Source organism: Bidens hawaiensis, unplaced genomic scaffold, assembly GCF_021521415.1.
Source record: "Bidens hawaiensis isolate Kalapana, Puna unplaced genomic scaffold, B.hawaiensis_p1.1 tig00064802_1, whole genome shotgun sequence".
NCBI lineage: Eukaryota > Viridiplantae > Streptophyta > Magnoliopsida > Asterales > Asteraceae > Bidens > Bidens hawaiensis.
The window spans coordinates 3,765-75,853 of NW_027501561.1; the positions used below are offsets into that span (position 1 = coordinate 3,765).

Genomic DNA, 72,089 nt, shown 5'->3' on the forward strand with positions numbered 1-72,089 from the left:
AAAGACAAGTTGTTGTTTAAGACAAGTTTTGGATTGTTATGAAATCTTTTATGAAAGTTTTTATATTCCGCGAATGTTTTTATTAACTCTGATGACTAGAACTATGTTGATGAGTAAATCCAACGTCCAAATGTGAGGCACCGGTAACGGGGCCTTACACAATCTAATCGAATGGATGAATCTAATCGAATTAGATTATAATCTAATCGAATGGTCTAATCTAATCGAATGGCAATTCGATTCGATTAGGTTGTGATTCGATTAGACTGTAATACGGATTCGATTCGATTACAAATGGGATTCGATTAGAATACTTAGAGACTCGATTTGATTAAACTTGAACTCGATTAGATTGCAATTGAGACTCAAATCGAATAGAGGGAGGATTTGATTCGAATACACGCTGTTCGATTTGGTTGAACACTATACTTGTAGAAAGTACAAAAGGTACTTTCTATCACCTTTTTCCAAGATTGCCTTTTTGAGGATATCACCTCAATCACTTTGAGCCTTTATGGATCTAAGTATTATCCATAATATAACACTTTTCAACACCAAACATGAAGATTTTAAGCACTTTAACACTTGAATCTTGTACTTTTAACACAAAACTTGAACCCAAAGCTTGAACACTTGAAGATTATGAACATATGAACACTTTTCTTCACTTTTATGAACCCGTAACCCACAAATCTTCTTGAAAATCCATCTTCAACATAACACAAGACCAAAATCCAAGGTTGTGACCCAAGATCTACAACTAGTAGAGCCCGCAAGCTCTAATACCAATTGTAGGTCCCGTGACCGGATCAAACACTATTACTAGTTATCTTGGATCAACCTCTACACTAGCTAGCGGTTATCACTAGTGAGGACCGAGTTCTCGGATCGATCTTGTTTGGTGTTAGTTATTGCCGTGAGAGAGAGAGAAAGAGAAGAGAGAGTGAAGGTTGTAAAGATAAGGTTTTGCAAAAGGTTAGTTTATGTATGAGTTACACACTCTATATATAGTGTGTAATTTCATACACTACTCTTTCATTATTAACGGCCCATTGGGCTCAAATACAAATGGTCTTGGGCCCAAACATACATAAATACAAGTCCAACAAGCTAACACATACACAAACGTAATACAAAATATAAATACGAAAGACTAACCATAAATGGGTCCTACACTTACAAGCATAACCAAAGTCAAAAACTGCTTTAAATAAGTGCATATATAGTACTTTGTTTGAATCAATCTTTTCATGATATCCTTGGAAATGCAAGAAGATTAAGACCTCCATCGATCTGAAGAGTAAACATGGTTCGATAAGTCACTTTTCTTGATTCATTAGCTAATTTAAACACGAAGAAATGTAGAAGAGCAATTGACACTATCTTCATCTTACGGTAAGCAAAGTCCTTTCCCAAACAAATCCTCGGACCTGCCTGCAAAGTTAGTTAAAGCATCAACTATATATCCTAACCTTGTTAAAGGTTATTAAAGTGGCATGTCATTAACACATAACCTTTATGTAGATTTGCTATAACTATAAAAACTTGTGTGTTGTATATATGACTTAGAAGTCAAAAGTTAAGCAAAAGAAAAATAAAAAGAGAGATTTACTTACATGAAATGCTATGAACTTGAAAGGAGATTTAGGTTGAAAAACTCCATTATCGTTAAGCCATCTTTCAGGTTTGAAATCATCGGCATCATCACCCCATATGGATGGCGTTCTTCCCATCGCGTATGAAATATAGTACACACCATCTCCTTTCTTCAACTTGAATCCATCAGGAAGAATGTCATCCATGTCAGCAACTCTCCCATCCTACATCATACAATATAAAAACACAAGATTGGACATAAATTGTTCGAGAAGTATAAATAGATCATCATTCAAGAACGGAATAGAATAATTACATTTTTGCATAATAAGCTAGGGTTGCTAACAAGCAAAGGGGAGCCAATTTGGGCTCGAACTTGGCTTTTTTAAAAACCGAGCTAAGCAAGCTCGGTTTGTTAATTTTAGCGAGCTAAAATGTTGAGCTCGATCGCTTATTTTTATAAAATTGAATTTTATATGTTTACACACACACACACACATATATATATATAAAGAAAAATATATTTTTAGCATACACATAATGCATAATTAAGAAACTACAAAATTTATAACGTGTATTAAAATTTAAGGCTTTAACTTATACATGCCAATGAACCAGCTTTATGAGCCGAGCTTATCTTGGCTCACGCTCGGCTTGTTTAGAAACTGAGCTGCCTCGGCTCGGCTCATTTACAACAAGCCGATTTCAAGTGAGCCACATGCCGCGAGCATTTTGAACACCCTAAAATAAGCAATTTTGGAATAAAGGGATGCCAATTATTCAACTAAAAAGGTATTTTTTGAATCCATATAGCATTTTTTTGCCATTTTCACAAGAAATAATATAAGTTTGAAGCACTAGACAAGCACAATGATTTAAAAGTCATCTGCTTAGGAATCTTTGTAGTTACCACAGGGACTGCAGGGTATAGTCTCAAGGTTTCAGTCAAAGTTGCATGAAGATAATGCATTTTCTCAAGTACTTGATCATCTATTTTGTCTACAAAATCATCGATACCAGACATGTTTTCTCGACTTCCCACAACCGTTTCAATCTCTGAAACAACCTTTTTATGCACAAGCGTATTCTTGCAAAGCATGTAAAAGAACCAAGAAAGTGTATTTGCACTAGAATCTTTTCCCGCTAAAAGGAAGTTTAGGATAATATCCATTAGATACTTATCATTCATCCGCGCATCCTTCTTGCTCTCAATCAGAAACCTTGAAAGTATGTCCTCTTTCTCATTCTTAAATTCAAAATTAGAATGTTAATACAAGAAAAGTCACCAGAGATGAAGTTAATGAAACTTACACAATGTTGGTTTGTTTCAAGTTGTTCTCTTCTCATGCTAATCAAATTGAGAACAAATTTTTGTATTAATCTTATGTTGGTCTTTAAAGCAGCTTCACAGCCAATGTTAAGAAACCTTTTGATCTTCCATAAGGGATCTACATAGCGCCAATATGTTATTGCATTTGAGTCATCAAAAGCCTTAATAAATGCATTCCCTTCTTTGCTAGATCCATCAAGGCAATTCAAATCCACTCCAAACCCAACTTTGAATATCGAATCCAAAGCGGATTGCATAAGCAATTCCTGCAAGTTTTAAGGAGAATCATCAGTGCATTAAATATGAATAGAGACACTACACTGTTACTATAATAATTATCTTTTTTAACACAACATACTTTCATTGAAAATATCAGTTTAATCACAGGATATTGTTGCCATGTTAATATTCATGTAGAAGTTTGACTCTAGAAGGGGATATGGGTGTTCATTATACCGCTTGAAACTGATTAAACCGAGAACCAAATTACAAATTTGGTTTTTGGTTTCACAAAATCTGAATTCAGTTTAAACCAGATAAACCTAATAACAAAAATAAATAAATAAATTGATAAATCGGTTTTATAATATTAGTTATATAATTATCATATCTAGAAGGTACTCAAGTGTAATATTATTTTGTACATATAGTGAGCTCATGTACAAATTTTCCCTCATTTATATGTTTTATTAAGTAGCGTACCAAAAACCAAACCAAACCGAATCGAATTCGGTTTGGTTTTTGGTTTCAACTCAAAATTCTCCAAACCGATCAAATAAACCAAAAAGCTGGACCGATGAACATCCTTGCAAGGGGATTCTTGTGACTAACCAATATCAAAGATGATAACACACTAATAAATGTTATAGTGAGAAAAATAAGGTCGGATCTTAATGGATCATGACTCATGAAAGATCAATGTGCCACTATGCACAAATAATATGCAGGATTAAGTTAACACTTACTTGTAAATCAAATACTTCATTCGCCTCAGACAACTTAGAAACAATTCCAACCAATTTCGCCGCATTTTTTCTAAAAACGAAACAACTGAAGTCTCTCAAAACTCGTGTTGAGAACTCAAAACTTGCAAGCTTCCTTTGTTGTTTCCACATAACGCCATCAACCGCAAAGATCCCGTTGCCAAATAAGTCAGTTATAATATCCTTGTTTCCCTCACCTTTTGAGTAGTTATCAAAGTTGGTTTTGAGTATGTACTCAATATTTCTAGTATCAGTAGTGTATAACTCAGATTGATCAGGGGCTAGAAGCCTGAAAGTAGGGTGTTTGAGGGAAATATTTGTTAAATAGTCATGAAGTTTGTTGAAGCAAAAGAGTTGATTAAAAACAGTTCCAACAATTGGTGCATATTGTGGATTTCTGATTGGTTTTCCAATGAAGGTTTTTAGCATGAGAGATAAAAAGTCTAGGATGACTAATAGGAGGGTTGTAGCTAAAGAGGTGAAGATGATACGAAGAAAATCCATTTTTAGACAAAAATATAAGAATGATCATATATGTTATAATATTAGCCCAAACTTTAACAAGCTTATAATATATGAACTTCAAGAAACAAGGAAATATGAGAATATGAGAATTTTACTGGATATAAACCTTCGTTCAAATCATTCTATTTATAATACAAAAACTACTGTTCAAAGGTACTATTTAAGGAGACAAACATGTATTATTGCTTTGAAAGAAATGGTCATCAAAAAGCGTCGGTGGATTCATCTTTGAAAAAGTGGTCATCCAAAAAAAGCGTCGGTGGATTCATAATACTCCCCCTTGGATGACACCTTTTCAAAACTTCGGGGTCTTGAAGTACTGCCTCATTAAAAACCTTGCTAAAGGAAAACCCAATGGGAAAAAACTTTAGCTAAGGGAAAAAGAGTGCAGTATATAGCTCCACCTCAAATTGCAGGTCGTTACATTGTTCGTACATGGCGCATGCCAATATCATGAACATGTTTCCTGAATGTTGCTGTGGGAAATGCTTTTGTGAAAAGATCAGCTGAGTTGTTGCTGGACTGGACATATCTCAATTCAACCTGATTGTCTTTAATAAGGTCTCGAGTATACTCAAAGTATCTTGGTGGTATATGCTTTGTTCTGTCACTTTTGATATACCCTTCCTTCATTTGCGAGACACAAGCTGCATTATCTTCATAGATAGGAGTTGGAATTCGATCTTTCTCTAGTCCACAAGAAATCAATATGTGTCGTGACATAGATCTTAACCATACACATTCTCTTGAAGCTTCATGCAATGCAATGACTTCAGTATGATTTGAAGATGTTGCAATGAGTATTTGTTTCTGAGAACGCCATGAAATCGCAGTTCCTCCATTCTTAAATATGTATCCAGTTTGAGATTTTGCTTTATGGGGATCAGATAAATAACCTGCATCTGCATAACCAACTAACCCTTCTTTTGAATTGTTAGGATAAAATAAACCTAAATCAGCAGTTCCTTTTAGATACCGAAAAATATGTTTAATGCCATTCCAATGTCTTTTAGTAGGGGATGAATTGAATCTTGCTAATAAGTTAACTGCAAAAGAAATGTCAGGTCTTGTACAGTTAGTAAGATACATAAGTGCTCCAATTGCACTGAGGTATGGTACTTCGGGACCAAGAATCTCTTCATTATCTTCGCAAGGACGAAATGGATCATTATCAACATTGAGTGATCTAACAACCATCGGTGTGCTTAAAGGATTTGCTTTGTCCATATTGAAACGTTTTAAGAGTTTCTCAGTATAAGTTGACTGATGCACAAGTATCCCATTATGCATATGCTCAATTTGTAAACCAAGACAATTTTGGTTTTTCCAAGATCTTTCATTTCGAATTCTTTCTTTAAAAGAGCAATTGCTTCATTAATTTCTTTTTGTGTCCCAATTAAATTTAGATCGTCAACATACACAGCTATGATCACATATCCTGATGTTGTCTTCTTGATGAAGACACATGGACAAATAAGATTATTTGTGTATCCTTTGCTTATCAAATAATCACTCAAACGATTGTACCACATCCTTCAGATTGTTTCAGTCCATACAAGGATCTTTGTAATTTGATGGAATACATTTCTTTAGGCTTTGAGCTTATTGCATCAGGGATTTTAAATCCTTCGGGAATTTTCATATAGATGTCACTGTCTAGTGATCCATACAAGTAAGCTGTGACAACATCCATAAGGCGCATCTCTAAATTTTTAGAGACTGCTAAGCTGATTAAATATCTAAACGTAATAGCATCCATGATAGGAGAATACGTTTCTTCATAGTCAATTCCTGGTCTCTGAGAAAAACCTTGAGCTACAAGTCTTGCTTTATATCTTGTAACTTCATTTTTCTCATTTCGTTTTCTCACAAAAACCCATTTATATCCTACAGGTTTCATTGACTTTGGTGTAATGACAATAGGTCCAAAAACCTTTCGATTGTTTAGTGAGTTTAATTCAGCTTGCATAGCATCTTTCCATTTGTTCCAATCTTGTCAATTTTTACAATCATCTACAGATTTTGGTTCAGGGTCATCATTTTCTTCCATGATATCGCTTGCCACAGAATAAAAATATATCATCAATATTTTCCATTTCATCTCGATCCCACATTATATGTGATTTACCATAGTTTATTGACAATTCTTTATTGGAATCATTTATTTCTTCCTGAGGAAATGTTATATCATTTATTCTTTCCTGAGGGAAGGTTTTGTCAATCATTCCTTCCTTAGGGTCAGTATCCTTCTCAGAACCCTTTCTTTTTCGAGGATTTTTATCCTTTGAACCGATTGGCCTTCCACGCTTTAAACGTTTTTGAGATTCATGAGGTGCATTATTATGGTTTTGCTTGCTTGGAATCTCAACTTGAGCTGGAGCATTAGCAGCTGGTATATGAGATTTAGTGACCCTGTTTATATCAGTAAATGCATCAGGTAACTGATTTGCAATTTCTTGTAGATGTATTATTTTTTGAACCTCTGTCTCACTTTGTTTTGATTTGGGTCTAGGTGTAACAATAATGGTACACACCATGATATATCTCTTTCTTGCTTTTTCATTTCTCCCCCTAATGCTGGGAACATTGTCTCGTTAAAATGACAATCAGCAAAACGTGTTGTAAATACATCACCTGTTAAAGGTTCAAGGTATCTTATGATGGAAGATGTTTCATATCCAACATATATTCCCAACCTTCTTTGGGGACCCATTTTTGTGCGTTGTGGTGGTGCAATAGGAACATACACAGCACAACCAAAAATTCTAAGATGAGAGATATTTGGCTCATTTCCAGAAACAAGTTGTGTGGGAGAGTATTTATGATTTGCACTTGGTCTTACGCGGATTAATGATCCAGCATGCATAATTGCATGACCCCAAATAGAAACAGGGAGTTTTGTCCTCATTATTAATGGTCTAGCTATTAGCTGTAGGCGTTTGATCAACGACTCGGCTAAGCCATTTTGTGTGTGTACATGAGCAACAGGGTGTTCTACAACAATCCCCACAGACATGCAATAATCATCAAAAGCATGTGATGTAAATTCTCCCGCATTATCAAGCCTTACTCTTTTAATGGTATAATCCGGAAAATGTGCACGTAATTTGATAATTTGAGCAAGAAATTTTGCCAAAGCAACGTTACGAGTCGATAATAAAGAGATATTAGACAGATGCGTCTATTAAGACCATGAAGTATCTAAATGGTCCACATGGTGGATGAATTGGTCCACATATGTCACCTTGAATTCTTTCAAGAAACATTAGTGTTTCTTTATCGACTTTTAATGGCGAAGGCCTTGTAATTAATTTTCCAAGAGAACAAGATGTACATTGAGGCATTTTATCTATTTTGTGGATCTTTTGACCTTTCAGTGGATGCCCATGTGTATTTTCAATGATCCTTTTCATCATTGTGGATCCTGGATGGCCTAATCTGTCATGCCATAAGTTTATGATACCAGAATCGCAACAATTTTCTTTGACTGCCATATGTGCTTGAGGCACATTTATATATGTATAATGCAAACCAGAATGGAGCATTGGCAATTTTTCCAATATTTGATCTTTGCTTATGATATGCAAATATTTTTCATTACTAACAGTCCTTGACTGAGTATCATATCCACTATGATATATGTTTCTGAAACTCAACAAATTTCTTGTTGATTTTGGGGAAAATAAAGCATTTTCTATTTTGAGCTTTGTACCATTTGGTAATGCTAAATTAGCTTTTCCCACTCCTTCTATCAAGTTTGTAGGACCTGATATTGTATTGATGATCCCTTTTGTTGGTTTCAGTTCATAAAAATATTTTTTAGATCTAAGTATAGTATGCGTGGATCCACTATCCGCTATACATATATCTTCTTCATTTGTTTGATCTTGTGCTCCGGTGATTTTCATTTTAAATCTTGAAAAATATTAAGAGAAAAAAAATAAGTGTATAACGAAGACATATGATATTTTAATAAGAACTTTAATCACAAGTAGTACATGGAAGAGAAACTACATAATTAAAGATAATGAGAACACACTTAATAATTGCATCTAATTATAGTAGTCAAGCAACTTTGTTTCAAAGTTCCATCCCAAAGTCTTCAACGTTCAGCTCAGCATTGATATTATTAAAGTTATCAACATGGTTCACTTATTTCTCTTTTCCTTTTAGAGAGGCTTGGTACAGTTCACACAGATGTGGAGCTGTGCGACAAGCCTTTGCCCAGTGGTTTGTACTTCCACATCTAAAACATGAAGTGCCATTGTTTTCGGACCTACCAGCTTCATTCCATTTATTTTGGTGGTTGGAATTGGTATTGTGTGGGACATGATAATTATTGGCTCTCTGGTTACGACCACGACCACGGCCACGACTACGAACGTAAGAGTTATTGTTCCATTTGAATGGATGCTTACGATCATTAAAATGCCTTTTGTCAAAATGACCACGTCCACGGCCTCGTCCTCGACTTTGTTCCCATTTATGATCAGAATTTTTATGAGAACTTTTGTGAGCAACATGTGCTTCTGGTATTGCTAATGAACCCGTGGGACGAGATTGATGATTTTTCATCAATAATTCATTATTTTTCTCGGCTACAAGGAGTAATGCATTTAGATCAGAGTATCTCTTAAAATTCTGCAAACGATAATGTGTTTGCAAGTTTATATTTGATGCATGAAACGTGGAGAAAGTTTTCTCTAACTTTTGTTCCTCTGTTACGGGATACCCACAAAATTCTGGCTTTGAACAAATTCGGTATAAAGCAGAGGTGTAATCATTTACCCTCTTAAAATCTTGGAACCTAAGACTGTTCCATTCATCTCTAGAAGTATGAAGTAAAACTTCCTTTAGATGACCGAATCTGCTTTTCAAATCTTCCCATATCATATATGGGTTATCATAATTAAAATACTCATGCTGTAGCAATTCATCAATATGTTTATGGATGAAAACATCAGCTCTTGCTTTATCCTGGTCAGAGCAATCATTGTATTCTTGGATTGCGTCTAACACATCCATAGATTTTAAATGTCTTTTGACATTTGCTGTCCAAGACATATAATTTTCTCCAGAAATGTTGAGTGCTGGGAATTCGAGTTTTGCTATATTTGACATTTTGTTGCTAAACATAATAGAGCAAATAATAAGATAAATATTAGAATCCATATATATCAATCAACAATGAGATACAATACATTGGTAGAGCTATAAACATATAAAAGAAAAAGAACATGCCGAACTCTTCAGATGGGAGATTAAAAATTAGAATGAGAAGTAGTATAAGCATTATAGTGACCAACATCAAAACCGGGTGAATCATTTTGAGAATTTTATCTTGGATAAATTTAATAAGAAGAATGTTTGTTGTAAATGAAATGGGGTTAATGATTGGTTATTTATAGTGGAGGTTTATAACCCATTTATAACGGTTATATTACCGTTTATAACGGTAATATTACCGTTTGTGTGTGTGTGTATATATATAATATATAATATTAATTATTTTAAAGTAAGATAATAAATAAGATATTAAATATAGTTTATTTTATAAAATATATATATATAATTAGTATGTACAATAATAAGAATAGAATTGTTAGTGTAAATAAATCTAACTTCTAAAATAGTTATCAAATTTTAATAACAATGTTTATACACATTATTGCTGTTACTCAGTATATTAGTTAGTATATGTATATGCATAGATATATATCTAATGTACATAATTAAAGAAGTGTTTATGATGTTTATGTAGATATCTTTGTGTCTATTACCTTTCTTGATTAGGATATAAGCGGCTCGTGCTGATAACGTGTTATAATAGTAGCCCAAACTTTAACAAGCTTATAATATATGAACTTCAAGAAACAAGGAAATATGAGAATATGAGAATTTTACTGGATATAAACCTTCGTTCAAATCATTCTATTTATAATACAAAAACTACTGTTCAAAGGTACTATTTAAGGAGACAAACATGTATTATTGCTTTGAAAGAAATGGTCATCAAAAAGCGTCGGTGGATTCATCTTTGAAAAAGTGGTCATCCAAAAAAAGCGTCGGTGGATTCATAATAATATACAACATATATGCAATATAAAGGCAGGTTGGAGAAGGTTTGCAAGTTGGGGTTTGCTCTTTTCTTTGACTTCTTTAATATTGATGTCACTCTTCCCTTAATATTTGTACCACCAAAACTCATTGATGAATAATAATATCCTAGCATGGTTGAAATTAGGGGTTCACGATTCGGTTCAGCCATATTTTATGGAATTTATGGCTAGACTGGTAAATTCGGTTTGGACAGTTTGCCGGTCTGGGCTGGTTTTTATTTTAGCGCGAAATGGTGTCATGAGATTTTTGAAAGTTTAGTAAAACAATTGGTCTAAAAAAAGATAAAACCCTACCTTTTGAGTATTAAAGAAAAAGTAAAAGAAATAATTTAATAGCATGAAATTGGTTAAATTAATAATATACATGTATTATAGTAAAGAAACTTTATAACTGTTTGATTCCTATACCTGGAAAATTGTAATATTTTTATAATTATAAAAACTAATTTAAAAGATTTTGGCCAGTTTCAAATCGTAAACCGAACTGGTTCAACACTAAGCCGGAAATGAACCAGCCGATATAGCTCTGGTTGTACAGTTCCAGCGATGTAAACGATTTTTGAACCGCCTAGATGAAAGTAAACTTTTACGTACCCAAAGAAAAAAACGAGCACTGACACGACATACATGTGTTGTTACAAAGGATGGATATTCTTCTGCAGTCTGCAAAACATTTACAAAGAAGACGAACATATGTGTGTTAAGTTTCTAAAAAATTTTGTAAGTGTTTCATCTACGTGTGATTACCTATAATGAAAAGGACTAGCAATAGTTTATTATTGATGATTATAGCTTGATAGATACAACGTTTAACCGAATCCTAAGTTTAATCGGAAACATTCAAGTGTTAGTCTGTCATTCGTCCAACTTCATCCTGAGTAATAACAAATACGAATAATATTTTAAATTAAGTGATAGCTCAACAAATAATAGTATAATTAACATTGAAAATGACAAGTTTATATAGCTTAGAGTGACTAGTTAATTATAACCTTAAAACATGGAGTTCCAATTTCTTAGATGATACAAATTTTTATATTTGTAATTCAGGCCGTCTCTGAAAATAAAAAATATATATATAATAAAAAAAGGCATGGGATATGGAAAATAAAAGGTCCTAAAATACAAACTTAAAAAACGCTAATATAATTTAGCCAGACTTGATAAGAATAAAACAAAACAAAAGTTTGTTTTTTTAGAAAAATTATCTAACTAAAATACATAAACGAAGCGTGTACATCTTTTTTTCTTTAATATTAGATCTTTGAGGTAGCTTTTGAAAAAACGTTTATATCTTCATATTTTTCTTGATTTGTGTCTTTCTTAACACTTCTATTTTTCTCTTTTTACATCTTTGACTACCTCGAATAAGTGTTTAGACTTAAGGGGCATACTATCTATAAGAAAAACAAATGTTATTTTACATATATATGTGCATTTTTTTTTTTTATGTTTTTCTCATTTTGCTTACTGTACTAGCAATTTGTTTTGTGGACAAAATAGTAGTTTTGTAGTGCTACTAATGCGATATGTGACATGGACGTTAATTACATATTGTACTAGTAATTTGTTTAATGAACATGACTTGGGCTAACTTACTTTTGTTTTTACCTTATTGTATATGGATTAATAGCATAACAAGACGCCACCTAGTAAGTTTTTCCAAAACTATTCTTAACACACAGATTACACATATGTATTTGTTACATGTCATTTTGTGTATCTATGAATCATTTGGATGCATGACTTCACTGGAGAAGATGAAATTAAAGAATAATAACAAGGTACTGTTTGGTATGGAGAAATGAATTGATTCATTGCGTGAGAATGAAAATGTGGTGTTTGGTTGCTCGATGGAATGGAATCATTCATTACACATGGAATGTTATTTCATCAAAACCACCACCCCCCCCCCCTTCTTTTTTTTTATTCAATTCCTCATTCACCCTACTTTCTCAACATCACCACCACATAACCACCACCACCACCTGATTGCCACTGTCTTTACCACCACCACATGTCCGCCACCGTCGCCTTCGTCGTCACCACCACCGCCGTCGCCACCACCACCTTACCACCAGTGCAAACCACCGCCTCCGCCTTACCATCACCAGCACCACTGTTGTCGCTGCCTGACCACCACCCTAGACCGCCACCCTACCGTCGCCATCACTACCAATGCTACCACCGCCACCACCACAACCACCACCCCTGCCGCCTGACCGCCACCACCGCCGTCGTCGTCACCGCCATTTTCATTGTAGGAACTACCACCACCGTCACCATTGCAGTTTTTTTCTTATTTTGGTAAAAACAACATTATTTTGAGATAGGAGTGTTTTTATTATTTCTTTTTCATGCATACAATTTTTTTGGATACCAAAAAACATAAATTAATAATTCATTTTGTTCCCATAGGTTAATCAAGCAAGACAAAGGAATGATAACGATCCATTTCATTCCCTTGTTCATTTCATTCCTTCTCCAATTTCATTATTCCTTCATTCCATTACCTCCAACCTAGTATGTTTGTATATTTGTTTGGGTATGTTGACTTTGTTGTTGATTAACAAGTACATAAATGTATGCATTTAGGGGAGAGATAATTTAAAAACTTGTTGAGTTTTAAGAACTTCATTTTTAGCCACACATTTAATTAAATAGGATAGATTATATAGTTAAGATTAAATCTGATTAAAAATTTAAGTAGGAGAAAGAATAAAGATGTATAGTGATTACACTAATTTAAACGTCCGTTACACCTATGCAAAAATTCGAGTCGGTGCGTAAAAAATTTTGTAATTTTTCTATGTACATGTAACCTACGTATATTACATATATGTAAAAAAAATTCAAAAAAGATAAATTGTTACGTTGAGTTCTTTCGAGTTCTTAAAACCCAAAGTGATTCTCAAAAGAAATCAACTATATATATATATTTCTTTATATGGTCCATGATCCATATATGTATCTGTTATTATTAGTATTTAAGTGTTAAAGTATATACGTACAGTGTGACACCCCAAAACCGGGCACGACAAAAAGTTTTATTTACATAAAAACAGAGTCACTTTATTAACAACCACAACGGAAGTTTTAAGTCCGTAAAACAAACTCGAAAAAGGCTCTGCCTATCAGAGTTCATTGTGTCAAATACTACTCGTGCCAAATAGCCACTTGATGCCTTCTACGACACTTACTGCTCTTATCCTGAAATATATGCTAAAACAAGTTAGCTTTCGCTGCTGAGTTCTAAGTTGATAATTAATAAACAATAAAGTATAAAATGCTTTCGTATATAAATAATTGTTTGGCACTGAAATTTATTTCAAAATCACAGTTATAGATTTTTAAGCCGCTCATCTGGTTTCGGTTACCTATTAGAGTCACCCATTAGACGGCAACCTCTGGTGTTGTTAATTTTGGTTATTTATTAGAGCCACTAGCTCTATGATAACCTCACCCTTTACTCGTCAATTCCAATGTAGCCCGGCTACTCACTCTCAGTGTCACTCTGTGCAGATACACAAATACCCCAAAGCCTTAAGGTCTTACATGCGGGTTTTCCAGCCCGAAAACTTGTAATATTAAACCACCCTCCATTGCCCCAATTATCATGGAGTTAATCAAAGGTCTGTGGCACAACACCACCCTCCAATGCCCATTAGGACTTACAAAGAGTTTTCAAACCCGCATGCCCCATGGTATATATAAAACCACTCATAAAAACATTTCAAAGTATCATTTTCCTTATGACTGTGCCAAGTTATTTCAAATTGTTTTTATGCATATGTTTCTAAAATGAATGTTTGTATGTAACCGTGCTAGTTCAATTAAAACCAATTCAAATAATCTTTTTATCAAGGTGTTTTTCTATAGCTTTAAACAAACTTTAGTGAATATGAGGCCATAGGGATTTGAAAGCATATGATCCACATAAATAAATGTTTTAAATATTTATAAATGTTTTAAACTAGTATTTTGACCCCCCGCGTCGCTTTGAATGTCATTTAGGTTTGTTGCGGTGGGGGGGGGGGGTTGCTTTGAATGTCGTTTAGTTTATACACCGTGATCTAGATTTTTTCAATTTCTAGCTTTCAAACATCATGAATGTGATACGTGGCTACACTTGCATCAGCAGCAAGTATCATTCTTTGACGGGTCAATCATCAACATCATTATTCGACGACAAATAATTGCAATAGCAGCAAGTTTGAGTTCACCTAAAACTCTTGCAATATAAAACTAAACCTATAAGTAAACAAATTCATTTTTGTCAAATGACATTTCAAACTTTATACGTTGTGATTATGTAATTTAAATGTGGTGATCAAATCTGAGCTGAAACTTTCACATAACTAAAACATTTAGTAATTGAACACATACAAAGCTACAACCATAAATGACATATTATATACTTTGTTAAGTCAAAACAAAGTCTACAAATTTAAGTAATGCTCATAAGTAGGCTTCAAGGTAACCACAAACAAACGTCTAGATAATGCTAATATACCCAAATGGTGAACTAACTCAGTTTGACTAACCAAAGTCAACTTTGCCTCTTTATCGATCCCTTTAAGTTTCCGTGTATGACAACATAATTTTTAATTGCATGTATGAGTAATGATGTTCTGGGCGTTACTGATTCATTAGAAGCAAAGCCGAGCTCAAAACTGTCGTAAATATTGGAGCTTGCAACCCCTTAAAAAAACATGGACATTCCTTCTTCTTTCCAAGTAGCACAGAGAACACTCGGTATTGCTTTGGTTGTTTGTTTATATTTTCCTTGGTATCATCGTCACTCGAGCTAGCAGCCTGATCATTACCTTGCACCTACAACATGAACATTACCTTGCATTTGTAGCATGATTGAACGCTAAATTGCACCTCCATAGAGCAATATAAGACAACAATACGCTAATGTGTGAATACACGCATAAAGTACAAAAATAGTGAGCATATGGTACATGAAAATCTACCATAACTTAAGTTCCTAAACAAAGCCTACAAAAACTGATGTATTCAGTAAGATTGTCTTTTTAGATTACTAATAGTTAATAACACAACATCAAAGAAATCAAACAGAAGAAAACTCAACTAACAATCAAAGCTCGTTGTTTAAATAGAATCACAAATAGGCTCAGATATGTAATCATCATAGCCTTTATCATCCAAACCGACTCAAAAGACGACGAACGCAGCCACCATAGACGGCCTAAAAGCCGTCGACAACATGTTTTTAAACCCAACAGTGGGTACAACCCACTAAACCTATCAGTACATACCCATCATGCACAACGCACTGCCGCCATGGACAGCTGGAAAGCCGCCAGCAACCACGGGGCACATAAAACATTTATAATTTTATATACATACATACTCTCATGCTCCATGTCTATTAAAAAAAGAATCAATGGTAAATAATAAAGATTCTCAACTTAACCAACAATTCAAGCCATTAGCTAGATTGAGAAAATGTATATACATGTCATTATGTGTGTACTGTTGGTGCATCTTAGTAGCAACATAGAATTGTCTCCGCAGTAGAAGAACTGGAAAGCTTAATTTCAAGCACAAAACATGTATAGAGAAAAAAAAATGCACCCAAATTAAGCTCACCACAGCCGAATTGTGTTTCTTTTAAGATTACACATGATTCGTCTGTAAATTCCGTAGCATACCACCGTTACCCGCCACCAAGGTTTCCAAAATCAAACCCGGCAACAACAGGCAATCGACCACAATATGTCACACCCTCACTTAGGGCCTAGGCGTGTGACCAATAGTTGGTACCTATATCAGAGTTTTAGCGGAAGTCTTTAATTTATAATAAAATATTAATTTATGTTTTGAAAGATTAGCTTATTTGTAATATATAACAAAATATTTGATTTAACATAAAGCTTCTCGAATAATAAATATTCAAGAGTTTGATTTTCAAACCTTTGTTTTATTTATAAAACTTTGTTAAAATATTGTTTGAAATATTTTAATAATTTAAAATATTGAGTCATCTCTACCTTGCGAGCATCTATCTCCATGAGTAGGCTATAATTCCATGCTACCTGTGTTAACTTTATTTCCTATAATATTTTTTTTTTGGGGGGGGGGGAATACGTCAGCGATATGCTGGTGAATCTTTGACTCTAAAAACATTTTATAAATCTTTCTTTGACTGACATGATAGTTTTCATGAAACATCCTCAGCAGAAATGTCTCTTATTTTTGGGATTTTTACCACTTGCCATACACACACAATTACGGTTCTCCGGGAACTGATGCCCATTGGGAACTGACGCCCATTAGGAACTGGAGCCTATTGGGAACTGATGCCCATTGAAGAACTTTTATTATGATCTCTAGTCTGCGGCCACGTAGCCTTGACTGATAGACTAGATTAATTATGTTTGGATCCAGACACATGTGAACTCGGTCTGAGTTGCTTTTATTTTCTATCTTGTATAAAATAGGGATCACGTAATCCCATAAATCTTTATTTGACTGTCTTTTTTTTAAGATAAACCACCCGTTTATCTTGACTGAAAAAGGTTTAACGTATTCACCTGTGACTGTCTGTTGTGAATGATGTGGTGATCTCGTTTGAAAACCTTTGTGAATGAATGAATGAATGATTGAATGATTGACCTATAATAAAATAGGTTTATATAAATACCCGGATCGTCTCTTAATCCGGCTACAGAACTTTAGTCTAGTTTTGATAGCTTAAACCTTGATTGATCATTTGTTTGTATAACATACTTTGGACATGAATCCTTTCTCTTTATTTGCTAATCACGTGCCAAGTTTCTTCTTCAAGAAAAAATGTCTATGATATGTTTCTTCTTCAAGAAGAAACGTCATTTGTCTATAACCTTTTGTATGTAAAATATCATGTTTCTTAATCATAAAGAAACACTAATTTTAACTATATCTCTTGTTGGTAAACTTATCTTTCTTACTTTTAAAGAAATATTATTTTAACTATTTTCTCGTGTATATGAATATTTATATTTCTTAACCATGAAGAAATTATATTTTAGTTATAACCTTTGTTTATATAAATTTGTATTTCTTACTTATAAAGAAATTTGATTGTTATAATTTGTTCAAGGTCTAGGCTATACCCCTGACTAGGGTCTAAGCCTTGAGATAATAATATTTTATTTGGACAGAAACCCTACCTTGCTTGGCATATTATTTTCTAGATTCTCGGGCAGCACTTCGACGCTTGCAGGTATATCGAGAATCTTGATCAACAACTCCTCGGTATGAAAATCGAGACAACGTTTGGGGGTCGCGGGGTCGTGCACGTACTTCGAGGCAAAATGTTGGGTCGGCACGGTTTACGAGGTCGTCACACGTTACAAGGTCGGCACGCAAAACGAGGTCGCCGGTCTTCGGGATTTTCGGTATGAACTTCGAGGTGTCGTCGGTATATGGTGCGGATTACGAAATTATAATTTGTCGGGTCGGTGGCACGGATATCGAGGTAGAGAGAGAAAGTTTTTAGAGAGAGAGAGATTTTGGTGTGCGAATGAAGGTGCCAAGCACCCCTATTTATAAGCTGAAAAACGAACCCATCGCGGTACGCGACGGTTGATGAAAACACCGTCGCGTATCGCGACGTGGGTTTGATGAATCACCGGTAGCGTCGCCACGTGGCGCCATGTGGCGGACGCGGTGCCACGTGGCAAGACATGGTGCCACCATGTGACACGTGGCGGGACACGTATCACCTCGTCATGCCTTTATGCCACGTGGTGACACGTGTCAACCTGTCAGACCTCGTCATCGCGATACGCGATGACGTTGGGTTTTGGTTCGTCGCGTATCGCCGTCTGCCCATTTCTTGGGTTTAGAAAACATACCCCATCGGGTTACGCGATGGGTCTCCTTCTGATCCGTCGCGTATCGCGATCGGACAGGTGAACTGAATTTTCTCTTTTGGTCCTTGGACTTTGAAATTTCGTATTTTTAGTCCGAAATTTTTGTGATGTTACATCCTCCCCACCTTGGAATGAATCTCGTACTCGATATTTGTTGTGAGTGATTCTTTGCTTATTGATTTGCTATCAGACTCTTTCTAATCTTTTTGTTTGAGCTTAACTTGAATTGTTTGAATAATTGCAATTCCTTATATTCGTCGTTAACTTACATCTTTGGGTGACATATTCAATCAATAGTCCAGAAAATTATAAGTAATTGTAAATTGTTAAGCACAGTGGCCAGTTGTGTTTAACTATTTACCTCACCTTTGTATTCTAAACATTTACTGATGTTAACAAAATTACTTTTTGAATTTAGTCTATCGAATTCTTTTAATTTACTCGTCTCGATTTCTTTCAAGGTTTCCATACTTGAGTAATAATATTCTTTTACTTCTTGATTTTAACGGGTTGTTTCCGTTTATTTCTATCAATTATACTCTGAACCTTTAAAGTTCGGATAATTGATTTTCCTTGAGTAGACATACTCTTATGTCTAAGTTTAATTCATTCATTTCATCTTTCTTTAGATGATAGTTTCTTGTATTTCAAAAATTTTACTATCTCTTTTCCTTTGCGTGTAAGCATTCTTGTGTAAGACACGATCTATATGCTAATATCTTTCTTTATATACATTAGGGATTCAGATACCCTTATACGATTACAAAATTTCTCATTTTATAACGAGATTACAAGCAGTTTACAAGAGTTAACTAAACTATTAATTATTTCTAATGCCTTTGGATCTTGAACATTCAGTTGTCATACTCTTGTCTACTTCTATTCTTGGTTGGATACATCTTGTATGTTTAACATATTAGCTTTTCCTTTCTTAGCACCACTTCCATTAGCGTTGTTTGTCTTATTCAGACATTCTGAGCTGAAGTGTTCATTTTCTCCACAGCTAAAACATACAACTGTTTTCCTTTTGCAATCGTCTTCCGAATGACCGAGTTTCTTGCAAAAGTTGCATGTGATCAATGGAGTACTTTTGGGAAAGTTAGTTGGTCTTAAACATTTCCCGTGATGTCTTTTGCCACAGTTTTGGCAGATTGGTCTTGTATATTTAAAAGACCCTTCCTCATTTTCTTTGTTTTTCTTTGTTTTCTTTTCCTCGGTTTCTTCCTCCTTTCCTTTATTATTTTTATCCTCTTCTTGATTTCTGATAAGTCCATTCATAAGATAACCGGCTAATTCCATGGCTAAATCAGCAGTTTGAGGCAAATGAGATCTTACCATCTTTCTAATTTCCCGAGGTAAACCCCAAATGTAGGGGGTTACTTTGTTGGATTCGGGTATTACCAAGTGTGGTACCAATCTACAATACTCATGGAATTTAGTATTGTATTCCTTGAGATTAGTGTCTTCCACCTTGAGGTTCAAAAACTTAGTTAGAATAAGATCAAGTTCATGCATGGGAGAGAACTTTCATAACACCAGTTCTTTGAATTCTTCCCACTTCAATTGGTACATAGTTTCTCGACCATTTGACATGATCAGGGTATTCCACCATTCCAAAGCTTCACCTCTAAAGTAGTGAGAGGAGTATTGAATCTTTTCGATCTCGGTACATTTGCTGATGATAACAATGGACTCGATTTCTTCAAGCCATCGTACAACTGATATGGCACCTTTATCGCCATAGAATTCCTTTGGTCCAAATTCCTTGAAGTTCTTGAAACTACTGCCTTGAATTACTAATTGTTTCTTGAATTTATGATTGAATATGCTCTCAGCGTTGGAGCTATGAACACTTTCTTCATGATGAGAAGGTTTCTTATACGGATGAGTTCTCGATGATTTATTTGAATGTTCTATTTTATTTTTGTGTGACCCTTCTTTCATTACATCGACGAAAGGAGTCATTGCGTTATGAATCATTTCTTGAATTTGAACAAGATATTGTGCAGGAATCTCCTGTTCAGGTTTTGACATGTCCTTGTTGCTTCTATGAGTTGAAGCTTCATCATTATTTTCTTGATTTTTTGGATTCGACATTCTGTGAACAGAATAGATTTTAGTATGAATGAAATTCTTACTTATATGTTAACGATAAAATGTTTGTTACAAGAGTGTGACATTCTAATTGATTTGTTTATAGAATGTTTAATTAAGTCTGTCGCATTTCGAGTATATTTCTTTCTAATCTTTCTTGAGATTGTTCATCTCGTAATGATACAATCTAATTAATTATTCTTTACTTTGAAATAATCGTTTGAAACGATAATTTTATTATTTCCAAGTATTTTAATGACGAAAGTCGCCAGGGTTCTTGAGAGGCATCGATATTTTCTCGTTGCATATTCTTGAAATAATTAGTACATACCTTGTGTACAAATAGACCCTAAGAATTTCTACAATTCTTATTTCTAGGTCATGTTTCATTTAATTCTTGCTAGTTATTTCACGTAGCGTCAACTTGAATTTAGTCATCTTTTAGACTTTGTCCATCTGGACCTTTCCTTTATTTTCTAGTTATTACTCTCTTACTTCTAGATGTACTTGGAAGAATTATCTTGAGAGTTTGTGCAATCTTTTCTTGACACAATTATTTAAAAGATACATTACAAATTTCGAGGAAATTTAAATATATCTCTTATTTATGTTTTTACAAGGTTTGCACGACTTTTATTACAATTGCATTATTTACAACTACTAAGATTCTTATTTCTTCCATCGAATAATCAGCTTCTTGATCTTGTCGTTTTTCTTAACATTTTCTCTTTTCTTCTTTTCTTTTTTCTTTCTTCAGCATCGATTTCTTTAGTGTGAGCAAAGTAAGGATCTTGCATTGTTGAATAATATTCCTGTCCTTGAGGATTTTCTTCTGGATAAGTCATTGCGTCTTTTCCATTTGACACCATTGGTTCCTTGGATCTACTTGATACGCCTCCATACATATTCCGATTTGGAATAATCCGAGCTAGCGGAATGTTAGAATCAAACGAGTCTGAATCTTCCTCAATTGCTGTTTGATATGGGCTCTCATCACTAGATATAGGAATTGGGAGAAAATATGTTCCCATATAGCCTTTCCCTTTACCGGGTCGAAGCTGAACGGATTCTTCGCTAGATTGACGATCGCACATCTATACGAGGTTATATTAGGGATATGAGCGCGTTTTCCTATCTTATTCGTATTTTTAATCATTCAATTATTTCTTTGATATCCTTACTTGGATACTAATGACTATTATAATCTTATTTCTGATCGAAGCCTAGCTATGATTAAATACCTAATTCTCTAAGATCGATATACCAACCTGCCACACCCTCACTTAGGGCCTAGGCGTATGACCAATAGTTGGTACCATTTTTGAAAATATATCAGAGTTTTAGCGGAAGTCTTTAATTTATAATAAAATATTAATTTATGTTTTGAAACATTAGTTTATTTGTAATATATAACAAAATATTTGATTTAATATAAAGCTTCTCGAATAATAAATATTCAAGAGTTTGATTTTCAAACCTTTGTTTTATTTATAAAACTTTGTTTAAATATTGTTTGCAATATTTTATTAATTTAAAATATTGAGTCATCTCTACCTTGCGAGCATCTATCTCCATGAGTTGGCTATAATTCCATGCTACATGTGCTAACTTTATTTCCTGTAATATTTGGGGGGGGGGGGGATACGTCAGCGATATGCTGGTGAATCTTTGACTCTAAAAACATTTTATAAATCTATCTTTGACTGACATGATAGTTTTCATGAAACATCCTCAGCAGAAATGTCTCTTATTTTTGGGATTTTTACCACTTGCCATACACACACAATTACGGTTCTCCGGGAACTGATGCCCATTGGGAACTGACGCCCATTAGGAACTGGAGCCCATTGGGAACTGATGCCCATTGAAGAACTTTTATTATGATCTCTAGTCTGCGGCCATGTAGCCTTGACTGATAGACTAGATTAATTATGTTTGGATCCAGACACATGTGTACTCGGTCTGAGTTGCTTTTATTTTCTATCTTGTATAAAATAGGGATCACGTAATCCCATAAATCTTTATTTGACTGTCTTTTTTTTAAGATAAACCACCCGTTTATCTTGACTGAAAAAGGTTTAACGTATTCACCTGTGACTGTCTGTTGTGAATGATGTGGTGATCTCGTTTGAAAACCTTTGTGAATGAATGAATGAATGATTGAATGATTGACCTATAATAAAATAGGTTTATATAAATACCCGGATCGTCTCTTAATCCGGCTACAGAACTTTAGTCTAGTTTTGATAGCTTAAACCTTGATTGATCATTTGTTTGTATAACATACTTTGGACATGAATCCTTTCTCTTTATTTGCTAATCACGTGCCAAGTTTCTTCTTCAAGAAAAAATGTCTATGATATGTTTCTTCTTCAAGAAGAAACGTCATTTGTCTATAACCTTTTGTATGTAAAATATCATGTTTCTTAATCATAAAGAAACACTAATTTTAACTATACCTCTTGTTGGTAAACTTATCTTTCTTACTTTTAAAGAAATATTATTTTAACTATTTTCTCGTGTATATGAATATTTATATTTCTTAACCATGAAGAAATTATATTTTAGTTATAACCTTTGTTTATATAATTTTGTATTTCTTACTTATAAAGAAATTTGATTGTTATAATTTGATCAAGGTCTAGGCTATACCCCTGACTAGGGTCTAAGCCTTGAGATAATAATATTTTATTTGGACAGAAACCTTACCTTGCTTGGCATATTATTTTCTAGATTCTCGGGCAGCACTTCGACGCTTGCAAGTATATCGAGAATCTTGATCAACAACTCCTCGGTATGAAAATCGAGACAACGTTTGGGGGTCGTGGGGTCGTGCACGTACTTCGAGGCAAAATGTTGGTCGGCACGGTTTACGAGGTCGTCACACGTTACAAGGTCGGCACGCAAAACGAGGTCGCCGGTCTTCGGGATTTTCGGTACGAACTTCGAGGTGTCGTCGGTATATGGTGCGGATTACGAAATTATAATTTGTCGGGTCGGTGGCACGGATATCGAGGTAGAGAGAGAAATTTTTTAGAGAGAGAGAGATTTTGGTGTGCAAATGAAGGTGCCAAGCACCCCTATTTATAAGCTGAAAAACGAACCCATCGCGGTACGCGACGGTTGATGAAAACACCGTCACGTATCGCGACGTAGGTTTGATGAATCACCGGTAGCGTCTCCACGTGGCGCCATGTGGTGGACGCGGTGCCACGTGGTGACACGTGGCAAGACATGGTGCCACCATGTGACACGTGGCGGGACACGTGTCACCTCGTCATGCCTTTATGCCACGTGGTGACACATGTCCTGACACGTGTCAACCTGACAGACCTCGTCATCGCGACACGCGATGACGTTGGGTTTTGGTTCGTTGCGTATCGCCGTCTGCCCATTTCTTGGGTTTAGAAAACATACCCATCGCGTCCGTCGCGTATCACGATCGGACAGGAGAACAGAATTTTCTCTTTTGGTCCTTGGACTTTGAAATTTGGTATTTTTAGTCCGAAATTTTTGTGAGTTACAAAATAAGAGGGAGAGAGAGAAGAGTGAACACCGCCACAACCGCCTAGGGTTTCGAAATCGAACCCGACAACAGTAAGCGATGAAAACACCACCGCCGGCACCAAGGGTTCGATTTTCGAACCCGACAACAATGGGCGAAGAATTAGAGTGCTAGCGAGTAACTAAAGAATCATCATGGCCACCGCCTGAAATAAATAACATGAGGGAGAATGGAGAAACGGTGGTTGCAATACCTTAACAGAAAGAGAGAGATAGGCATGGAAAATATCGAAGGACCATGGATGCCTGGAAGAAAACAATTGGATGAAGAGGCGGTATGTGGGATACACTTTTAACTGCAGGATGTACAACTCTTAATGCTAAAGTTCACTTGAAATTGTAGATATATAAATCAATATAAGTTTGTGTGTATTTCGGCTCAAAATTATTAAAGATGCAGTGTCTTAGAAACTCATAAGTTTATTATGAGATACTACACGAGCATGTGTCTCAACCTAAAATAATACTAAAAAGGGCATACAACTCACCTATTAGATGTTACCGATAGTGCAAGCCTTCTATTGGTCAAAATCTTTGTATTCAGTTGAGTTGGATGATCAAATTGGCTTGATGAACCTATTGATTGGAATATGATGTCAAGTGTCAAAAACAATTTAGTAAAAATCTTAATTAATTTCAAACTATTATAACATGGCTTATGAACTCACCTAAAGTGCCTACGCACTTCGCTAGTACCTTTAAGCACGCATCGACACAGTTGTTGCAAACCGTGAACGCCGCAAAAACACCGACGGTCGCCACATTGCCGCAGTTAACAAAGCCGATGCAAGCTAACCGTAATCATGGAAGCCTTTGAACCGCCTCCGACAATAAAACCCTAAATTTTGTAGCGATTCAACAAAACTTGAGTTTTCTATTGATTAGAATATGATGTCCATTTTTTATCATTCACAAACAAATCTTAACAGATAGTACCTAATGTCTGCATTTTGCAACACTATTTCCCTAAATCAATTGACTTAATACCTAATGAATTCAAAATCTTCATTCACACTATGTAACATTTCCAAAATTTTTATCCAACTTTAACAACTTAGTAAAGTTGAAGTATCAAAAATATTCTCAAGATAAGTAATGAGAAAAATTTAGATAAAGAAAATAAAATCAATTCATGTTGAGAAAATAAGGAATCAAAAATATTCCATAAGAAAGTCATCCATGTTAAGGATATGAAAAGGAAAATCTATCTCACATTAAATGATGGAAGAAAGTAGAAGCGTTTCACTTGGGTATAAATAAGGAAGATCAAATCCATCTCTCACATGGAAAGTGGGAAAGATTTGGAAACTCCTTTTAAAGGGAGAAGTTTCCATAGTAATATTTTTTATGTCTACCATGCATCTAGTGGTCCTAGCGGAGGGTACGAAGCACGGGCACGTGCACGGGAGAAGGCGTTGGGCGCAATGTGGCGCTTTGATGGCGCACTTCGCACACTCGCATCGTCGCGAGCCGCTTGAGAGCCGCCTTAGTATTTTTGGAAAATAGAAGACCCAGACATGACAAGTTATTAAATACCCGGTTTGGGTTATTTCATACCCGGAAGACCCTACCCGGTTCTCCCATTTCTGGGTACACCGGGTACGACCCGGATCCAGTTCCGGGTCGGGTACGGAACCGGTTCTTTTGTGCACCTCTAGATATCAATGGACTTGTTCGCAATAACCCCATGTACTATTCAACAATTACATTTCACGCCCCTCTTCTATTTGTTACGTACACAAAACACAAAATCAATTATTTTTATCAACTAGTGTTGTGGGTCACTCTTTTCCCCACTATTATTTGTGCAATATTAAATTAATAATCACCCACCGCTTCAACCTATATCTCTGCCAAATTCAAACCCTAAATCCTGTAAATTAATTGCCTTTGTGTTGAATATTATGTATACATAAGAATGATGATGTCAGGTGTGGTGTGATTTTTAATTTTTCTTTGGTTATGTAATATTATTCATTCATTTATGTTTTATTATCTGAAATTGGTGTGTTGTGTTTTGGCCCAGATTATAACATCAATGATCTGATTCAAGAAGCTGAATATAGGTGGTTAAAGCCAGAAGAGGTGCTTTTTATACTTGAGAATTATGATGACACACACCTTATTCATCACCCACCTCAAAAACCACCCAGTTAGTCACCCTTCTGTCTTTATTAGGCCTTTAAACGAACCACACGTTCAGCGAACAGTTCGTGAACCGTTCAGCGAGTTAAACAAACGAACATGAACAAAGCCCTCGTTCGTTCATTTATGTTCATGAGCGTTCGGTAATGTGTTCACGAACGTTTGTTCATGTTCATTCATATATGTTTTCATGAAAGTTTTTTTTTACATTTATTTATTTTATTTAAACATTTTATATTCTTTAATTTATTACCCTTAACATAAATTAAGAAATCATATTCTCACATCGTTTTGAAGTGTTCACATATCTCTAGGCTCCACCAATTTTATATGTGTTCGTGAACCATTCGTGAACACATTCATTTCCTTAATGAACGAGCATGAACATAAAATCTTGTCCGGTAAGTGTTCGTAAACACATTATTTCCTTAACAAATGAACCTGAACAAGGCCTTGTTTGTGTTCGTTCAGTTCGTTTACAGCCCTAGTCTTTATTATTTATTTCATTTCTTAATAATAATGTGTATGATTTATGATTGCTATTTAATTACTTACAGGTGGTTCTTTGTTTCTTTTTAACAAAAGGGTTCTTTGTTTTTTCCTTAAAGATGGTCATACTTGGCACACTAAGAATGTCGCCGAATGTCTAAAGGTTCGCTTTTTTCGTTCTGGTTTTCGTGAAAATTTATATAATAATGCAGTGATCTTATGAGAATGAATATGTGGGTAGGTTGGAAATGTTGATGTTTTAAATTGTTACTATGCACATGGTGAGGACAATCCGAATTTCCAGAGGCGTACTTACTGGACGTTAGATTCGTAAGTACGTTTTTATATTGGAATGTCTTACAGGTTACATATTAATCAGTTGATTTGTTGGTGGCAGGGCTATGGAGCATATTGTTCTTGTTCATTACAGAGTATGTATGTCTTATTATTGTTATTATTATTATAACCACAAATGTTAAATCAAAGTTGTTATTTCAAATATGTGAGTAATTCTTTCAACAGGAAGTGCAGCCAGAAAGCGAGCACCATTCTGCATCCACATTGTTTGATCGAGAGCGGAAATTTAGTATTCGGGAAATATCCCCTCGGTGGGGCTATGCAACTAAGCCTACAAAGGTAAATAAATCTAGGGGTGAGGATGGTTCGGTTTGGTTCGGTTAATAGCCTCAACTAAATTAACCAAGAAGTTTTTGGTTAATCTGTTTGGTTTATTCAGTTCGGTTCGGTTAATAACCAAAATCAAATTTGGGCTAAAATTATTTACTTAGAAATACATGAAATAGATGCCTAAATACGTATTATGAATGTATACATACATGATATTGAGATATAAATACATGAAATGGTGGTATAAATATATAAAAATGGTGGTATAAAACATGAAATGCATAAAATGGAGATATAAAATCCAGAAATATATGGAAATATTAATGGTTCGGTTTGGTTAACCGAGGCAAAAAATAATTGATAACCGCTTTTCGGTGTATTCGGTTATCGGTTAGTTTTGGTTTGGTTTCGTCGGTTTTCGTTTCGGTTAATGCTCACCTTAAATAAATCCATTCACTTCACTTGTTTTTATATATGGAAAATTGGATTTTAATAATCCAAACTATCAATCATTGGCCATTAATAATCCCAACTAACAATCTGACCGGTGGTAATCCCAACTTTTAGTTTTGTTACGCATAACAATCCTAGTCGAAAAAAGAATTAACTCCGTTAGTTTTGATCATTAAGTTGGCGCTAAATGACCGATATACCCTTATTAAAAATAAAAATAACTATTATGCTTCCTCACAACGCATGCCACTCCCGCCAGCCATTGTTACCTTCACCGTCTCCAGCCACTGTTACCTTCACCATCTCCGGCCACCGTCAACAACCGTATCCACATTTTATTGAAATTGAAATCCTAACCTTCTCAGTTCTCATGAAAGGTTACAGAGACAATGGCGATGGTGCGGCGGTTTTGGGGCTCGGAGCAAGACGGCGTACGTCATTGTTTTTGGTGGATCGCTGAAGTTCAAAGCTACAACGCTTCCTTCTCGCATCGAGGACTACACTGGGATACCAAGGGTTTCACGCTTCCCAAGGCACGCCAATTCCGATTCTAGATCTCCGGCTACCGACGGTAAACTCCGATGATATTTGGTTTAATGGTCTAAGGCTTTTGGAGGATTTAATGGTCTGGATCTTTCATATTCGTATGAGAAAATTGTTTGAAATTTCGAAAGTTGTGGAGGATGACGTTTGGTACATAAAGGAACAACTTGTAATTGATGCCTTTAGGGTTTTGTAGTTTCTTTGAATTGGCAGGTTGACGGAGATGATGATGATCATGGTGGCGGTCGGTGGCCGGAGATGGTGAGTGTGTGACGGCCGCCGGAGATGATGACGGGATGAGTGTGTTTTGTGAGGAAACAAGAAGTTTTATTAAAAATTAAAAATGATATAAAAAATATAGGATAAACTTTATTTAAATATATTTATTTGTTAGTAGGGGTATATCGGTCATTTAACGCTAACTTAATGATCAAAACTAACGAAGTTAATGAAATTTTTGGCTGGGATTGTTGTTGGTAACAAAACTAAAAAATGGGATTACCACCGGTCAGATTGTTAGTTGGGATTATTAATGGCCAATGATTGATAGTTTGGATTATTAAAATCCAATTTTCCTTTATATATTAATAACTATTGTGTTGCATATTGGTAATTATTGCAGGTACTGATAATTGGGACATTTACATGTGATCCGTCAAATAGCGAATGGATTTGCAAGTTCGGAGACACTCAAGTCCCTGTCGAGATTATTCAAGAGGGATTACTCTGCTGCTACGCTCCACCTCATCCATCCGGAAACGTCACTCTTTCCATCACATCCGGCAGCCGACAGGCTTGTAGTCAGTTTGAGTATCATGATAAACCACCTGATGGTGAGTTATCAAGATCAGAACAAGATAGTGAAGAAGAACGGTTAAGGATAGTGGAAGAAGCGCTTAAGAAAGTGAGAAGGCAGAATGTAATAACGCACTACCTTTTTTCGTTCCTGATCGTTCTGACGGCCACTTGGCAGATATCAGAGGTTTCAATCATTTTAAAACTGAAAGATGGAGTCACTCACCCGTTTCGATCCATCGGTGGCCTGTTTAAGAGTATGGTAAGACGCCCCCGTTTAACAAATGGTAATAATTTTAATGACGATATGAATACGATAACTAGTAACCTCATTGAGTCCTCGCCTGTTCACGATCTCAAAATTCCAAAGCTTCAGCTGCCCAATTTCGACTTGGGTTTAAACGATTGACTCACCCGATGGTCAAATGCTTCTTCATGTTTCGGATGAAATTGTTAGTTTAAAAGACCCTTGTCACAGTTTCAGCGGTTTGTCGATCGTTGAAACTCCTTTTTTCGGTTCGGTCCGGTCCGGTTTGTAAGTTGAAGCTGGTCCTGTAACTTCTGTTATTTGTATTTTTTTTATATTATTGAATATCTAGTTAAGTATATAATATGTATTATAATAATGAATCATCTTCTATCATTTTAAAGATTTTCGAACTATTGGTTTAAAAAAATAGAAAATTCGGAAAATTGACTAAAGACACAAAAGTAGCCCCGATCGATCATACAGTGAGGAAACAGCTTTGTTTGCGGATTACTGGCTATGAGGACACGCTGATGGTGTCCGTTAGTGATCGTTGATGCTTGTATGTATTCCGATTAATCAGCTTTGTTTGCTGATGTGAGAGTAGAGCCAAGGATTTGGCTTTGGTACCACCTCAATGCACAATAGAATGTTTGAATGTGATTGTAAAAATTGTATTCATTGAATAGGTTTTTACAAAGGGTATATATATATATATTAAGGATCTTAAGAGAACCATTTGAAAATTGAGAACTTTGAGAACCATTTTGGATCACTAAAAACATCTTTAAAAAATATTTAAAAAAATCATAAAACAAAAAATAATAAAAAATTTTAAAAAGTAAAAAAAACCAAAATTCTTATATTTTATTCCGGTTTCATTAAAAAAATAATAAAACGTCGTATTATACACATATGTATAATTTTATATAATCTCTAGTTACGTAATATACACATATGTACAGTATCATTTATCTTAAATTATATACATGTGTATAAAAAAAAACATGTAAATATACATATGTGTATATATATTATACATATGTGTATATAATTTAGCTCAACTGAGTTTTTTTTATGAAACCGGGATAATAAAATAAGAATTTTGGTTTTTTTACTTTTTTTGATTTTTGTGTATTTTTTATTTTATGATTTTTTTTTATTTTAGAGTTTTTTGTGGTTCAAAATGGTTCTCAGGGTTCTCAATTTCAAAAAAGTTCTCTCATGATCCTGATCCTGATCCTATATATATATATATATATATATATATATATATATATATTAGACAATTAAGTTTATTATGTGCATGTATTATATTAGAGGGGCTAGAGTGTAAATGTATTCAGTATTTATACTCCTATTGTAATCAGTATTTACATACAATATACAAATACGTTTACCAAGTTTATCTTGGTATCAGAGCCTCCTAGGTTCTAACCCTAATTCTGCCGCACCACCTCTCCTCTTTGCTAGAAATCAAACCATCAGCCATAAATCGATCCAATGGCTCTCCTTGCTGCCTTTACTATCACCGATAAAACTTCACACAATTCCCACAAATTCAGTTTTACCTTGTCTCCTACAAACTATGGATATTGGAAGGCTATGATTCAACCTTTTCTTGTTACAAATAATTTATTTGTCTATATAGACGGAGCCATTCCTTGTCCATCAAAAACAATCCAGCAAACAACTGAAAAGGCCTAAGGAGGGCACCTCTGTAGAGCCGCAGCCAAACCCTAATTATACAACATGGGTGGCTAATGATGCTCATGTCCAGGTACTGTTGATATCAACCATCTCAGAAGCTTCGTTTCAACACATTCAAGGTACTACCTCTCGAGATTTATGGCATTCTCTTGAGAATGCTTATGCACCTCACACTTCCTCAAGGGAGTTTACCCTTAAAACACAACTCCTTAAGATTGCCATGAAGGGTGATGAGACTACCTCAGCCTATCTTGCTAGGGCACAGGAGTAGGAGTATGCAGATGCCCTAGCCAATATTGGTGAACCAATGAAAGAAAAAGATTTGGTCCTGCATGTTATCTTAGGTCTTCGGGACGAATACAATAGTTTAAAAACCAATATCCTTGCAAAGCAATTTCCCATAGCCTTTTCTAAACTTTAGGGATTGCTATCTGATCTTGACTTCATGGTCAAGAAGAATATTCCCGATATTGCACCTGTTCAAGCATTCACAGCTATTACAACCAGCAATAGCTCCACTGCTACCTCCGATTCAACAGTTCCTCCACATGAAACAATGCAGGCTCTTCAACAATTGATTTCTCAACTCGGACTCCAACTTCAGCCCGCTTCACAGAACTCCCCACAGCCTGCTTCACAGAACTCCCCACAGGCCTTTTATTCAAATCGTCCATGTAATACTCGTGGGCGGGGGCAAAACAACCGCCGTGGAGGACGTGGTAACTACAACAATAATCATAATCAAGGAGGAAACAGAAGTCAATTTAGTTGGGCCTCAAACCAAAACACCGTTTATGGAACGTGCAACAGATGTGGTATTGGTCACATTCCATCACTATGTCTTAATCGTGATCCCTCTACCTTACGAGTGAACCAACCATCTGCCAACTATGCTGATTCTCGCTCACAAGCGTCTACCTCATGGCTTCCTGACACAGGTTCCAACTACCATGCTACACCAGACTTCTCCAGTTTCGATATTGTTGAACCATACAATGGTAAGGACAATCTTTTTGTTGGTAACGATAACGTTTTACCCATCCTTCATGTTGGTACCTCACACTTTTATTCACCAAATAAAACCTTCTCTCTTCAAAATATTCTTCATTTTCCTGAAATTAAAAAGAATCTACTTTCTGTTCAAAAATTTTGTCTTGATAATGATGTATTTTTTGAATTTCACTCTACTTTCTTTGATGTGAAGGACAATTCTACACGCATTACCCTCGTCACGGGTCCAAGTAACGGTGGATTCTATTCCATAAGCCTTCCCAAGATTCAGTCATTACCAAAAGTCACTTTCTCAACCACTCATGCTTCTTCAACTACATGGCATTAAAGACTTGGTCATCCACATCCACAACTTTTCTAGTTTATGTTATCTAAGACTTGGTACATTGTAATTCTTGTTCTGTTGGAAAGTCTTCCAAACTTAATTTGTTTTCTTCTAATTATAAGAGTTCTCATATTTTGGGTTTACTTTTCTGTGATGTATGGGGTCCTGCGCCAACTAAGTCGTTTGATGGCCATAATTATTTCTTTCTATGTGTTGATCATTACTCAAAATTCATGTGGATTTTTCCTTTAAAATTTAAATCTGATGTGTTTGATATTTTTAAACGGTTTCTTGCTATGGTTGAACGCCAATTCCAAACCAAAGTAAAATCTGTTCAAACCGATTGGGGGGTGAATTCCGCAATCTACCCCATTCTTCTCTTCTTTGGGCATCATTCATCGCTTATCTTGTCCACATACAAGTGAACAAAATGGTATCGTTGAAAGACGTCATCGTCATGTGGTCAAAACCGGTCTTACTCTACTATCTCAATCCAATGTGTCACACCCCGACCAAAGGCGGCGGAACATGTCGGGGTGCAACGATTGCTCATAAGCGCATGACACTATTTAAAGCGACAATATTTAACAAACTCATTTCATTTCACAACAGCGAAAATGTCACATAACCAAATATTCATAAGTCAAATACAACAAAATATAACAAAATATAGCAAATCAAATATTATTCATTTTTGCTAATATCCTAACGGTATTTGTGACGTTTTCTTCACCGAACTCCAAAATCAACCTAGATGCAAACCTGTAACATTTCATAAAATAAAGTTTATCAACACAAAGGTTGGTAAGCAATTCATAAGTTTGAACAATAGATATATAGTATGAAAAGCCACAAAACTAGTATACAAAACCATAAATAATAGCTATAAACTTGGATAAATAGTTATCACTAACAAGTTAGCGACACCCAACTATAAGGGGTTGCCAAATAGTTTAGGATTTTATAGTTATCGTTAATTGCATTACGTTAACGACACCTTGCCATGAGGGGTTGCCAAATGGTCTAGGATTTATAGTTCCACCATCAAAAACGATAAACACATAGGCAAATAAGCATAGAACACCAAATCGAGCAATTATTCAAGTAAAGTATACAACAACGTTTGTGGTTTAAAACCCAAGTATAAAACATTTAGTTTAGATAAGATGAAATGTCACCCCCAAAATAAAAGATAGAAAACGGGGTATGAAGTTACTCACGTTCAAGTATAAAACTTGATCGGTAAAAGATGAATAACCGGATGGATGAAGTTTAACGAGCAAGGCCTAAATGACAATAAAATCTTGGATTTAGAATGGTTGTCTTGAAGATCTTTAATAAAATAATTGTTGCAAAAAGTAAACAATTAAAGTTCAAGGTTTAAAATGTAACTATTTAAGAATTTATAATAACACTCCTTTAAAAATGTAAGTTTGCTCGAAACCGGGTTAAAGTATCTAACCTTAATATTTACTTAACCAATGTTAAGTAATAAGGTGGGAAAAATGCTAAAATGCAAGTTCCTTTGGGACAAAGATACTAAAACGGGTCTTTAACGAGTGTTCGGGTTGTCGGTTCGGGTCTTGACAAATGGTCAAACCCAAAGTCAACTTTCCAACATATTAATTGTTATGAGATAACTCATTAAAATATACTAACACTTAACCAAGTATGTAGATCTATTGTTTAGAACTAACAACGCACGTTAAGCGAGTATTCGGTTTTGTCGGTCCAAACTATGTGATGAGATCAAGTTGGATCCAACAATTCCAAGTACTTAAGAAAATAATTAAAATCAGTTTGTAAACTATTTTTAAAGAAATATACAAGTCTTGATAGCTAAAAACATACTTGTGTGTCTTAAGCTAGTAAAAGTCGGTATAGTTCGGTTTGGTTCGGTCTCCATCTCACAAATATTTCATAGATGGTTTCTACATGCCCAAATATCATAGAACTTGTATATTGGTTTATAAATGAAGAAAACTTAAATTTTACAACTAAAAAGTTAACTACAAGTCTTTTAAGCAAAAGTTTCGGTTTAGTTCGGTTTTCATCTCCCAACGAGTTCATAGATGGATTCCATATGCTTAATATCAAAGAACTTGTAAAAATGATTCTAGCAATAAACATGTTTAAACAACTATTTTAACAAAACTAGTAAACAAAAGTTCGGTTTCCGGTTTGGACTAGTTTCAGTTAAACCGAGGTTAGTCTTATACAAACCCACACCATGGAACTTGTAAATAAGATGAACAAACTAAAAAGGGTTAGAAGTTAGTCATAAGTGATATGTATAATAAGTTATGTGTGTGTAAATATATATCAAGAACACGAAGTCCTCCATGAAGCCTTGCCTTATGACATTCGAAACTTAACCAACCGGAGTCGGTGAAGTAACAAATAAAGGAAACAAGGGGTGTGTATTATATATATGTTGTACCACCATATTCAAGTGTTAGTAATATTAGATGAACAAGTTAAAATGAATGACTATAGTTAGTTGACCTTAAGAAATCAAAATAACAAAATGTTGAAGATGAATACTTGGATTTGAGACAGATTTGGAGAAGATGAACAACCAAAATGGTGTATGGAGCCTTGCTTTTATAATGGTAAGAGTATGGTTCATACAAATAGGGTAAAGATGCATGTGATGGTTGAAATGGTCAAACAAGTTTTTGGTAAATGGCAATAATAGTCCCCAAAGTTTGGTTTAAGTCATTTTTAAAGAGTTTTAAGGACCAAAAAGAATGTTTTCAAGACCCAACAAGTGTAAAACAATATTGTAACATAAAATCCATCATTTTGATTATATCATAAGTTTTGGTTTACAAAATGGGTCGGTTTACATGATAAACGAATACAAAAACGAATACAAACGAGACCCGAAATTGATGAATGTCACACAATGTACCACAACGGTTCTGGAACTTTGAGTTTGACACGCCGGTTTACTTAATCAATCGTATGCCGTCTCGGGCCAATTCTAAACATCTCCTTTTGAGCTAGTATTCAAACACAAACCCGATTTCTCGTTCCTTCGGGTTTTTGGCTGCCAGTGCTATCCACACCTTCGTCCTTATAATAAACACAAATTGGAATTCCGATCCACACCTTGTGTGTTTCTTGGATATAACACTTCTCACCATGGGTTTCGTTGCTTTGACCCAACTTACGAACGAATATACATTGCCCGTCATGTTCGGTTCAATGAAGAATACTTTCCCTTTCGTAATCAGCCCGCGGTTATTCCAAACCCGCCGTCTGTTAACCCGTATGTCTCATCCTACCCTAATCCCCCACTTTCGCAAACCGCACCATCTAACACCATTGACCCAACCTCTCTACCCTCCCCTACGGCCTACAATGGACCTCCTATCCAGCCCACATCACCTATGGACCACCATGAACCACAATCCAATACTCCTTCCCAAACACCTATAGCCCCGCAACCACCGTCCCCACCTCTACAAACTTATCAACGTCGACCTAGGCAATCTGCCTCCACCTCTAATCCACTTCCAACCAACCCGACCCAAATCCCACCTAGAACTCGACCTCCCAATTTACGCCAAAACCCCAAGAAAACACAGCCTTTAAACCCATCTTCCTTTCATACAACTGTTGTCCCTTTAGAAACTGAACCTACCACCTTTACTGTTGCAAAAAAAAATCCTCTTTGGTGTAAAGCCATGGTGGAAGAGTATTCGGCCTTAATGAGAAATGGTACATGGTATTTGGTTCCACGAGCATCTAATGCTAATGTGGTCGATTGCAAGTGGGTTTACAAACTAAAAAGGGACCAAACAGGGGCTATCAAACGTTACAAAGCACGCCTCGTCGCTAAGGGTTTTCGGCAACAACCGGGGATTGATTATCAGGAGACGTTTAGCCCGGTTGTCAAAGCGACGACTATTCGTGTTGCTCTATCTCTAGATGTTACATATAAATGGCCTTTAAGGAAACTCGATGTGCAGAATGCATTTTTACATGGTGATCTAAATGAAACTGTTTATCTGCAACAACCATCAGGTTTTATTGACCCGACAAAACCAGATCACGTTTGCCTTCTTCACAAATCTTTATATGGATTGAAGCAGGCTCCTAGAGCCTGGTTTCATCGATTATCCAAGGCCCTTCATGCTCTGGGATTTCAAGGCTCTAAAACAGATCCCTCATTGTTCGTTTATTCAAACAGGGGCACATTATTATACATGTTGGTCTATGTTGATGACATTATGCTGACAGGTAACAACCAGGTTGCTATTGATTCAGTAGTCAAGAGTTTTAGACAGACCTTTGCAATCCAGGACATGGGCAACTTGTCATATTTTCTGGGAATTGAAATTATTCACCATGGTCATCATGGTCATGACATGATTCTATCACAAAAGAAATACATTCTTGTACTTCTTCAACGGGCAGGTCTTTCTAATGCTAAGCCGATTTCGTAACCTATGGCCACTAATGCTAATCTCACCCTTGGTGATAGTCCAACATTCGACAATCCGGTCAAATACCGTTAGATAGTAGGTGCCCTTCAGTATGTTACCTTGTCCCGTCCAGATATCAATTTTGCAGTTAACAAAGTCTGCCAATTTATGCACTCTCCCACTGATAATCAGTGGTCCGCAGTTAAAAGATTTCTTCGCTACCTGCAAGGCACTGCTGATTATGGCTTACGGCTCGAACATGCTTCTGGCACACTTCTTCATGCCTATACCGACTCAGCTTTTAATTCTCTAAATGCTTTCTCTGATGCCGATTGGGCTGGTTGTCCGGACGACCGTCGATCCACCGGGGGATATGCTACTTATATAGGTTACAACCTAGTTTCATGGCTGCACGTAAACAAAGGACAGTCTCTCGGTCGTCCACTGAGTCTGAATACAAGGCCTTGGCTGATACGGTTGCTGAGCTAACCTGGCTTCAAACACTTCTACAAGAGCTTCGAGTTCCGATTAAGTCAGTACCTACTTTATGGTGTGATAATTTAGGTGCTACGTATCTATCTACGAATCCTGTATTTCATGCACGCACAAAACATGTAGAAGTTGATTTTCACTTTGTCAGAGAGAAGGTTGCCCGACAGAAGCTTTTAGTTCAGTTTATCTCTACCGATGATCAGATAGCAGATGTGCTCACAAAGTCGCTATCTTCACAACGATTTCTCCTATTACGGTCCAAGCTACAGGTCGCTCCCCGGCCTTAGCTTGCGGGGGAATATTAGACAATTAAGTTTATTATGTGCATGTATTATATTAGAGGGGCTAGCGTGTAAATGTATTCAGTATTTATACTCCTATTGTAATCAGTTATTGACATACAATATACAAATACGTTTACCAAGTTTATATATATATATATATATATATATACACACACGTAGATATTTAAATAAGCTACCCTGTATTAGGACTAAATTTAATATGATATAATATCAGAAAGCTTGTGGCTTGTTCAAAATTGGCTAGTTTATAAATGACTCGAGTCAAGGTGGCTCCATTGGTAAACAAGCTGAGCTCGAGCATAGGTAAGCTTGGCTTTGTGCGCTCATTAAACATCCCTAACATTCACCCACAAATAGCAACCATAATTACTTATGATCAGAGCGATACATACCACTAATATCTTATTCATGGATCACTAATACACCATACGAACCTTATGACCCTACTGCTTGTATAATATGGCGAAATTGTTTATATGGACCCATATAAGATAGGGGTGTGCATGAGACTGACAAAACCGAACTAAACAAAATCCAACGGTATGGTTTTATGTTTTTATAAAAACCGAATAAACTGGACCGAAATTATAGATTTTTTATTTATTTATTTTAATTCTAAGTATTTTATAAGAATTTAACAAATACACAACTCTTAAATTTAGTCGTAGCATATAAGAATCAATTAATAAAATAAATTAGTCCCAAGTTCATTATTTTGAGGGAACATTTTTTCCGACCCAAAATTTTAAGCTAAACAACAAAATTGAAACCGAACTGAACCAAACCAAAAACTCGAAACTGAGTGTTTTCAAAAGTTGAAGAACCAAAGTTTGTATTTGGTTCCGTTTTAGCCCGACACCAACCTAAAACGAACAATGTATACCCCAATTATAAGGTATTATACGAAGACAAATTTATAGTTTTTAAAAGTTAAAAAGTTATTCAGATAATATAAAGTTATAGCGCATGTGAAGACTTTAAGATGATATAATTTTGCATCACTCTTCTTTACATGCTAGTTAGAAAATATGAAAAGTGCATATGGTTTTATGATCTAATAGCATGGGGTTGCTGGGTAAGGCATGAGATCTTATGATCTCAGGCTGGCCCGACTTTGAAGGTGTGCGAGCTGAACCTTCGTCCGGGGCCAAAAATTTTATACTTTTTATATGTATTTTAAAAATAATTCTTATGTATTATAAATGGATTTTGATCACTGTTAAAATTATTGGGCCCAGACCAATTTTTATTCTAAATCAAATGGTTAAAATTTAAGTTATTGGGCTCAAACCAAAATGACAAAATCAATAATAAAAAAAAATTAATAATCAGTTAAATAAAATGCTCATCAAAATAAGACATTTGGCGATGCTTAATTGTTCTTATTCCTCCTTCCAAGTTCCAACCCTCCTTCTTTAGTCCCTGCCACCAATCACCAACATCTCTAGCAATTGGTACCACCGAACAGAACATCGACCACCGCCATACGGGCCTTTTTATTTCAGATAGACCGATGTATTAATATTCTCGGAGACGACCCTGGTCACATGTTCGAAACCTAGCTCAAGGGAGTTTTCCCATAATTATGAGTTTCCTTTTTGATGGTATTTTTGGATGAGTTAAGACTGGAGCGTCAAAACCAGTATAAACAGTTAGAGAAGTCCAAATAAAAACAGAAGTATGAGTTATGACTAGTTATAAGTAAACTATTGACTTCCATTAAATGATTCTAGGATTGAGGATACAGGCCCAATACTGTCGGAGTGTCGGTGGACATTCGGGTGACTGTTAGGAATTTACTTGCACATATATATTAATATTAATATTAATAAAACAAAAGCAGTCGCTGCCTTTACTCTGAACCTCCGGCTCTTACTTTGCTGCTCAGTCATCCATCACATCCGCCTTAATTTGTTAGTTGTTTTTCCTTAAACTTGCTATGTTCAGTTGTAAATTGTAAGTAGCAAAAGTATTTTAAGTCAAATTTTGTCTAAAATGCAGATCAATTATCAACAACTGATTTAACCCCTGTGAAATTTGCCAGTAGGTTTTTTTAATAACTTTCTGCAGCTTATCATGTAAATCAGATTTAACAAATGCTGATTTTCCACACAAATTATGCATAAATCTGGTTTCTATTTTTATTTTTTATTTTTATGCATTAATCTTAACAGAACATTAAATGGCATGACTTCAAGAGCACATCTTAGTTAATTGATGCTTATTGAGCCTATTTTAGAAACTAAAAGGTAGCCAAAATTTTGTTTTCTGATATTGAAAATGAAACTTAGAGCATCTTTCTGTTTTTTTGCGTGGTAGTCGGGTTGAATATGTCGTTGAAATTGGGTCAAAACGTAACGGAAGGAACAATCTGGGACGAACATGGGAATTCTGGGATTATGCAGATTCCAATTTCACATCAAGAAGCGTTGATCAATTCGATCCAATTTGTATATGTAACGCGGCGGGATGAAGTTAAGCATACAAACGTCTATGGAGAACCAAACGGTCTGAAATTTGACGTGGTAAGTATTACCCTTTTACTCGATATGTATGTTTATACGAGACTTGGTCATTTTTCATATAAAAATCTGCAGTTGACCTTCAATTACCCATCAGAGTTTTTAACTTCAGTGGGTGGTGAGTTTAATGACCACGGATTAGCTTCTTTATCATTTACTACCAACGCAAGTTTGGACCTTTTGGAGGAACCCACAGTACCGACAGATCTATTCCTGGATCCGTTTATAAAATCTTCAACTATGACTTTGGACATAGAGATTGTTTCTCAGGATTTCATGGAAGCGTCAAAGACAAACGTCTGTACGCCATTGGGATATATGTCTACCCAACCACCAAACATATTGATTTCAAAACCGCCAAATGATGATCAAAGCATTCAGTATAATTACAATGAACAATCATGTATCATGTGTGACTGTGTGAGCACCTTGTGTTTTGATTTGCTTTCAATGTATTAGTTACTACCTACATGTTGAGACCAAATAATACGACATGCTGTTTGATGGTTGTTTATACCGACGCTGTTTTCTTACTTGGTCGCCAAATCTTTCTAGACGACGTGCGCACCAAATCACTAGATTTTGATACTAAATCAATATCTAGTTTTGATGCATCAAGAGATAGTTTCTCACTGATAAAACCATCTAAATCAAACCCGGTTCCACTTTCTGCATTACTTTCATCAACGCGATCCGATCCCTCTTCACTTGTTGAATCGCGTGGATTTTGATTAATGTTTAGTAGTTTCTTAAGGCTATCAATGGCGGGATCTATCATGTCAAACACTCCTGTCACCCATGAAGCGTCATCAACGACTTCTGTACGCTGTTGCAGCCAATCAATAATTATAATTATTACAAGTTTTATATATATATATTGTTTTTATTAAATTGTGAAATACCTGTTGAAAATATAGGTTTCTGATTTCTTCTGCGCGTATCGAGTTTCCTTCATCTTCCTCAAGATTTGCCCATGTCATCCATGTTACATAGCTTTGGGAGTTTATGTTGAGTGATGATCTAAATAGTCTTCTAGCAGCAGATAAATTACCCAACCTTTGTTCCAAAACACCCCAAGCCTAAATGTATATATTCACATTTTACATTAAAAACAGAGTTAATACTTAATACCATAAAAAACCAATATGTTTTCTTAATTCTCTTTTAGTAAAATGCCTCAACCTAGATTTATATTAAAGTCACTCCACTTATAAAAATCACTTAAGTGATTTTTGAATTAAAGTCCCTAAATTTGTACACATTAACTATTTGAAAATTTAAACTTGTTAACGGTCAAAATGTAAGAAAGTGACATTCTAACATTTTTGAAAAAAAAAAAAACAAATATCTCATTTTTTTTAATATAAAAAAATTAGTTTAATGATTTTTTTCCATGTATTTTTTACAGAGGACATTAATATACCAAAACTAGGTTGAGAAACTTTTTAATGTAAAATAAGAAATTATCCAATCATTGTTACAAAACACCCCAAGCCCAAATACATTTGATATATCTAAATGCATTTTTATATTAAAAATATAGTTAATATCATGGAAAACCAATATACTTTTTTTATAAAGGTATCTCGTCGGCCTAATTTTGGTATATGAAAGTTTCTCAACTTCTGAAAGATACACGAAAAAAGTCATTGAGCTAATTTTCGTATAATAAATTCCCTAAATTTGTCTAAAATGCACATATTATATGATTTTAAAGAATGTTAACTCTTAGATTGGTCAAAAATTGGTTTGCAACAAAACATGTGCATAATATTATCTTGACCGACTTAAGAGTTGACGGTTCATTTAAAAAAAAGTATCTGCAGTTTGGACAAGGTTCGAAACTTTAATTTGCAGTAAAAAGTTTACGGAACGTATATTGATTTTCTATATACATATATATATGAAAAATAAGTGAAACCTGAAGACATCTAGCAGCACTTTCACTTGTTGAATTGATTGCCAGTGCTTTTTGGTAGAGTTCTCTAGCTGCTTTTATGTTCCCTTCCTTCCACTCCATCCAACCCCAAGCCTAAATTAATAAATAAACCACTTAATTAAAAAAAAGCTTTTTCTTTCAAAACAAATATGAAAAATGATATTCTTACAATCCAGACGGGTTGGTGCCTTGGGTCTAACTCTGCAGCTCTTCTGAACAATGCTCGGGCCAAATTGGCTGCTGAATGTTTGTATTCCAACAAACCGAGTGATTGAAGTAAAACGGGATCTCTGGGGTTTAACGCGTGACCAATTTTTAACAGTTTTCTTCCTTTATCAACATTTCCAACATTAGCTTCAAAAACTCCCCATACATGCCAAGCAAATCTATTCTTTGGACTAGCTTGCACAGCTTTCTGATTCGGTATCACAAAAATTATGTGATTTGTGTAAAGCAACAATTTAAGAGGAAAAAAAAGCATGTTTACCTCAAAAAGTTGTCTAGCTTCGCGATAATTTTCTTGTTGTACCTCAAGCTGAGCCCATGCCTACACGAGGGAAATACAATGACTTTACTACAATTACTTCTTTACATTATGTATTTATGTGAACATATTATGCCTGTAAATGAACCAAACGAAAGAGCCAGTTTGTGTTCGTTCGTTTACTTTAACCATACAAACTATCAAACACGAACAATTAAATAAACTGAGTTTTCTTGTTCATGTTCATTCGTTAAGAAAATGAACTTGCTCATGTTCGTTAATAACATAAACAAATGGTTATCCAATGATAATGAACTAATATAATTGAGCAACACCAATTAAAAGTTCACGTGAATATAATATGCTGGGCCTAAAAATGTAATAAAACTACACTAAATTGAAATGGTGATTTTAAAAATTTAATAAAACCAGACAAAACATGTAATGGGCCTAACAATAAATGAATGCATAAATAAGCGAACAAATTACAAACATAAACGAACATTCACGAACATAAATGAACGAACAAGACATGTCTTCAAGTTCATTCGTTTAACTAAATGAACACAAAGTTTTGTTCATGTTTGTTAGTTTATTAAATAAACGAAGATAAACGAATTTCCCACCAAATGGACCAAATGGTTTACGAACGGTCCAATGAACATTCGGTTTGTTTACAGGCGTAGAGCATATTGATGTTAGGGATTTGAGAACTTACAAGCCAACTCGCACAGCTTTTCGGGTTACATTTAGTAGCCTGCCTAAACAAGTATCGTGCTTGCTCGTTTCGGTTTGCTTTAGCTTCAAGCATTGCAAGGGTTTGGTATATATATTCATTTCCACCACAGTTTTTTATTCCTTTACTAAGAAGATATCTAGCTTTCTTTACATTCCCAACTTTTAGTTCCAAAACTGCCCATCCATGCCAAGCTGCAATGTGTTTCTTGTCAGCAACTGTTGCAGCATCAAATAGTTGCCTAGCCTTCCTTATATTTCCCATTTTGTTTTCCAGAACAGCCCAACACTGATTTCATATAACATATATAAGTATTTGAACAATTAAAATTGTAATTTTTATTAAAGAAATATAAATAAAGGAAGACTGACCTGCCAAATGTAGGCATTTTCACCTTGTGTTGCTTGGCAGCCCTTCTCATACACTGCTCTTGCTTCGTTTTTTTTTGATTGTTTACCCAATATTTTCCCTAGTGCTACATAAGATCTTCCATCCTCAGGCCAAATAGATATGCACCGTATATCAAAGAATTTTTATTAGTAAAACATTCTAAAAATATAAGTATAACTGTATAAGTAAAGAAGCTTTTCAAAACAGAGATGGAAACAGCTCAAGAGCAATTACAGTGGCATTTTATGTCATGTTCAAGCAAATTAAAAGGTAATATAACTTGAACTTAATGCAAGTCCTGTAATCTTTATAGATTTGAACTTAAACAAACTAAGAGGTAGTAATTTTACCTAATTTTAAAGCCGAGAAACAGGCATGGATTGAATTTGAGATGACCTTATGGTTAGGATTGGTGAAGCCTTTGTAATTGAATTATTTGGTTGACTTAGAGAAACTACTGGGGCTGGGTTTATTAAACATTAACTAGGCCCATATTTATGTTTCTTGGTGGCTAAGTATTGTAACACTAATCCTAGTCTACTCATATCTTTGTAATATGCAATTGTAATCTTGTATCGAGTAATAATAAGAAAACACTAGTTGTAGCCTGTGAATGTATATCACCTTAACTGAACCACATAAATTCTTGTGTCCTATTTGTTTACTGCGTGTGATACCGTTGCGTTGTTGCTCTTATTGATACCTAACACTTATGAGTGGTACATGCATTTCCTTACAATTGTTTTTAATGACAACGGACTCTACTAAAACAAATAAAAGGATCCAATTACAATAACAATAGAGAGGCAGGTAAGCGGGCAACAAGCTGCGCTGCCACCCCTTTTGAATGGCAAAATCGATCCTACTGAAAACAAATTAAATCTTCATGTGCAAACAATATCATTATTTTTATGCCGTTGGTTTAAAACCACTCTACTATCTGATTAATTAACTATTCTTGTAACGTATTAAATTTCAACAATCAGGAGTTCAGTACTATATATTATCAAAATCTAAGCATCTAATATTGTAATTCAAATCAATTTCAACAAAATCACAATAAGTTTATACCTTCTGAAGAGCCTCCTCGGCTTCGTTATAGCGAAAACTCCTGGCCAACACTTTGGCTCTATACAAGGCCAGATCCAGATTAACACCTAACGGCTTCTCACCTGAACTCGAGGCAGCATCGATCCTCATCGGCTCGAATATCGGCATCTTCTTCGCAAACCTAGACAGCTCCTCATCCACTACCGACGACGATGACGTCACCGACTCCACTTCCACGTCATCATCATCACCGGAATCCTCCTTCACCGGCCGCCGTACAACTAGCAAATCCTCCAACGCTCGTTTTCCGGCGTCATCTAATTCGTCGGAAACGGCGTCGTCTCGGAGCACCGGCGGCGGAAAGGCGGAGGAATCGAGAGCATGTAGCAATGGAAAGTGGATGATGTGAGGATGTGAAAATGAGGGTTTGATGAAGGTAGTGAAGTGTAAATTTGGAGTGTTAGGCATTAGAGAACACAGGAAAGTGTTGTTTGGAAGAAGAAGAAGAAGAAGAAGAAGATCGCTTCATGGCTATTTGCTACACACTCACTCACACCACAACGTGTTGGCGGGATTTTGATTGAGGTGGGTGGAGTGTGAAAAGACGAGAGTGCCCTTTTGGGTTGGGTATGCAAGGGGTGTTTGATGAGGGTGTTGTGGTAATTTGGTGATGAGAGTGGTTGGTTTGAGACATGCCACGTTATGAAGGGAAGTTTGGTTGGATGAGGAGAGATTTTGTTTTACGAGTGGAGGGTTTTTATTGGAAAGGAAGTAGTGGATAACTTGATCCCTTATTTTTTACTACGGAAAATCATGTTTGTTTTTTTTAACGCCAACAAAACAAATTGACAATCTTCTAAATAATTAGTACGTGGTGATTGCTAGCTTAATTCAGTTGTATGAAGCACTTAACCACCTTTAAGTTATTTTTATTTTTGAGAAAAACTCATTCATTTAATGATGGTAAATCTCGAACGCCCTCGTAATCGAATTAGAGATCACAATAATCTCAGTCTTCCTTCATTGACCACACATGCTCCCTCAAAAGTGTTATTAGTGGAGTTTGAACTTGGATCTCCATTGAGAATTTCAAGCTTCTTATCACTACACCACATTAGAAATTTTAAATCTTGTTAGAATAAAACTTTTAATCTCGTTATAAGAATAACAATCCAAGTGATGTTCATGTACAAAATAATTTTAACATGTGAACGTATGAAACAATTAATCTGCCAAAAGTGGGAACATAGAAAACATACCAATTACAATGCCAATCTACATAAGCAAGTTTTATAATAACAAAGGAATCAGAATCAGCAACAAAATAATAACAGTAAAACAAAAACCAAATAATAACAACAAAATGTTAATCAACAAATACTTATAATATCTCATAATCGAAGATCAACAAATACGAACAAAAAATAACAACAAACATGTATAAAAACAAACTTAATAATAACAGCAAATTAGTTTTCACTGTTTTTATTTTAAAAGGTATTTGCAATCGACCCTGAATTATTTATTTCTTTTTTGATTTGAGAACTTTTCGTTAGAAATTTTTAGCCTAGTTGGCATTCTTAGATTTTTTAAAGACTAAGGGGCTGTTTGGTTCATTCAGATCTGAATGAGTCAGATCTGAATGAACATATGTCCCATTCAACAACAACAATAAGTCTGAATAATTCAGACAAAATTTTAACCATTCAGATGTTTTTCTGTTTGGAACCAAACAGTCAAGTCTGAATGAATCAGATGTTTATATCTCAATGGTTCCATTCAGATGTAAACAAACAGGCCCTAAGATGTTTATAGAGTGCATCTACATAGATTTTTTAGCCTAGTTGGATGATGAGTTTGGTTACATCAATATTGTATGGGACCCCAACAATGGTGTTCAGTTTGTGCCACTAGGTGGTGGAATTTTTCCTTCTGAACACTTCGGGGTACTTCATAGTCTGGGGAGGGGGGCAATTTCTATTTTTGCCATAACTGCTCAATCCACCCCACTAGAAGGCGGGGCCAATGCTGGTTCCAACAATAGTGCAATGTGCAATTCTTTACCAGGAATCATTAGATTTGCTTGTGGACATGAATTTGAAAGAGATTGTTGTAAACCAAAATATGGAAGTTGTATGAACTATAATTCACCAATGTCACGTCAGCGTCACGTCACGTCACACCCCACTTTCTTTCATAATATCAAGGGCATAATTCTCAATTCACCAATTATTTCCCTTCAAATAAAATAATACAATAAATATATTTGATTAAACTTAAATTCTACTATCAATAAAACGAATACATAAAATGTCACCAACTAATTAAATTCAAAACATTGATTTATAACTATATATATATATATAGCGATAATTCTGAAACTATAAGAACTTTGTTAAATGGTCTAAGGTGTACTACCCTAACATCATTCAGATGATACAAAGATGTTTTCTTAAGCAGGGTTTATGAACTCCCAAAGAATAACAATTCTCATTGAAAGTCAAAATTTATTGATTGTCTTCCACCCTTATTTGCCGAAAGAGTAAGAAAAATTCTTTATGATAATTATATTTATGAAAGGCTCATAGGAGTTTGTGTTCAATAAGGGCTAGCCTTATGCAATGAAATAAAACTGAATCACCAAATAAAAAATCAAAATATAACAGAAGAAAGACAACTAGGTCAATTCTGTGAACAATTTGGAATGGAATGTAAAAAAGAAAACAGAGAACAAAGTACTTATAAAAATTATAAACAGACTTCTAGAGAAAAATTACTTTGCTAAAAGAAGAGAAAAATGTTATAGAAAGAAGACGAAAAGAAAAGAAGAATGGACCCCAACATGTTATATATGTAAGAAGAAGGGTCATACGACAAATAGATTCTACCAGATAAAGAACATAAAAAATAAAATTAATAACCTAAATATAGAGGAAGATATTAAAAACAAATTATGTAGAATTCTTGAAACACAACAATCTACAGACTATGATTCTGAACCAACTTCGAGTCCTGAAGACTCTGAAAATTGTTTTAATAATAAAAAGTTGGATGATGAGATGTATAAAATCATATCCCAATTCAAAGATAATGACATTAATGAAAGTGATATTAATGTTATAAATAGTAAAACTTTAGAATACATTCTCAAAAGAATAAAAGATCTCGAAGAAAAGATAAAAATTCTTGATACAAATTAGATACAATCGTTGATATTCTGATATAAACAATCATTAATGGGCAATATTACGAGATGTTCGTAATATAAATTGGAATCAATCATTAATGGGCATTATAGAAACCAGATTAGCACATGGTCTGGTATATTTTGATGTTTATCTAGACCTGCATTTTTCTTTATCTGATCAAAATATAGATGATGCTTTAACTTTATATATAAAAACTCATTGATATAACTATGCCCAGGGTTCAGAAATAATTTGTATTTGTTATAGGATATACTATAGGTTACTAACCACAATGAATGCTAGATGCAAAAGAATAAACAAACAAAATAATGAAACAAGTTTAATTGAAACAAATTATAGGAAGTCAAATATTTCCATAAGAAGACTAGCTAAATGGGAAGGAATAACATCTCCAGAAAATTGGGTCATATATAAAGCAGTAAAAATGCAATCATAAATAAAACACAAGTTAAACAAACTTATAGAAACACCTAAAGGTAATATAGAAATAGAATTTGAAGATAATGAATTTAAATCAATATCGCAAAAGCTTGCTAGGCCATCATATGCTAAGTCCTATATTTCATATCTTGATAATAAAGTAGAATTTTCTGAACCATCTAAGGCCTCTACTTCTCAGATAAGACCCAATGGAGCAGAAAATTTAAATATTAACAATGATAATTTAGTCTCAATTGTCTATCACTAGCAAGTCAGAGAGGAAGATAATGTCTCTCAAATGAGTTTGAACTTATAATGGAATACAAAATATTAGATTTTAGCCCATGATCTGCTATTAGAAAACATATATGTGAAAAATATAAACAAGAAAAGTGGAAACCTTTTATAAAATGGTTTATGGAGTCATTTCCAAGAGATGAAAGGATAAGACTAGGAATTTTATAAAAATCTTGAAATTTTACAACAAATTATAGAATTTCCGGTTTGGTTCATAAACAAATATTCTCAAAAATATGTGTATATAATAGAGAACAATTATAAGTTAACTACAGGAACTATTATTAAATCAATAACCCCCCCCCCCCACCCCCCCAAAAAAAACAGACTTTGAAATGAAAAGAGAAAATGAAGAAATATATATCTCGGCTTTTAAAAAGGCAATGACTAATGAATCTCTCCAAGAAACTGTCCTTCATGTCAACCAACTAATAAAGCAAAATAATTATACAAATATATGTTTAATAAATTTATCAGAAATCCTCCAAGAAACAAATAATAAAATAGAAAAATTCATTTCAAATAATAAAGAAGAGGGAGAAACAAGTAATATAAAAGATGATAACCTTATAAAGATCCAACCTACAATTTAACCTTCCCAGAAATATAAGATTATAAAATAAAATCAATAAATCAATTAATGGAAGTTTTAAAAGAAAACATTTCCAAATTAAAACTAAATATTTTGGAAGAATAAAACATGAGTGATAATTTTAGGAATTCCCATAATTTAGGGTTGTATTTTAGGGTTCCCGATGATTAAGGGATTACATTCAAGTGGTGTTGTGCTCATGACTGAAGATCCGCTGGTACTTAACGTACCCACTAACCATGATCAAGTCCAAATTTCTTCATTACCGCCATCTGTGTGACTCGAACCAAAACTCGGAGAACAAATGCATCAATCAAATTTTCTTTTCGAAAACTGAATCTTAGAAGACGCATTCGAGTTCATAACATCAAAACCCCTAGTTATATACATTCAGAAGTCACCAAACTAATACACACAAAGAAATCACAAACAAGCTCTAACATATATCAAAGCTTAATTAAAATAACTATAAAAAAGTTCAATGTGAAAAAAATGCTTGACTATCAATATAAAAAAGTTTAGTTAAACAATAACATGGTTTGTTTGCCTTGTGGTCACTCGTTTTGTGTTATCGAGTCACAAGTGATGACCGTGACGGGTCATCCAACAACGCCTCCTCGAAAGTAGAATCCCAACAGCAGTGTCAGGTCTTTAGAACCGTCTAGTGAAGCTCACAAGGTTATGGAGCTTAAAACATACAGTCGGTAAAAAAAAGTGTTGTGTTCATTAATGAAGATCCGCCGAACTTACCGCACCGTCAAAGTTCTCTCTTTAACTCGATCTACTTAAAGAAATTATGTATTGATTTAGTGATCATGGTTCGTTTTCTTTATGGTGACCCGTTTTATGCTATCGAGTCACAAATGATGACCGTGACGGGTCATCCAACTCCTACTCGAATGTAGAATCCCAGCACTAGTGCTAGGTCTTTAGAATTGTCTACTGAAGCTCACAAGGTTATGGAGCTTAAAACATATAGCAGGAAAAAAAGTTGTGTTGTTTTCATGACTAAAGATCACCCGGTACTTGTCATATCATCAGAGTTCTCTCTCTAGCTCGATCTTCTTAACGAAACTATGTATTGACTTAGTGTTTATGCAACTGTAACGTTGGTGGCTCCTAACTCCGGTCAATAATGTGTTTTTAACAATGTATACTGAATTGTATGGCTGGTGATGAAGAAATTGTGCCGAATTTTTTGCTGGATCATGAGTTTGGCTATTTCATGATTGTGGCGAACCGAACGGTGGGTTTCACTTTGCGTAGCAGATGGAGATGTTTTCCCAGCTATACACTTCGTCGAACATCTTATTGACAGGTTAACTAACTGCACTTATAACGTATTTAGATTCAATAATCCGTACAGTTATGAAATAAATCTAAGCACCTAATTCATATCAAAGTTAATTTAGTGAAACTATTAACCACATACATACTACATCAACACGCAGATTAAATCAATTTTAACAAAATTACCATCACCAAAAATTTATACCTTCCAAAGAACCTCCTTATACCGAAAACTCCTCGCCAACACTTTTGCACTATACAACGCTAGATCCAGATTAACACCTAGCGGTGAAGGTTCCTGGACGTGGATCGTATACGGGAAATCTCTAACAACGCAGGTGCGGAATCCCTGCGTATATAGATACGAGCGTAGATATTGTATAGATTGAATACACGAACAATGAACACGAGCTATAAGGTAAACACGTTATATTGAATAACCAAACACGTGACAGTAGGTCACTGTTACAGAGAACAAAACGAAACAAAACGTAAAACCAAAACCCTAACCCACGTTCTCTGCTGAAACGTTCTATTTAAACACGACAACTTCGCCACTGGCGAAGTTGTCAGTAACCTCGCTAGATCAGCAAGTTCGCCATAGCGAACTTGCTGATAACTTCGCTAGTTTACAAAACAAACCATAAACAAACCATTAACTATATTACAGACTCGATAACAAATACTAGACTATGAACTACTGACAAACATGTACCAACAAGCGGCTTCTCACCGGAACTGGAAGAAGCATTGATCCTAATCGGCTCAACTATTGGCATCTTCTTCGCAAACCTAGACAACTCCTCATAAACTATAAACTACTGACGATGATGATGGTGTCACCGTCGAAGTTCCATTCATTTCGACGTCATCATCACTGTCACCGATATCCTCCTTTGTCAGCCGTCGTTGTCGTTTCGCTCCGACGAAGGAGGATGAATCGAGAACCGGTAGAGATGGAAAGTGGAATTGAGGATGTGAAAACGAGGGTTTAATGAAGGCAGTTAAAGGTAACTTTGGGGTTAACACCACAAACGTGAAGGGTGAAAAGTCGGGTTTGGCCTTTGGGTTGGTTTTGGAAGGAGTGGTTAATGAGGGTGTTGTGGTAATTTGATAAAGGGAAGTTCGGTTGATGAGGAATTTTGAGGGGTATGAAGAAGAGATTTTATTTTACACTTTTAAACGGTTTAGATGGAAAGTGAAACTGAGGATGTGAAAATTGGGTTTTGATGAAGGCAACTTTGGGGTTCACACCACGAACGTGAAGGGTGAAAAGTAGAGTTTGGCCTTTTGGTTGGTTATCGGAGGAGTGGTTGATGAGGTTATTGTGGTAATTTTGTAACACCCTTGACAAACATAACATCGTCCCACTCTTAGGCTATCCCACATCGCCGTGGACAAGAGATATCCTTGGTTAATAAGCAATGTCCTGTCTCTTAACATCACCAACGCGTTTTGGGCAATCAAAAACAAATCCGTGAGCTCTTCGTGGGCAGATCGGACAATATTGGTGGTGCGAGAGGCTGGGGTGTTACAGGTGGTATCAGATCCACACTTGTGCCATTCGGGATGATGGGAAATGCCTCATCGAGGAAGATGAGTCCAAAGGAGGGTTGTTTGTAACACCCTTGACAAACACAACATCGTCCCTCTCTTAGGCTGATATAATGCTAAATGTTTATGTTTCCCGTGTATATTTTATTTAATATTTTAATTGTTTTTGTTCGTTTTTAGTCAATATTTGTATACTACTAACGTTTTTATGTTTTGTAGGTTCCGGGATTTGATTGTGATTAAAAAGGGTGAAAAACGAGCCGAAACGGAGATCTGGAACGCGTCAGGAAGAACCAGAGCAGAGAATCGGTCAGACCGGCCGGTCTGACCAGGCCCCTTGGAAAAGCACGCCACGCGGTCTGACCGGGCCCCTTGGAAAAGCACGCCACGCTGCGCGAAGAAGGAGGCCAAACCCAGCCGCGCGGCGCCTAGGCAACAATGGGCTAGATTTATTTCGTTTTTGCTTCTTGTCGGGCCTTGTTTTGGGTATTTAAACACATTTAACTTAAACGTGAACATAACCTGAAGCCACCAGACGATTTTGGGAGTTCTTGGAGCTATCTTACGAGTCTTGTGGTGATTTTGAAGGCAAGAGAACATCCGGTGAAGAGCTAGACGTTAAGATCGAAGAATACGGGTTTTATCGCCTTTAATCTTTCGTTCTTTATTATTTCACCATGTTTTCGTTATTATTTGTTTTGTTTGATTTAGACTTTATGATGCCAGGCTAAATTCCATAGACTACCTAGGTCGTGATGAACCTTAGTTCGGTTTGATTTTTATTTGGATTTCGTTTCATTATGAATTTTATGTTCTAAGTAAACGGTTGAGTTTGATTTAATTGATGCGTTTGATTGCTTGGTTTTGTTTACTTGAATTTATTGTTTCACATTGCCCTTGTTGATTGTTTCATAGGATAGGGTTTTGTTAGGTCATTTGCTGTGTGTTCTTGGCTAGTTTGTGATTAATATGCATTAAAAATCATAGAAACAATAAAATCAATTAAATAGATAAAAGTGAACTGCCAGCCTAGAAAGCTGTAAGGTGATAGGTTGTTGATAGATCTTGTTTGTCGGGATTGCTAGATTTAGTTCTTCGTAAGGAGTCCGTCTAGGTTTGATTGTCATCTTAGTCTATTTAGTTAATTGAGTCTGCTTTGCTATCTTTTGAGTTCCGCGCTGTAAGGTAGGTTTTCGTCATAAAAGATACTTAGACATAAGCGATTAAATAACCGTAAGGAAGTTTAATATAAAACTGGTGAGTCTTAAAACTTGTTAGAAATCCATAGGCGTCCTCTTGAAGCTCAATGGTCCTGTTCGGGTTTTTTGTCAAAGGTCTGTTTTATGATCCCGATTCCATAACGTGAGTTTTCCATTTAATTAATAACCGTAACTTTGGGGATTCTGGCTTGGGTAGTTATCTTCATCATCTGAATTAATCCAAGTTTTCTTAATCGTTTATTAGTTAAATTAATTAGGTTAAGGTTTATTAATTAATTAATTAAGTTTAAGGTAAAGATTATGTTTTATTATTATTTTATAAATTAGGTTTAGGTTTTATTATTATATTATTTGTTTTATTATTAGTTAATTAAAGTAATCATTAGTTAATTATTATTAAGTTTTAATTATTAGTTTAAATTCCTCCTCAAACATTATTAATAAATAGTCGTGTCTTGTAGTTGAGTCTAATTTGCTAGTTTCGTAATTTAAAGAGTCTCGTGGGTTCGATATCCGGACTTACTTAGATGTACTAGAGTCGACCGGTTCACTTGCCGGTTAGTAGTTTAAGTTAATTTTAAGGGTCTAGAGTATTACTTAGTGTCCAATAGTATAATTTTAGTTATTTATTATTTGACTACTTTTAGCACATCAAGTTTTTGGCGCCGTTGCCGGGGACACTTAGTGATTGCGTTATTAGCTTTACTTGGACTTATTTGCTACATACGTGCTATTTGTTTTATTTTCGTTTGAGTCGTAGGAGTCTAATTTTAAAGTTTTAGTTTATTTTATTTTATTTTTGAGTCTTTTATTAGAATCTACCCATTTGGTCTGTTGCGTTTTTCAGGTTTATGCCACGTCTTTGTTTGCAAGGACCGCCGTTGGAAAACCTGAAATTTTCTCCGTTGAAGACCGAGGCTAGCTCGTCAGTAGAAAATCAACTGTCAGAAGCCAGTTCTACACCAAAGTCGTCACCACACAGTTCACCACCAGAAAGTCCGAGAGTCCAACCACAAGTTCAAATGGCTGACCCAAGGACAATTGCTGCTCAAGCCTTCGATGGCTTAACCGGAAACCAGTCATGCATGTCGTTCCCCAGATTGAAAACCCCAACTCGTGGCAAATTCCGTCATACGTCATGAACAACATCGTTCAAACTAATCAGTTCACGGGGCAGGATGACGAGGATACACCCGCACACATTAACCGACTTTACCGCGTGTTGAAAACTTTTAATTTACAAGGTGCTACCGAAGATGCTATTTTCTTACATCTGTTTCCGTTTTCACTTGCAGGTAAAGCAGCTACTTGGCTTGACACGCAGCCACCTGGCACGTTCACCACTTGGGAAGCACGACGTTCTGCATTTATCAAGAGATACTTCCCACTGGCTAAAGCGGCTGTTCTTCGAGATCAGATTCACTCGTTTCACATGGAGCCGGAGGAGCAATATTGTCATGCTTGGGAACGTTCTTGTTGTCTCGATGCTCAAAGAATGGTCTTACACCATGGGCTCTCGTGGAGAAATTTTACAATGGGTTGAACTACGAAACCCAAGTTCGGTTCGACACGGCCGCGGGAGGAAGTCTACTAGCTAGGAAGAATGTCACCGAATGTTACGAGATGTTTGAAAGCTTCGCTCAATCGGACCTCGCCAAAGGGCCACGACGCGGGAATTCCACTCCCGTTAACAGTACATCCTCATCTTCTCGAGGTGTACACCAGGTTAATCTGGATATTACTGTGGCTTCTGCTTTGGAATCACTAACCCGAGAGGTGAATGAACTTAAGACTAAGGTGGAAAAGTGTGAGTTTTGTAGAGGTGGACATGGCACTTTGGAGTGCCCGGTGATGAATCAGCAAGTCGATTATGTTGGTGGTCAGAATAGGTTTCCCAATAACAATTTCAACAACAATAATCAGAATTGGAACACCTACAAGAACCCGAGTCAGAATAACTCAAATTGGCGTCCCGTGGGCGCCCCACCCGGCTATCAAAATTCTACAATCAAGGACAAGGTCAGTATAATAATACTAATAATAACAATGGTAATAATGCTCAAAATAATGTGTAGGATTCTAATGGAGGAATGGGCGTCTAGAAGATATGATGAAGCAAATCTTGGAGAGGGATCAAGTTACACAGAAAAAGTTTGCCGAACACGATATGCTCTTAAAGAATCAACAATCTTCTTTGCTTGACCTTCAAAGGTCCGTTGGTGATATTGCTCGTCGTCTCGAAGAAAGGCCTCAAGGACAGTTTTCGGGTTCTACTCAGACGAATCCGGCCGCTCAATTGAAAGCAATTACTACTCGTAGCGGAAGGGTTTTGGGTCCCGAGGTTGTTAAAGAAAGGGTTGTAGTTGAAGAAGAGGAAGCGGTGGATGAAGAGATTGAGATGGAGGCTCCGGGTAAGTCAAAAGGTAAAACACCAATTATTGAGCCACAAGTTGAGAAAAACCCGGGCGTATTTCGGCCACCACCCGATATTAATATTGCCCATGTTCCTTATCCCGCTCGTCTCAAGAACCAAAAACACACGAGGGAATACGAGCATTTTCTAGATATGTTCCGACAATTAAAGATTAATCTTCCGTTTGTTGAAGCCCTCCAACACATGCCAAAGTATGCGAAATTTTTGAAAGATTTACTCAAGAGAAAAGATCGGTTGGGAGAGTTTTCGTCTATTCCACTTAGCGGGGATTGTTCGGCGGTTGTGTTGAACCGGGTCCTGGAAAAGTTATCGGATCTGGGTGTGTTTAAAATCCCATGTACATTCGGTAGTGATATGATGAGTCAAGCGTTGGAGGATTTGGGTGGGAGTATTAATCTTATGCCATATTCGTTGTTTGAGAAGTTTGAGTTGGGTGAAATTACACCGACTCGTATGTCGTTGTCGTTGGCGGATCGTTTGGTTAAGTATCCGCGAGGTATTATTGAAAATTTATTAGTAAAAGTTGACAAGTTTGTATTTCCGGTTGATTTTGTGGTACTTGACATGGAGGCCGACGACAAGGTTCCCATTATTCTTGGTCGGCCGTTTTTTAGAACGGCTAAGGCTCTTATTTATGTGTATGAGGGGCGGATCACACTTCGGGTTGGTGATGAGAATGTTACTTATGATATTGCAAAGTCCATGAAGCATCCGAGTGATATTGATGATTTTAGCGGTCCATGCCATTCGGTATATTTTCTGAATTCTTTTATTCCGGGTTTTGATAAGTGTCTTGATTATATTTGTGGAACCGATTTGGTTGGGATGGATGAGGAAAACGAGTTAACGGAAATTATGGAGGATGATGAGAAAGACGTGGTAGATGATGTTTCTTGTTCGGCGGAGATCATGGAGGTTAGTGAGATTATTTGTGAAAAAGATTCGGAAAAACCCGCTCCATTGGAATTAAAGGTTCTTCCATCACATTTAGAGTATGCATATCTTGAAGAGGGCTCGGATTTGCCCGTTATTGTTTCGTCTAAATTAAGTGAGGAAGAAAAGTCTAAGTTGATAGAGGTGTTGAAGATGAATAAAGGGGCAATTGCATGGAGACTTTCAGATATTCAAGGTATTAGCCCCGCTTATTGTACCCACCGGATTTTGATGGAAGATGAGTATAAACCGGTGGTTCAACCCCAAAGGCGTTTGAATCCAAATATGCAAGAAGTTGTCAAGAAAGAGGTTCTTAAGTTGTTAGATGTCGGGGTGATTTATCCGATTTCGGACTCTCCATAGGTAAGTCCGACTCAAGTTGTTCCAAAGAAAGGGGGGATGACGGTTGTCATGAACGAGAAAAATGAACTCATTCCTTCACGTACGGTTACCGGTTGGAGGGTTTGTATTGATTACCGCAGGTTGAAGGATGCTACTTGCAAAGACCACTTCCCGTTGCCGTTTATTGATCAAATGTTGGAGCGTCTCGCAGGTCAGCAATTTTATTGTTTTCTTGATGGTTTTCAGGTTATTTTCAAATTCCTATCGCACCGGAAGACCAAGAGAATAAGACTTTTACATGTCCGTATGGTACATATGCCGTTTGGGTTATGTAATGCTCCGGCTACCTTTTAGCGTTGTATAGTGACAATTTTTCAGGATATGATAGAGACGTCCATGGAAGTTTTTATGGATGATTTTTCGGTGTACGGTAATTCTTTCAATCATTGTTGGTTAATCTTGAGAAAATGTTGAAGAGGTGTATCGAGACAAAGTTAATGTTGAATTGGGAAAAGTGTCACTTTATGGTGACGGAAGGGATAGTTTTGGGCCATAAAATTTCAAGAGATGGTGTAGAGGTGGATCGGGCGAAGATTGACACGATTAGTAGGCTTCCTCCACCGGCGGTTTATTAAAGACTATTCAAAGATTACCCACCCGATAACCCGTTTATTGGAGAAAGATAACCCTTTTGTGTTCGATGAAGATTGTTTGAATGAGTTCAAGTTTCTGAAAGATCAACTTGTAAGTGCTCCTATTCTCGTGTCACTGGATTGGAATTTACCGTTTGAGCTCATGTGTGATGCGAGCGATTATGTGGTTGGAGCGGTTTTGGGGCAAAGACGTGAAAAACATTTTCACCCTATTTATTATGCGAGCAAGACGTTTAATGATGCCCAAGAAAATTACACCACCACCGAGAAGGAACTTTTAGCCGTTGTGTTTGCATTTGACAAGTTCCGGTCTTATCTCGTACTTTCTAAGACCACTGTTTTTACCGATCATGCAGCTTTGCGTTTTCTCTTTCACAAGAAAGACGCGAAGCCCCATCTCATACGGTGGATTCTTTTACTTTCCGAGTTTGATATAGAGATTAAAGACAAGAAGGAGGCGGAGAATGTTGCGGCGGATCATCTTTCCCGTTTGGAAGATCCGAAGAGAGAAGAGATTCGCAAAGAAGAAATTGGGGATAGATTTCCGCATGAGTCGATTGATTTTGTTACGGCCGAAAAGCAAGGTTTGCCATGGTTCACCGATTTTGCTACTTTTTTATCTACGGGCCTTGTGTTGAAAGGGATAACTACTCAACAAAAGAAGAAATTTTTTCGGGATGTTAATCGGTATGTTTGGAATGATCCTTTTCTTTTCAAGATTGATTGTGGTTTTTATTGGCCATCGGTTGTAAAAGATATTTGATTGTGGTGCACATGCCACGGCTCAAAAGGTATTTGATTGTGGTTTTTATTGGCCATCGGTTGTAAAAGATGCGGTGGAATTTGTTAAGACGTGTGATGCTTGTCAACGCACTGGAAATATTTCATCGAAAAACGAGATGCCTCAAAACCCCATACAAACTCTTGAAATTTTTGATATTTGGGGCATCGATTTTATGGGACCGTTTCCCGTTTCCGGTGGTCACAAGTATATTTTGGTGGCGATAGATTATGTTTCCAAGTGGGTTGAAGCCCAATCATTGGCCACAAATGATGCTAGAGTTGTAAAGTTTTTTATGAAGTTGTTTACTCGGTTCGGAAATCCACGGGCGATTATTAGTGATCGAGGTACTCATTTTTGTAATTCCGTCATGGAGAAAGCGTTAGCTGGTATGGAGTTACTCATCGCACCTCTACCGCTTACCATCCTCAAACAAATGGTCAAGTCGAAAATGCTAATAGAGGGGTGAAGAGAATTTTGGAGAAGACGGTTGGGATAAGTCGGAAAGATTGGTCGGAGAAGTTGGATGACGCATTATGGGCATTCAGAACCGCGTACAAGACACCATTGGGTACTACACCGTTTATGTAGTTTACGGTAAAGCATGTCATCTTCCCGTTGAGTTAGAGCATCAGGCGTTTTGGGCGTTGAAGACGGTGAATATTGATCTTACTGAGGCCGCTAGAAAGAGGTATTTTCAAATTCATGAGTTAGAGGAGCTTCGTGATGCGGCGTATTCTCGATCGTTGAATATCAAGGAAAATACGAAAGTGTTGCACGATCGACGTATAAAGGGAGGTAAAGACTTCAAAAAAGGTGATAAAGTATTGTTATTTAATTCTCGTTTGAAGTTATTTGCAGGAAAATTGAGATTGAAATGGACGGGTCCATATGAGGTCAAAGAGGTTTTTCCGTATGGTGTGGTGGAGCTAGAGAATCAGGACAGTGGAAGTTCATGGAAGGTGAACGGTCATCGTTTGAAGCTATATTTAGGAGGGCCAGACGAGATGATCGAAATGGAGGAAACTCCACTCGAACCGTCATCTCAAATCACCGCATAGATTCTTGCGTGAAAACTCAAGTGTAGAGTTTGTATTCCTATACCGTTTTTATTTATTTTATTTTTATTTTTGAGTCGCTAACTTAGTTTTTTATAGTTTTTCGTTGTTTTTGTGTTTTTAAGTTTTTCAGATTTGAAGAAAGATTGAGCTAGAGACGATCCCTGAGGTTGAGTATAATGAAACAAATAAGTGTGGGGATGGAGTAGCAGCTGAGCCGTATACTTTATATTTATTTATTTGCTACTCATTATTCATGTTTTATATATATATATATATTGGGTTGGTGAAGTACTTTGAATACATAATATCTATCAGTATGATAAGATACATTTTTAGATATGTTTGTTTTGTTTGGCCGCTTACGTTCGTGTGTGAGAGAAGGAGTTACCAATTGTTGAGCATGTTCGTAGTTGGAGGGCATTCATGGAACGAAGACTTTGGCATCATGTTTCATGCGCATATTACCAGCTAAGTCTTTTCCATTATCTAGCTTGTTAACGTTTTATTTATTTTTTATTTTATTATTATTATTTTTTGTTTTTAATTTTTATGTTTTTAATATTTTGTAGTCCGACTTCATTTTTTTATTTTTATATTTTAAGTCGTCCTTATCATTGCATTGAGGACAATGCAAAATTTAAGTGTGGGGATAGGATATTTGAGTCTTAGCTTAAATTAAGTTTATGATTTAAAAAAAATAAAAAATAAAATAAATTAAAAAAATGAAAAAGAAAAAAAAATTGAAAAATGTGTTAAAAAATGTCCCTTGAGTCTAGTTTTTGTTGCGTGAAAGTGGGAGATGATGATATTTATCGGAAATTGGTTTTTCAAACTACTATTAATATGAGATAAATAAAAGAAAACGCACTTAACTTGGGATGTGTCGGTTGACTCAGCCTTGAAAATGAAAGGGCAATTTGATAAAATGGGTCGGAAATCTCTTGTGGGTAAAGCGTTTTGTCCGTAGAAAATAAATAATGAAATGTCAGCCATACTCAAGCCTCAATTCTTGGTATGAAAAGTGGAAATATTATAAAAGTTTGAAAAGTTTAAAATTTTGAATATGTTATCATATGATGGTTGGGTAGGTTTAACGTTAAAGTATGCCGTGTAGCATGTGATATAAATCTTAAACTGCTTAGTTTTAGTGTTTTACACATCATTGGAGTATGGTTTTATAACCTTAAATCTTGCATTGATGGGATGCCCCGAGTCCGGAGACCATGGGTCTGTATGCAGTCTATTCATCTGGGTATTCACAATTCCAAATGGGGTTGTAGATATTTACAATAAAGCTAAAAAAGAGCAAACCCGCAGATTTCTGCCACATAAGTCTTTAAATATGATCACAAAAGTACAAAAGTACAAATGCATTACAGACTTGATCATCCACGTAGTTAGCCATGTGGGGTCCCCTTACTCGCGTCTCATTACCATTAAGAAAAGGACCACAATGGACACGCTACATGTAAGCCCTACAGATGAAATTTTGCATACTCACCTATGGTAATGGTTCGGTGTATTGCTTGATAACGGGGTATGTCATGTTGTGGGGAACACTAGCTATTAATTAATTGAACCTTAATAATATCTAATGGCTGCTTGGTAGACTTTGATGCTTAAGCTTAGGTGGGTAAACAATACCCTTGATCGTCTTAACTATTCATGAAAAAAAAATAGAGCAACAAAAGTTTTAAATCTGCTAATTTTGAGGTTTAAGTCAAGTTGGGGTGGTCTGGTCCGGTAATGTAACTTTTCGGGTTTTCCGTTTCCCTTTTGGTTTTGTAACCATTACCCGACCCGGGTTCGGGTTCGGGTATTTGATCAATAATGTTCGTTATTATTTAACATTGTATTTATTTATCTATTTTATTTGATTATAACTATGATTCATGTACAAAACTAACCCCTCTATTAACTTTAATTCACTTTTGAATCATCAACCATAGATCGAGGACCTGATTACAAATTCATCCTCTTTCCCTCCTCCTTCTCCCTCTCACTGCCGACAAGACCCCCCCCCCTCCTTTCTTGGACCAAAATTCACGGGTTAAATTGAGTAATTAACAAAATTGATATTGCCAAATCAATTGTTGACCAAAAACGCGTCACACCGACACTCTATTCTTGGTAATCGATGAGCAATAGACAGCTAACATACCAAAAAAACGAAATGCGGCTACCTCATCCCTAAAACCCTTTATAAACCCGTTTATATTTTTGAATTAAACTCGCTCACACATTCCTCTCTACCTCGCGACCTAAACCTCTAAGTCAATTAACTCCTACGCAGCTGTTACAGTTGATTTTGCAATCAAGCTCGAGCCGCAAACCCTAGTTCGCCGTTCATCGTCAATTCGCCACCATATCTGGTAATTGATACATGCATGTAGTTCATTTTAACCCTGGAATATTAACCCTAAACCAATTTAACTAATCCATGAACGAATTGGACGTTTTGATTTCTAGGGTTTATGAATAAAATTGGGTTTTATGAATCTCTGGTTATATTTAAACATACTGGCTTAATTAACAAAAAAATACACCAGCCCAATGGCTGGTGCGTGGGTGGTTAGCACACTGGAACCGGTCCAGCCGCGGGTTCGAGCCCCCCTAGACCCGGTTTTTGTTATTTAATTTTTTGTTAATTTTTTTAAGACTTTTAATAAATTCTTGTTTATTATTAACATTTAAAAACGTAAATATAATATACCGAACCTCTAGACTTGTCGTTTTCTTTATAAATCTTTTTTATATATATATATGTAATGATAACTCGTTTAATAATACAAATTGCTTTCATTTTAAAGATCCATGTACGTAGTAACTTTTTCAAATTTTATATCGCTTTGTAAAATATCGAACATAAATAATAATATTAGTAATAATAATAATAATAAAAAGGATAACAATAACAACAATAACATTTATAAATATAACAATAACCCTTATATTTAACAAATGTACCTAATAATATTTTATAGAATCTCAAAACCCGTCATAAATATTAGTATTCCGCTATGATTATATTTAATCCTTGTTATTAACATCTAGGAGTATTTGTTGGCAAATATCGGGAAGTTTGATCGTTTTCCATCCTAGCCTTTTTCTTCTATTATTTCGTCCTCGTTTATCTCCCTCATTAAAGGTAAGTAAATTCACATCCCCCTTTTTACCATTTTAAGTTTTGGGGGCGTTATGCGTTCACAATTAAATTATTGTTTTCACTACGATTCCACTTTATGCGTAATTGAAATTGCTCGATTAGTTGATATGTGCAAATGTGACTATGTGTTTACTTTATGTTGGTTGGTATCCCCATCCTCATTAGTATGATCATACGCCGTCGAATTAGCTCGTTATCAAAATGATTCGAGTGAAAAGACAACTTTTATTTATTGTTATACTAGTTGTAGTGATTTACAATTATCGCACGGAATTGTCATTTTATTGTTATATATACTCAAAACCGTGGTTTACTTGCTCAACTTTATGTTGACAAAATATATATTTTCACGCATGGCGCAGGTAGCTTTATTGGATGAATCGAGTATTGGAAGTTAGATGAGACCTTAGGTTGCTTGATGAATGAAGAACATTTTCTTTTTGTTTTAAGTTATTTATTATTGATTTGTAACGTTATTGTTAAGACAATGTTTGTGCTTTTGAAAATTGATATATGAATGAATAATTTAGATATTGACACGTGTATTTTACTTAGTGTCTTCTGAGCTATGATACAATCAATGTCTCGCCCCGTCATGTTCCGTCGTAGGTTGGGGTGTGACAGATTGGTATCAGAGCCGAATGCTATAAGATAGGTGGTTAGACGTAACGACCTAGTAGTATGCTTAGGGTCCCTATACGTGCACCCTACTTGTTTATATTTTGTACATAGCTTAGCATATTTATATTGTTCATCATATACAATTGTACACAAAAATCACACACTTAATCCAAGGCTATGCCTCACCCTCCAAAATTATTTTTTTAAAACTCTAGGAAGATTTTTTTATCGGGAAAGTCCTTAGGAAATCCCACCTTTTTGATCCCCTCTACTTGAGGATGATTCGTGGGACGGATATGTAGTAACTGGAAGAGGGGCGCACTTGTTTACCGAACCTTTGACACCAAGGCTTGCGAGCCTAAGGAAGTGCAATGCGCATAAATCTCAATCAACCGCGAAACCTGGTTGCCTTCCTGGAATGTTCGGTAAGGGTGTGGAACTTATTAGGCCAAAGCATATCACACCAAACGTACCCAAATCTACTACCTCATTGTATCAACGTGGTCATGTGATGAACACTTCCTTGATTTTATAACCGAATTCACGGTGATTTCGTGGCTAAACTAGGTTTTTCCGTATTGTGTTTTGTTGATCGGATGGATGAAGTATGTTCAATGGGCTGGTTCCCGAACTACTTCAACCATGTACCTCAACACCCCCTCAAATTCGATTTTTGATTGGTTTTGTTTATTTGGTGTTCGATATTTTTTTTTCATTTGTTGGAAGGACCCATGGTGATACATGAAGCCCTAACCGACAAATGAACCTATGTATTTTTATTCAAGTTATGTTGTTATATTTTCTCAAAACGTTAAAGATGATAAAATGTTATATAATCAAGTCTCGTTAATAACGAAATTCTCAACTTCGAACACAATCCCAACCTCAATGCACGACTACTATATTTCGTCAATTATTTATACTTGCAACATTCACCCGAGTCTTACGAACTTTACACATTTTACTCTTGCAGTATGTCTTCTCGCCTCATCAATCGTAACCGCCACACCGGCAACTCTGGCCGCAGCATGTCGTCCCGCATTGCTAAGGGCATCGTAGAAGCCCTCCCAATGATCATCTCTCAATTGCAAACTGTGAATGCTTCATCATCATCCGCAACTCCGAACCCAAATGCTTACCCCCTCAAACAATTCAAGAGTGCCAACCCACCCGAATACCACGGTATCGACGGTGCTACCGTTCTCCTCCAATGTTTCGAAGAAATTGAGAGCATATTCCTCCAATGTGAATGCCCCGAGGGCAAGAAAACCAATTACACCTCGAGCAAGCTTAAGAAGAATGCCCTTAATTGGTGGAATGGTGAGAAGCGCACGCTTGGCGCTGAGGTTGCCATGGCCTTGCCATGGGATGACCTCAAGAAACTTATGCTCAAGAAGTTCTGCCCGAAACATGAGATTCGGAAGTTGGAAGATGAATTTTGGAATTTGAAACAAGAAAGTGGTAATGACGTCGCCTACAACGATCGTTTCCATGAACTGAGCCTTCTCATTCCCCACATGGTCACTCCACTTGAGCGTGCATTCGACAAGAACATCTCGGGTTTGCCTATGGAAATCCAAGACTCCGTTCTAAGTCGTGACCCTCAAACGCTCCATGATGCCATCACCCTAGCCGGTACCCTCACCGAGAACCACGTTAAGGCCGGGACCTTGACACGGAAGAGTTCTAAGAAGCCCAATGATAAGCCCACACCTGAGCCCACTAAGGAATCCAAGCCCGAATCCGCTAAGCCGGAATCCTCCAAGAATAACAACCACAACTCATCTCACTACCGCAACAACAAGAGAAAACCCAACTCCCAAAATTATGTTTTAGCCCAACCACAAGCCTAACAAGCCCCTCCAACCAAGAAGCCCTACACCGGCCCACACCCGTATTGCAACACTTGCCAACGCCATCACCCGACCCAAGCCACTTTTCGGGTGTGCACTAATTGCCACTGATTCGGCACATTACCCAATATTGTCGAGAAGCACCTCATGTGCAAGTCGCTCCACCGCGGTTCGCACCATCAAACCAACCCAACCGATCCATCCCTCGTGCTCCAACCATTAACACCGCTAGGGCTTGCTACAATTGTGGTGACCCAAATCACCTTCATAATGCGTGTCCTCGACTCGCCCAAGTTCACCAAGCCTATGTTGCACCACAACCTTACTACACCTCCCAAGCCTATCAAGTGCAAGCTTACCAACCTCAAGTACCCCAACTCATGGCTCCTCCAACTCTTCAAGCTCAACCCATGGCCATGCAAGCATATCAAGCTCCAACCTCTCAAGCTTCAACTTCTCAAATCCAAGCACCTCAAAGAACTCAAGGCCAAGCTTTCACCATCAATGCTTATCAAGCCCGAAACTCGAATGATGGGGTGAACGGTACGTTCCTAATTAATAAGCACCATGCTTCGGTACTATTTGATTCGGGAGCTGATAGGATTTTTATTTCCTTTGATTTTGAATACATACTTGATATGCCTCTTAGTAAATTATCTAAGCCCTTCACGGTAGAGATAGCAAACGGTAGTTCGATCACTGTTGACTCCATCATTAGAAATTGCAAGATTACTCTCAATGGGCAAAAGTTCTCTATCGACCTTATCCCAATGCAAATGGGAAGCTTCGATGTTATCATTGGTATGGATTGGCTCTCTCTCCACCGTGCCGAAATTTTGTGTTTCGAGAAACTCATTCGAATCCCTATCGATGGGGGCGTGATTCTAAACGTCCGCGGTGAAGGACCCTTCTCAAAGCTAAAACTCATGTCGTGTCACAAAGCCCAACGTTACTTACGCAAGACGTATGTCGCCTTTTTAGCCCATGTCACCACAAAATCCAATGAAGAAAAGAAACTGTCCGACATCCTGATTGTCCGCGACTTCCCCGAAGTCTTTCCCAATGACGTTTCCGGACTCCCTCCCATTTGTCAAGTGGAGTTCCGTATTGATCTTGTACCCGGAGCAAACCCCGTGGTCAAAGCACCTTACCGACTTGCACCTTTCGAAATGCAAGAACTCTCCAACCAAATCCAAGAACTCACGGAAAAGGGTTTTATTCGTCCGAGTTCGTCTCCATGGGGCGCACCCGTCTTGTTTGTTAAAAAGAAAGACGGTACTCTTCGTATGTGTATTGATTATCGTGAGCTCAACAAGCTTACTATCAAGAATCGTTATCCCCTTCCTCGTATCGATGATATTTTTGATCAACTCCAAGGAGCCACATGTTTCTCTAAGATTGATCTCCGTTCGGGTTATCACCAACTCCGTGTCCACGAAGATGACATACCCAAGACCGCCTTCCGTACTCGTTATGGCCACTTTGAGTTCCGAGTTATGCCTTTTGGGTTGACTAATGCTCCCGCCGTTTTCATAAACCTTATGAATCGTGTTTGTAAACCCTAACTCGACAAGTTTGTGATTGTTTTCATCGATGATATCTTGATATACTCTAAATCCGAGACCGAGCACAAAGACCATTTGCGCTCCATTCTCGACTTGTTACGAAAAGAACAACTTTATGCTAAGTTCTCTAAATGCGAATTTTGGCTAAAGCAAGTTCAATTCTTGGGCCACATCGTTAACGACAAGGGTATTCACGTTGATCCCGCAATAATTGAGGCCGTTAAAAATTGGGCTACCTCGTCCTCTCCAACGGAGATTCGTTCATTTCTTGGTTTAGCGTGGTATTACCGTCGTTTTATCCGCAACTTTTCGAAGATTGCTTCACCCCTTACCACACTAACCCACAAAGGGAAAGTTTACGAATGGGGTTCCGATCAAGGGAAGCGTTTCAAACTCTTAAGGACATGCTTTGCAATGCTCAAATCCTTGATCTTCCCGAGGGCAACGACGATTTTGTTATCTTTTGTGACGCTTCTATTCAAGTCTTGGTTGTGTTCTTGTTGGTGCATGTTTTGTAACAGATGATCTTTTGTGTTTGTTAGAATTGAGAGCAACGATCAACGGGGAGTCTGTTGGTGCATTTTGTGACCGTCGCTATGCAATTCCGACTAGTTGGGTGAAGTTGTGGAGGGAGCCAACTTCACGTGTTGGTGAAGTTAGAACAACTTCACGTGTTGGTGAAGTTAGGACAACTTCACGTGTTGGTGAAGTTAGAACAACTTCACGTTTTGGTGAAGTTAGGAACAACTTAACATGTTGGTGAATTTAGGACAACTTCACCATAGGCCCAAGCCCGCGAGTTTATGTATGTATATATACGTGTGTCATGTTTAGGGTTTGGTATCCAGAAAAAGTTAGTAGTTCAATTGTTTAGTTGCATTGAGAGATACCAAAAGAGAGAGTCGTGTGGGTAGACCCGAGGTAGAGCTCACCTCGAGTCGGCCATGTTTTGTTTTCTCGTTCGGTATGTCATGCATTTTGATTAATGTATAAAGGATCTGCAGATTCGTTTATTTCATTCGTGTGTATGTTTGTGTTTATTCGTATTCTTCGTCTTAGCACTAGTATCGTATACGTAGGGGATTCCGAACCCTCGTGTTATGAGATACTCCTGTGTAGATCCGGCTGGGAACCTACAATAGCGATTCTCAAGTGCTTCCCACAATTCTCTGCAGTTTTGTATTTTTTGAAAGTATGAAGAATTTATTGAGGAAGTGCCATTGTTATGGCTGCATGTGCTTTACTTTCTGCTTCATACATTTTCTTTTCATCATCCTCCATCTTACTGTACTTCTTAATTTTCTCACGACCTTCGAACTCAGTAGTTGGTGAGATGTACCCATCTTGAATGCAGACCCACATTTTTGCATCTTGATACTTCACATATTGTTCAAACCTATCTTTCCAGGCAACGAAATTAGTACCTTTGAGCAGTTTTGGAGCCTTAGTTTGCTGAACCAGCTTCAACTTCCATCTTTACCAGTTCTGTGATGTTTATCGAAGTCATACTTGAACGAAACGAGACCTAGAATCTAAATATCGTATTCTGTGAACAGTGAACAGCTTCGCTAGCCTACACCTTCGTTAGCCTACAACTTCGCTGGCCTAAAACTATCAACAAAATGGTCACTTTGCTAGAGAGTGTACAAATGAGAGAGTCGAACGAAGTGAGAATAGGCCTACTCAACAAAATGGAAGTGGAAATGAAATCAAGGCCATGGTATCTCAATAAAACGGTGGATACAATTGGAATATACAATTTGAGGAGGTGATTGAACAAGCAAATCTGGTGAACATAGAGACTGGAAGATGCAACCGAGAACCAGTGGAGGATCAGGCATACATGGCAGAAGTAAATGATCAGCTCTCAGAGGTATGTTCTGAACCTCACTATGAACAATGTGAAAAATTGTCTGATCAATTAAAAGCTTTAACCGATCAGTATGCTAGTTTGGATAAAGAGTTAAAATTGTTAAAAGAGGAACATCATTATTCTAAAACTAAAGAAAATAGCTACTCAGTAAAAATAAAAGCTAGTGAGAAAGATATTAGAAGCCTTAAGGCTACCCTAGCTAAAAAATTACAAGTCATTGATCTCAGATATGAAATTTTAGAAGAAAAAACCAAACTGGTAGCTGAAAAGGACAAACAGATAGCTGATTACCAGGTAAAAGTGGTGGAACTAAACAGGAAAATTGAACAGTTTAGAAATTCTTCTGTAATGCTTGACCATATTCTAAGTGTTCAACGTTCCCCAACTAACAAAGGGGGAATCAGATACAAAGAAGTTCCACCACCGTACAATAATAATTATACTTATAATCCTAGTAATCAGCAATCCGTTTGTGTTGAAATTAGTCAGACAGTTCCAATCAGAGTCTCTACTAAAGATACCGAAGTTAATGTGAGTGAAGCGAGTCAGACAAGTTCTGATGTCACAAGTCCTGTCTCATCAAATTCGGACAAATCCTCTGAATCTGGTGAGATAAAAGATGAGGTAGTGTTACTAAAATGAGGGGAGGATTACACGTTTGACGAAAAGAAATCTTCCCTAAATCCGTTTGTTCCACCGTATGTGAGACAAATTGACAGTAATGCAACCTCATCATCTACAGCAACTGACACAAATGTTCAAAAGAACACAAATAATTCGAACATAAGTTGTTTTAGATGTAACAGGATAGGACACTTTGTCAATGACTGTCCTCTGAAATGGAGAAAGTCTAGAAATATGAGGCCAACTGAAACTGAGAATAAAACGAATACTAAATATGATGCTGGTAAGAATGCTAACACATCAAACAATCTTTGGACTAATCCAAGATTTCAAAGAAACCAGTCTCTTTTTTTCCCAGTGAACCACCAAACCAACAATTATTATTCCACAAATGCTAGAAATTCGAGAAGGTTTGGATGGCCTTATAGCCAGTCATCTAGAAATTTTCCTTTCATATCAAATGGAAACTTTCCTTGAAAGAACGTTGGGCAACCAAGGTACTGGATGCCGGCTAACCTGTTTGATCAACCCAAGATCAGAAGGTCTTGGGTCCCCCGTTTTTAATTCATTTCTTTAATTGTGCAGGAACAGTCGAGCAGGCTGTAAACAATATGTGGGTTGTTGACAGTGGCTGTTCCCGGCACATGACTGGTAACAAGAAACTGTTACGTGATTGGAAGACCGTTCAAGGAGGAAGGGTTAGTTTTGCAGAAGAAAGTGGAGAAGAATTACTGGTATTGGTACTGTGACCAATGGGAGAATAAAGTTGAAAAAAGCTAATTTTGTGGAAGAGTTAAAGCACAATCTTTTGAGTTTCTCTTATATTTGTGAAAGAATACACCGTGCATTTTACCAAAGATGAGGCACTCGTGCTTTATCCTGGTTTCAAGATTCCTGAAACCTGGATAGTGATGAAGATGTGGATCCCAATCAATATCGGACAATTATAGGTTCTTTAATGTATCTAACTGCTTCTAGACCTGACATTATGTTTGCAGTTTATATTTGTGCTCGTTTTTAGGCCAACCCGAAGGAATCACACATGAAGGGAGTGAAGAGGATCTTGCGGTACCTTAAAGGAAAGCCTAAGTTGGGTCTCTGGTACACTAAAGGAGGGGAACTGGATGTGGTAGCATACACCGACTCTGACTATGGAGGTTGCAATCAGAACAAGAAGTCAACAACCGATGGATGTCAGTTTCCCGGAGGAAGATTGGTGTCGTGGCAGTGCAAGAAGCAAACCTCTGTAGCCATATCCACCTGCGAAGCAGAATACATGGCAGCATCTAACTGCTGCTCCTAGGTTTTTTGGATACACAACAAATGCGCTATTATGGTCTGAATTTCACTCAAACTCCTATTTGCATTGATAACACTGCTGCAATCTCAGTAACTAACAATCCCGTTAAACACAGTAAAACTAAACATATTGACATTCGTCATCATTTTATACGGGATTGAGCTGAGAAGAAATTAATTGTGCTTGAAAAGGTTGATTCACTAAATAATTTTGCCAATCTTTTTACAAAAGCGTTTGAATCAAACCTTATTTTTGAATCTAAAACTATATAAGAGGCAACGGTGGTTAAATCTGGTCAAACCTTTATACACTAAACCCTTGACGAACTTACCATTTGAATCAAACCTTATTTTTCTCAGTTTTTAGTCTGCAATCAAGGTTCGTCTGTTTGTTGTGACTCATAATTCATATTGTATGTTTGTTAATCTGTTCCGCAATGTCCGGTTTTGAACTCGTCTTAGTAACAAACCCTATAAACACTATGTCGGTTCGATTGAAGGTTGTTTTGATGATAATAAGTTATTCGACATCTTAATCGCACTACTCTTTTATTATTATTACTCTCTGGTCGGCCATTCTAAATCATAACTGGGTGTTAATAATGCGCCGTTTATGTGGCGAAGTTAGGGTTATGGCGAAGTTAGGTTATGGCGAAGTTACTGCAACTTCACCAATGTACCAACTTCGCTGCATATACTTTGGGTTCCAGTAGTGTCATCTTCACTGTGGTACTGTAACCCTAGTACACTCTTTGTTAGAAATCTCTACAGCACGTGATGTTCTTTGTCCAGCGAAGTTAACAACTTCGCTACATCTTAACTTCGCTACTGGTAGAAAAGCGAAGTTAAGAACTGTTGCTTCAGAGATCTAACTTAGCCTGTTTGTTTTGCAGATATGGCTGTTGTGGCAGGTGCTGGTGGCACTGGTGGTGATGAAGGCGGAGGTGATAAGAGACAGTTCTTTCCGGGTCACAACATGTACGTTACCTTGGATCCGGATAGCCGTGGAACTGAGGATTTTCGAGAGATCATATCGTTTCTTATCCATTCACGTATTTTCCATGCTATCACAACTACTCTTCCGATATCACTTCCAAACATTGAAGATTTCTGGAACACTGTTGAGTATGACTGTCGTGTTGACCCACCAGTGATGTGTGCCACTGTCAACAATCAAGTGGTACAGTTCTCGGCCAATCAGATCAGGGAAGCTTTACAGTTTGGGGTTGAGACTACTGAGGACCCTACTGAGTTTTCGGCTATCAGAAATGGTGCATTTGTTCGTATGGGGTATTCAGGTCCTTTTGAGGATTCTCAGAGGCGAAAGGGGTTGTTGCTAGATCAGTGGTGGTTCTTGATGCACGTGATGATCGTGTGCATGTCTGGTCGCAAGGCTGGCACAGATGGTATGGGTGCGACAATGCAATCTACAGTGGCTGCATTGACTTACAACAAAGCTTATAGTTTCAGTCAAATGGTATTTTATGAGATCGATCGTCAGCGAAGAGC

At 36.4% G+C, this 72,089-nt stretch overlaps 2 protein-coding genes and 1 pseudogene across 3 annotated transcripts; 1 reads left to right on the top strand and 2 right to left on the bottom strand.

Moving 5' to 3' along the window:
- Positions 1-1,173: 1,173 nt before the first annotated feature.
- LOC143604342 (cytochrome P450 704C1-like) lies at positions 1,174-4,413 on the bottom strand. Its single transcript, XM_077080853.1, has 5 exons — positions 3,892-4,413; positions 2,908-3,192; positions 2,507-2,842; positions 1,617-1,820; positions 1,174-1,434 (listed from the first exon to the last, which is right to left on the bottom strand). Exons 1-5 carry the CDS (start codon positions 4,411-4,413, stop codon positions 1,249-1,251), a joined length of 1,533 nt encoding a protein of 510 aa, XP_076936968.1. The 3' UTR covers positions 1,174-1,248.
- Positions 4,414-26,089: 21,676 nt separating this feature from the next.
- LOC143604343 (uncharacterized) lies at positions 26,090-29,940 on the top strand. Its single transcript, XM_077080854.1, has 6 exons — positions 26,090-26,249; positions 26,800-26,894; positions 26,973-27,061; positions 27,129-27,162; positions 27,254-27,367; positions 28,977-29,940. The coding sequence occupies exons 4-6, from the start codon at positions 27,133-27,135 to the stop codon at positions 29,556-29,558; spliced, it is 726 nt and encodes a 241-aa protein (XP_076936969.1). The 5' UTR covers positions 26,090-26,249; positions 26,800-26,894; positions 26,973-27,061; positions 27,129-27,132; the 3' UTR covers positions 29,559-29,940.
- A 10,512-nt stretch (positions 29,941-40,452) lies between these two features.
- LOC143604344 (protein high chlorophyll fluorescent 107-like) lies at positions 40,453-45,586 on the bottom strand (annotated as a pseudogene). The gene is made up of 8 exons (XR_013148273.1): positions 44,816-45,586; positions 43,725-43,869; positions 43,336-43,641; positions 42,621-42,680; positions 42,303-42,548; positions 42,116-42,226; positions 41,097-41,273; positions 40,453-41,020 (listed from the first exon to the last, which is right to left on the bottom strand). The product of XR_013148273.1 is annotated as a protein high chlorophyll fluorescent 107-like (transcript).
- Positions 45,587-72,089: the final 26,503 nt, after the last annotated feature.

Excerpts from the sequence above, each read along its gene's own strand:
- LOC143604342 (XM_077080853.1), bottom strand. The coding sequence starts at position 4,413 with ATGGATTTTCTTCGTATCATCTTCACCTCTTTAGCTACAACCCTCCTA. Across the intron at positions 3,193-3,891 it reads ATGAAGTATTTGATTTACAA|GAATTGCTTATGCAATCCGC; the intron begins GTAAGTGTTAAC and ends TAAAACTTGCAG. Across the intron at positions 1,821-2,506 it reads TATACCCTGCAGTCCCTGTG|GATGGGAGAGTTGCTGACAT; the intron begins GTAACTACAAAG and ends TGTATGATGTAG.
- LOC143604343 (XM_077080854.1), top strand. The coding sequence starts at position 27,133 with ATGGAGCATATTGTTCTTGTTCATTACAGA. Across the intron at positions 27,163-27,253 it reads TTGTTCTTGTTCATTACAGA|GAAGTGCAGCCAGAAAGCGA; the intron begins GTATGTATGTCT and ends TTCTTTCAACAG. Across the intron at positions 27,368-28,976 it reads ATGCAACTAAGCCTACAAAG|GTACTGATAATTGGGACATT; the intron begins GTAAATAAATCT and ends TAATTATTGCAG.